Source organism: Theobroma umbraticum, unplaced genomic scaffold, assembly GCF_002168275.2.
Source record: "Theobroma umbraticum cultivar Fairchild unplaced genomic scaffold, ASM216827v3 scaffold_56.0, whole genome shotgun sequence".
Lineage (NCBI taxonomy): Eukaryota > Viridiplantae > Streptophyta > Magnoliopsida > Malvales > Malvaceae > Theobroma > Theobroma umbraticum.
This window is the reverse complement of record NW_018397256.1, coordinates 7,067,821-7,138,532: the sequence shown is the minus strand read 5'-3', so window position 1 is coordinate 7,138,532 and position 70,712 is coordinate 7,067,821. Positions and strand designations below refer to the sequence as shown.

General features: G+C 33.7%; 8 protein-coding genes and 2 pseudogenes across 8 annotated transcripts; 3 read left to right on the top strand and 7 right to left on the bottom strand.

Moving 5' to 3' along the window:
* The first annotated feature begins 1,654 nt into the window (after positions 1-1,654).
* LOC110411125 (sterile alpha motif (SAM) domain protein) lies at positions 1,655-2,955 on the top strand. Its single transcript, XM_021421155.1, has one exon. It carries the CDS (start codon positions 1,829-1,831, stop codon positions 2,573-2,575), a length of 747 nt encoding a protein of 248 aa, XP_021276830.1. The 5' UTR covers positions 1,655-1,828; the 3' UTR covers positions 2,576-2,955.
* A 968-nt stretch (positions 2,956-3,923) lies between these two features.
* Positions 3,924-8,833, bottom strand: LOC110410623 (protein NUCLEAR FUSION DEFECTIVE 4-like). The gene is made up of 3 exons (XM_021420405.2): positions 8,208-8,833; positions 5,282-6,192; positions 3,924-4,688 (listed from the first exon to the last, which is right to left on the bottom strand). The coding sequence occupies exons 1-3, from the start codon at positions 8,529-8,531 to the stop codon at positions 4,202-4,204; spliced, it is 1,722 nt and encodes a 573-aa protein (XP_021276080.1). The 5' UTR covers positions 8,532-8,833; the 3' UTR covers positions 3,924-4,201.
* A 7,721-nt stretch (positions 8,834-16,554) lies between these two features.
* Positions 16,555-17,566, bottom strand: LOC110410343 (uncharacterized; annotated as a pseudogene).
* A 9,407-nt stretch (positions 17,567-26,973) lies between these two features.
* Positions 26,974-27,303, bottom strand: LOC110410342 (uncharacterized). Its single transcript, XM_021419989.1, has one exon. The coding sequence runs from the start codon at positions 27,301-27,303 to the stop codon at positions 26,974-26,976; it is 330 nt and encodes a 109-aa protein (XP_021275664.1).
* Positions 27,304-29,731: 2,428 nt separating this feature from the next.
* Positions 29,732-34,839, bottom strand: LOC110411490 (plasma membrane fusion protein). Its single transcript, XM_021421668.1, has 9 exons — positions 34,564-34,839; positions 34,268-34,476; positions 33,477-33,658; positions 33,094-33,378; positions 32,952-33,010; positions 32,812-32,848; positions 32,613-32,684; positions 31,082-31,403; positions 29,732-30,348 (listed from the first exon to the last, which is right to left on the bottom strand). Exons 1-9 carry the CDS (start codon positions 34,679-34,681, stop codon positions 29,980-29,982), a joined length of 1,653 nt encoding a protein of 550 aa, XP_021277343.1. The 5' UTR covers positions 34,682-34,839; the 3' UTR covers positions 29,732-29,979.
* Positions 34,840-41,627: 6,788 nt separating this feature from the next.
* Positions 41,628-43,069, bottom strand: LOC110411463 (PLATZ transcription factor family protein). Its single transcript, XM_021421627.1, has 4 exons — positions 42,929-43,069; positions 42,578-42,823; positions 42,320-42,460; positions 41,628-42,194 (listed from the first exon to the last, which is right to left on the bottom strand). Exons 1-4 carry the CDS (start codon positions 42,938-42,940, stop codon positions 41,847-41,849), a joined length of 747 nt encoding a protein of 248 aa, XP_021277302.1. The 5' UTR covers positions 42,941-43,069; the 3' UTR covers positions 41,628-41,846.
* An 8,355-nt stretch (positions 43,070-51,424) lies between these two features.
* LOC110410733 (S-adenosyl-L-methionine-dependent methyltransferases superfamily protein) lies at positions 51,425-55,879 on the bottom strand. The gene is made up of 8 exons (XM_021420595.2): positions 55,599-55,879; positions 55,034-55,134; positions 54,805-54,945; positions 53,562-53,643; positions 53,067-53,260; positions 52,829-52,940; positions 52,275-52,379; positions 51,425-51,804 (listed from the first exon to the last, which is right to left on the bottom strand). Exons 1-8 carry the CDS (start codon positions 55,755-55,757, stop codon positions 51,676-51,678), a joined length of 1,023 nt encoding a protein of 340 aa, XP_021276270.1. The 5' UTR covers positions 55,758-55,879; the 3' UTR covers positions 51,425-51,675.
* Positions 55,880-57,682: 1,803 nt separating this feature from the next.
* Positions 57,683-61,198, bottom strand: LOC110411144 (putative flavin-containing monooxygenase 1). The gene is made up of 5 exons (XM_021421177.1): positions 60,570-61,198; positions 60,259-60,496; positions 59,967-60,142; positions 59,511-59,869; positions 57,683-58,704 (listed from the first exon to the last, which is right to left on the bottom strand). The coding sequence occupies exons 1-5, from the start codon at positions 61,005-61,007 to the stop codon at positions 58,335-58,337; spliced, it is 1,581 nt and encodes a 526-aa protein (XP_021276852.1). The 5' UTR covers positions 61,008-61,198; the 3' UTR covers positions 57,683-58,334.
* A 5,295-nt stretch (positions 61,199-66,493) lies between these two features.
* Positions 66,494-67,043, top strand: LOC149527525 (receptor-like protein EIX2; annotated as a pseudogene).
* A 1,748-nt stretch (positions 67,044-68,791) lies between these two features.
* Positions 68,792-70,601, top strand: CRR6 (chlororespiratory reduction 6). Its single transcript, XM_021421343.2, has 4 exons — positions 68,792-69,060; positions 69,480-69,611; positions 69,697-69,905; positions 70,006-70,601. The coding sequence occupies exons 1-4, from the start codon at positions 68,844-68,846 to the stop codon at positions 70,210-70,212; spliced, it is 765 nt and encodes a 254-aa protein (XP_021277018.1). The 5' UTR covers positions 68,792-68,843; the 3' UTR covers positions 70,213-70,601.
* Positions 70,602-70,712: the final 111 nt, after the last annotated feature.

Here is a 70,712-nt window from a genome sequence, read left to right as displayed (position 1 = left end):
AGAAAATAGTGATCAGATCCTTCACAATTTTCTAGATAATGGTGTTAAAGCCAAGGAAAACATATATGTTATATTTAAATGCCTGATGAATTTCCTTTGCTTCCCTATTTCCAGCTTTCCACAGTCCGCACGACCTTACTTTTCCCACAAAAAGACAGGCCATTGAAGAGCACCAACATTGCTGAATCCAATGCTTTTTGACATCTATATGAGGATAGACCAAATTGAACATGGAAATGTTAGAAAAGAGTCAAAAGACTTTAGCTTTTCACATATTAGTATGATTCAGTGCAACCAAAGCACACTACAAAGTTAATAATAAAACAAAGATGGAGGCATAAAATCTGATATGCTTTACCCACCCTACACATTTTTAGTTCCTTGTGATCCTGATTATGAATAGTGCCTCCTTACCTGCCTGATTATGAATTTATGATAGCAACAAGGTCAACTAGCGAAAAATGACTTCAACCGAAATATCCAGGCTTTGATTTGATGAATTGATGTATATACAAATGCTAGTGGGGTTTCCATATATGCATAAGGCCTCCATTTTCAAACCTCATTCTTTGACTTTTTGGCCTTTTCACCAAGTTCATATATACCTGCCCACTCGCCATAATGTTTTCTCCCAAATGCAGAGAGAAATATATAGATGACTGTGACTATCTTGTGACTTTTATATGATGATTAATGGCACAGCACTTTTTAGTAGAAATTAATACGTTTCAATGACACCATTTTTCTTGGGCCTTCCAGCTTTTAAGCGCTATACCAATGGTATTTAACAGTTGATTTTCACCCTCTTAACTTGAAGTCACCTTATGGAATGGTATTACTAACCCCAGAACTTTCAAGAGGTTAGGTTGCGGAACAGAATCCATCTTGATACAAAAGAAATAAAAAAATAAAAACTAACAACTTATCCCTTCAGATTTTAACATGTTCTGAGCTAGGAATGCTTAATTCTTAAAATGGTAATATGTATCTTTGAGTATTTAAACCCCACTTAACCTAAAGTTATTATGAAGGAAAGCAGGCCAGTGTAATGAGGCTAATTAGGCAGCTACAGGCTATAGCAAAGATTAATTTCTCACACAGAGCGGTTGATGGATAGTTATGGGCCATATTTAAGCAGCCATTCCCTACCATGTTCATGGCAAAAGGGGGAAAAGTCATCCCACACTCACCCCTTTTGCCGATGCCATAGTCTTAACACCAATATGCCGTAGGTAGCTTACTTTTTTCGACAGGGTTTTCAAGACAATCCTAAATGTTGAGACTCAAAACGAATATCCTTGTATATACTTACCAAATAATAATGAAATTTACATATCATGATGAGGGTGATAAGATCAGTTATCGCCAACCATGTACTAAAATCCAAACTATTAGAAGCCTAAATCCGAAGTGATATACTTTTCCTCTTCTTTTTTTTTTTTTTGGAAGATATTGCTGAAATCAGACAGCCATATCTGGGAATGGCCTAGCACATGCACCCATAGTGCAACCCAAAAAAGGACAAAAGTTGATGATAATGCCCACGGGAAAGCTTACAATAAAATTACAAGGTGGGTAATTTCCTATAGTCACATTCCACAATTTCGCTTGGTGTCCCTCTTGATTTCAACTACCATCCAAATTTCAATTAGAGCAGAGAGAGAGAGAGATGAGCGAGATACACACCCACCACATTTACTTACTCTTCACCTTCTTATCTACTTGTTACATATACCCGTTTGGACCACACACACTCACATGCAACCGTCTTATAACACTACAAACCTCCAATTTTTGAGCATCCTATGGCATAAGCCAAGCACCAGCCATGGACTGGTACTCTTGGTTGTCGAAAAGTGCCCTTGAGCCCTCACTTATCTATGAGTATGGCCTTGCCTTTTCTCGCAATGAGCTCCAAAAGGAGGACTTGGCATACTTCAACCATGAGTTTCTTCAGAGCATGGGCATATCAGTCGCCAAGCATAGGCTGGAGATTCTCAAGCTTGCTAGGAAGGAAGTTGGAGAAGCCCCTAATAGCCTGTCCAAGCTCATTTTGGCAATCAACAAAACAAGAAAGTGCTTCAACAAGTATGTTAACAAGTTGGTTCATCATGAGAATAGCGCGATTAAGCCGCTGCCGGAGCCGGTTCGTTATAGAGATCAGTGGAGAGGAGCACTGACAAGGAAGTGCAAGAGTGAGAAGGAGCTGAGGATAGAGCAGCCTGTGCTGAGAACCAGGAAGGTAGCAAAATCTGGTCCCCTGGATTACAGAGTACAAGATAAGTTGCTGGTCCCTCCTAGGAGCTTAAAATTATCAGGGCCTCTTGATAGAAAAATGCAGGAGAAGTTGGTGTTTAATTATAGGAGCCCCATAACATCTGGTCCTGTTGATATTGCTGTGGCACAAGAGAGGTTGATGCTCACAAATAGGAGTCCAAAATTATCTGGACCTCTTAATTATGTAAGACCCCCAAGCCCGAAGGTTCATGCTGACTACAACAAGGAAAAGGCAGGTGGGGACTACGGTGATCAAACATTATGGGCAACCCTGTTTCAGGACATGAAACCTACTTGACTTGTCCATATGTCTTCTTAGTTTTGTCTGGGAAGGTGAGATCTGGTTTATTGAAATATTTTCTTCCAATCAGTGAGACAAGCCTTACATTGTCCGGTGAAAATTGCCTTTTATGCATGTGAATTTGATATAAGGTTAGGGTGCCACAATATTAGCATCTTCAAATAGTGTTGGACAGTTTTTCTATCATCAACACGCATGCCATGGTTTATATTCTTTCCGAGTTCATGTATCTAAATTTTCTAGAATTATAGTATATGCTTTAAGATTTATGGTTTGTTAGGATCTCTTTGAGTTTAAGATCCTACATACCGGCAAACTTTCATGGCTTGTATTGAAAAACATAATCTATAGAATGTGTGCTGCGAGCTTTCCTGGAACTTTCTTGCCTTGTTCATATATGCATCTTTTGTGTTGGATGAAAAGGAGAAATTGGTAGAGAAAAGACCAAACTTAATTTCCAATTGCTTGGGTCCCTATTGCTAAACTGACTATCTTAGTTCCATCAGCTCATCTGCTCAGCTATAGTCTGAAAATGAAGATTAATCAGGGACAGGTTTTGCTTGATCTAAAGTGATAGAAGGGATGGTTTCCTTTAACTAGCTAATCTAAAGTGATCGCTACGCTGTCTTCACAACGTACGCTGCTTGAGAGTAATGTTTTGTGGTGTAGATATTAACTAGCTGCTTCAAAAGTAGGAAACAAGACTTATAGCCGCTATAAAGCAGTACAGCTATTTTCATCTTCCGTTGCAATGTGGTCGACATGGCTTAGTCGAATTATTTAACACCTGCCTGCTAGTGTCTTCAAAGTTGCAATGAATACCGATCTCTCTTCTTAAATTTAACTAAATATTGTAACCCAACGGCATCTACTCTCTTTAAATTCTCGTCTGCAATTCCAAAGTTATCTAACTTACTTTCTGTTGATTTAAACAGAGGGCCACACCTGCTGGCCTGGCAAATGAACAAGATCAAAAGCAATAGCAAAATTAAGGGTTACACCTTGCTTGTTTTGCAAGGATTCAGAGTTTTTTGTCATTTTTGGCAAAAGCTGTAAAGCCTATTGAGAAGGATTCAGGGCATTTGCCTTTTGCACTAGGTGAAGGGAAGCCTTTTTTGAAACTGTTATCTTACAGCTATGGTATATGAAATCTTTCGATTTCTACGACAGTCACTGAGAATTAAAAGCATCAGCTGCAAGGGTTAGAATTTGGTGATGATAATGAACAATAACTTTTATGAACCTACATAACAACCCAAGTTGGAGGAGCTTTTATCTAATTGTAATTAAAAGCATTTAATGACTGCCTTTACATATCCAGCTTGAATTAGCTGCTCCATAATCATGATACAGACAACTTGCAAAATCATTTATTAATACACTCGTATATCAAGTTATCAACTATTCATCAATGTAATTGTAGATAGATTTTAAAGTTATGACGAGGACTCTGCAAAATTAAAGTTTGGATGCGTGTACAGGCATCCAAACACATGGCCCCCATTGATTAGAGTTCATCAACTACAAGCTTAATGATAGAGTACAAAAACCTGGTCTAAGATGTGCTCCCAAAAATAAGACTTCTGAAATGATCTAAAACTTCCACACTCCATCCCAACCATCTCAGTGATTTGAAGTTTGGGGCAGCCTAAAAGAACCCCCACCATACAGCATCTGGTAAACAGGCCATATCCTCTTTGTTAATATAATGCTTGCTATTGAGCCCGCACCAGAGACGCCAGCAAGAACCAGGAAAGTGAGCCTAAAGCAGTTTGGACCAATGCATGAAACACTTGAATTGACTAGGTTGAGTCCATGCTGCTTTGCAGCTTCTGTATCATATATATATCCTGCTAGAAGCCCTGAGAAGAGGAATGCTCCAAGCGGATTTCCTAGAGACATGAAATTGTAAAATATACCAAAATACTTCAGACCAAAAAGCTCAGAGACAGTGGGGATCATGATGGAGAATTGAACACCATAGCATATCCCAAGTAATGCAGTTGCAGCATATAAGGTGCCATCAATAGCTGATGCAAACAGAAGGTAGGTAACAACCATGACAATTTGAGTGCATGTCATCCAAATAGTGCGCGGAACTGTTTTTGACCTGCAAACAACAGAAAATTCACATGATGTGGCCGACCCCTGTAGGAAAATAAGAATATGTAGATAAAGAATGCTACTTTAGAACTTATATAATATAACTAACCGTTATACACTAATGGTTAACATTACAAGCATGTGCAGAAAAAAGATTCACAAAATGAGTTTTGGTATCAATTATCATGTTTAACACAAACTCTTGAAAGAATATGAACTAAATATCTTTGTAGTCTGCTTAAAGATGCAATTCAATCATATCAAGAAGAATTTTCAAAATAAATCTCTTAAAAATAAGTGAAATCTGTTCCTGTAAGCCCCCCATAATTATTTAGCAGCGAAGTGACAAATGAAGTGCTTATTTCCAATGTTGTAGCTAGAATACCAGATGACTAGAGAAAATTCTGGAACAAACTGATTTATTCAGCACACTTACGCCTCTGTTTTAAAGTTAAGTCTGCATGTTAATTTACTTTATGCTCAGAGAGTTCACTTCCTAGAAGCCAAGTATCTGGCATAGAGTAGTCAAATCTCTAAACCATATGCATTAATGAATGCTTACGCATCACAAAAATTTCACCTTCCTTGGATGTTACTGACCTGACAAAATGTTCCGAAACAGTACCTCCACCAAGACGGCCAACAAAGTTGCAAAAACTGAAAAGAGACAACAATATTGTTGTGTTCTGTACACCTTGTGCAATCCCTATCTGGGCAAGATTGTTGAGAACAGTCACACCAGAACCAACACCAAAAAAATAAACCAAGAAAAGAAGCCAGAAATCAGCTTTGATTATCGCTTCTCTAAATCTGAAATCCTCCCCCCTTTTAGGCCTCCTCTTCTTCTTAACTGCCCCCTCACCCACAGCAAGAAGCATTGCCACCTCTGATGCCTCGTCACCTTCACGAAAGCTTCCCAGGTATGTTGCCGATTCAGATGGCTTCAACAGTGGTTCTGTTTTGTCTGCATTGCCTTCCCCTTGAAGCATTTCATCTGAAGACGCAACTGGTTGGTCAGGTATCACTGGTTTGTTAATCCTTGTGGGATATATAGTCATCTTTACAGGAATTGCAAGAGGAGCCATTAGAAGGACAACCATTACAGCAAGAATCACAGAGGAAATTTCATCACTAAAATGAAGCATATGATCCAATATCGTGGTCGATAAAACATACAAGCCAAGGACCACACTAGTTGCTTGGATAAAAAGAAAATGGCCATGCTCCGCAGAGTCTTCACCAGAAGCTGGAGTACACGCCCTAACAAAGTACATCATAACAAAGCAGAGAATAGGAACACCAAACGAAAGAAACATCAAAAGCTTAGAAGAGGATTTTCGAAGTAAGGTGCTGTAAATTTCTGTAAATACTGCAGCACTAAGCCCAGCATAACCCTTGAGAATACCAGCAACAGTGCCTCGACTGACAGGGAAATTTCTCATATTGGTGACAAGCACTGCAGTGCTCAACCAAGCACTACTATTAGTAGCTACACAAAGTGCAATCCATAACTGCAAAACCACAGAAAAATAGATTAGTCATCATTAGGCAGTTCCTTACAGAAATTTCCAAGAGATAGAAGAACATATAAACCTAATCTTGAACTTTTATATATCCATAGACATCGCCAAAATGCTATTTTTGTGCACACAACTGTACTGATAAACAAACTAACAAAGTACATGCCCTGTTCTAAGATGGTCTTCTTGAAAAAAAAAATTTAATCTTGAATAAAAAGATTAAAGGGAACTGTAATGACTAAACCAGCTTAAGAATGAATTTTTAAACCCTAATCAAATTCTTTTAGTTGCCTGTGTAGGTGTAAGCATGCTTCTCTGTAAACTACTCAGGCAGACTAACTGCCTACTCTTATTTGACTTGATAAGTGTCAAATATGAGTTTTATTCAACGCCTTGAATAGAAATTCAAGTCAGCCAATATTTCAGCAGCTCAGAAGCCATAACATAGTAGTTAATCTTTTTCAATAGATGTCACTTAAATTAAAGATAAACAACTTAAAATGGCATTTTATTTTATGTTTTCAATTGTACGCATTAGGTTGTGTTCAAGTGTATCTTAAGTTGCCCTAGCCAATTCTAGGATGAAAATAGGGCAAATAGTCTATGACTGGAAGGTCTAGAACCCCAGCTATAGCAGTCCACATTCTTGTATTGAACTAGAGAATCACAAGACAATCAATGCACAAGTACGAAAATAATGGATGAATAGAAAGCAAATTCATAGGATAAATATCACTTTAGATGAAGTTAGCTTAGTGAATGTAGTCATAAGCAGTTCATCACAAGTGTCAATTGCACAAGCCTAAGAAACAAGTGAAAAGTTTCTGGGTAAACCCTAAATACCTCGGTGGATAAAATTGAGTTTTTTGGCAGCATATGAGATGATAAAGTCACTAGTTAGCATGGCAAAATGATTCCAACTATCAAAGATGCTCCACTATAAGCAACCACTAGTAATAACGATACTGAGAATCGAATATGTCCATCACATACCATGTAAACTTTTAGGATAATTAGTCAGCTAACTATCCCTTTAACTTGATATAAGGGTAGAAGTCATTCTAATTTCTCCCACCACTTTTTATTATTCCTTCACCCATGCCTTCTTCACACTTGAGCCTTTATGCAATACTCACTAATCTGTATGGAGAAAGCACTTCCATTCTAGGTCCACATGTAAAACCCATTAGATATTAGTTTTTTACCTAAGCTTTGCAGGGAAGATGGGCTAGAATGTAACTACAAGGCCTGCAGTTTGCTGTAATTAGAATTTTTCAATAATTGGTCAGCCAAATATCTCCTTAGTCCTTCACACCATTGTCATAACTTGCTTTACTGTCTCTCTTAATATAACAAAATTTTTGGAAATCACTTTTGATCTTTATGCTATTGTCCACTTCTCCTATGTATCAATCCATCACTTTGAACAAGCTTCAACGAAATTTCCTAGTTAAAAGAATCAAGCAATGCCAGAAAAAGCTCAACTTTCATCATGGAATTACTATAATCGCAGTGTTTTAATAGGAAGAAAACAAGAAATTTCCTAATATTTCAAAGCAACAAGTAAGGGCCAGATCAAACCAACAATACCAATTTGTACCAATCATTTCAACAGAGAATTACTGCCAGTACAGATAAAAATATATATATATAAAAGCCAAATTTATGAATAGTATTATATTTTTGAAAGTCCAAAAAATGACATAATTGAATCAACAAAAATATAAAATGAAACAGATAATTTACTTCATAAGGAAGTTTAATTTACAGACAACATTAATGCGTAAAAACATACAAATCAATAATCTGATCTAAGACATTATAACAGATATGCATTAAAATCCAGCTGAAAAAGCGTAGATGAATAAAGATTTAATCTTGATCAGAACCAATCCAATCACTCAAGAGAACAAGAAAGAATCTATAACTAAAAGAACCAAGTAAACAAATTATGAAGCAATCAAAGTCAAGAACAGATATTTAAAACTCAGTAACCATAAACTCACCAACCAGTAAGGCATATAGAGAACAGTGCGGCTTACAGCGAGCCAAAGAACACCATAACCCAAAAAGCAAGCTAAAGCACCAATCATGAGAACAATCCAAGGTGGGAACCTGTTACAAGCAATTCCCGGAAGAAGTCCAACATTTTCACCAATATCATTAGCAACACCAAGCATAGTAAGCTGACGTTGGTTAAAACCTAGAACAGATTTCAAGGAATGGGAATACAGAGGGAAGTTGTATGCATTCCCAGATGCTATCTGCACCCAAACTGCAGCCCCAAGACCAACCCATGGTGGCCTGCTCCCTGCCTTCAGGTTCACCATTGATGGGTTGGAAAGTCCAGAGATTTTGTGGGTTCTTTGTCTTGAGAAGAAATCAGCTTTAAGAAGGCCAGAGCTTCTTTTGAAGGAAAGTAGGGGAAGGGTTAAGGTCTTGTCTGAGAACGGGATGACATGGCGTTTTGACAACTTCGCAGCTGTGTTTCATGTCATATTTCCATGTCAGCTGGAGCTTCGGTCTTTTTTTTTTTTTTTTTTTTTTTTTGACCTTTTTCTTTCTCCCAGTCAGGACTCAAAGCAGTGCATTTTACGAAACGGGCTGACGGTCTCGTGGTTTCCCTCAGCATAAATTTCGACGAGAAAAAAACGACACTGAAGAAAACGAAATTTTTATTATACGTTTTTATTCAAGCAATCGCTTGTCAATCAATTGACATCATACATTAACATAAAGCTTAGATTATTTTATTTGCAATTAAAAAAAAATTATGATTAAAAACTTTTTAAATTGACTTATTTTAAAATTAAAGTAGAGGGATGCGGAAATATGTCTTGCTGGCAAAGTTTTGTAAACTGTCAAGGGAAAGAACCTCCCCCACCTTTAACAAAGGTACCTGTCCCACATGTGACACACTTAGGTCACATGATACTTCCCCTTGTGACACAAAGGATTTTGGTGGAGCCTCTCTCTGTGACATTCAAGAGTGTGCACAAATCGAGATAAGATCAAATCAGGTGGCTGTGAATCTTTTGATGGTGTTGTCGCCTCTGGGCCATGACACATTTTATTAGTACGAGGCCTACGAATTTTGAGGCAAAGGGTTGGGTATGACAACGCCGAAGGTTGGACTGTGCTTGGAGCTTAGTTTTGATGCTGCATTTATAGCGTGAAATGAAAGGAAAGAAGCGTGTTCTTCCGGTCGCAACTTGGAAGCCATATTTCAGTTGCTTCTGCAATGCTTCAAAGCCTTTAATCCAACATATTCGACTGTGGGTTACGTTATCTTAATAGGCACAACTGCAGAAACAACCAAGATAGTTCTTCCAAAAGGTTTAGGTGTGGATGATGGGAAGTGATGGTTGATGGGGTAACTTTGAATTAAAAATAAAATTACACAGTCAACCATTGATAGAGCAGCAAGTGGGCAATATTGAAGATTAACCACGTTTCTTGTATTTTACATTGCTGAATCTTAGCCTTAAATTCGGCACTAACGCCAATAATTCTCAGGACAATGGCATCTTTGTACATTAAAAAGCATAGCTTGAAATTTGTCCTTTGGAATGTAGACAGAGAACTGTGTCTTACAAACTGGTGATTTTACAGGAAAGTCTGGGTTGGGTTCCCTTAATTTTGTGGTTTGTAGTGGTAGTGTAGATGAGGATTTTAAGCCTTCAAATCTGCCAAGGGATGTGTAAAGACAAGCTATCAGTATCCTCCCCAGTCCCTAGTATTAATTGAGGAAAAAACACAAGTTATTCAGCCCAAACATGGCATGCCATTCCTTGTGGATTACCAATGGGAGGGTCAGGCAGCTCCAAGTCCCCCCACTGCATGTCCCTCGATGCTCCAACTGGTTGGGTCGGATGCTAAAGGCTAAGCAACAAAGTTGGGAATGGGGCCATATGTCAGCCAGCCTTGTTGCCTTGTTGGGAATTTTCAGGCCCTAATCATTACGGGTAAGCCATTAGCCATCCATTAATGCAATTCACTTTTTCTTTTTCTTTTTCTTTTTTCCAATATCTGAAAATTAGTATTCTCGCTCGTTCAATATTGCTAATTAAATTATAGAGCACTAAACAACTATAATTAGGACTTAGATATCATTTCAGTGAGTGTTAATTTCCTTTCTGTTTGCTAAAAAAATGGTAACATTTATATTAATTTATAATAGTATTAATGATTAGAGTATTATATAAATAAAGATGAATTACAATTATTATTTTCATTAATTGCACTTGTCCTTTCATTAAAAAAAACTTTTTTTTCTTTTTTTTTCTTTAATTTTTTAGTTTCGGATATAGGAAAAGAATAGACATGGAATGGACCTAATAACAAAGCCCATCTTTTGCGTGTAACCCATTATGGATCAGTGTTTTCAGTCCCCTCCATCAATTTAAACATGAAAAACAAATATGGTGCTTGCCTCCAGGCTGCAGTTCCGCACCCCCATTTCTGCAATTCATCAATTCTGCTGTCCTCTTCCTTTGCCTTTTCTTTTCTATATTCTTGATTGTCTTTAACTCACCATGTCAGCACGTCTTGCATTGCTCCTTGATTGGCTTACTCTAAAGCTAATTAACTCACCATGTCAGCACGTCTTGCATTGCTCCTTAACCCATTGAGGAAATCAAAAATTTTTTCAATAATATTAGAAATAAGCTAATTACAAAAATATAACCGAATTATATGAAAATATCTTATTTAGTACATGAATTAAAAGAAAATGGTGCAAAGTAATGTACAATATGTTTGTGTTTATCTCAAAAACAGTATTTATTGTACCTTATTTTTCTCAAAACTGGTGAATTTCAAATGCTCATAATGTTGGCTTACCGTTAAAATAAAGATATGAAAGACAATTTATTAAAAAATATAACATATAACAATTTAATCTACGAGAAAAAAGAACTAAATAAACTTTTCCCGAAGTTTCTTTAGAATGTCTAAGGTGATAAGAAATCAGACATTAACCCCCCCACTGGAAAGTATAGGCCTAGATCAGTTCACTGTCATTGGGCTTCATTTCAATGAGCTCCCAATTACAAGGAGACAGATTTTATTCTGATAGAAGAAACCCATAAAAGTATGTATGTTTAAAAATCTTACAGGTGGATGAGAGGACAGCTTGGCCCTAAAGATTTCTCAAAGAAAAAGAAAGGCCATTCCTTCGAAGACTTTCTTAAAGAAATTCCTTTGGGTCAAGCTCGTTAGAACATTTCCTTAATGGAAGAATAGAAGCCTTAAGACTTTTCGCAAATGCCCTTTCCTTTGATTCTTCTGTGCTTTGGTCAAGGAAACTCTTTATAACGTTGTTCAATACTTCCATATTACTGTGAAACCTGCTTCCCTCCTCTAAGCATGTATATACTCTCCCAAATCAAATCAAGTCCACCTTCCTTGAGTTGGGTTTAAACTTGAAAAACTTATTGATGGTCTACCTTGGGAAATCTTGGCGTAGGAAGGCTGGTAGATTAACTAAAGATGAGGTGGGGAGATTGGCTTAATGGTTTCATGAGGGATGGGGTCTTTTGTTCGATGTGTGCAACCTAAACTTCAAAGATTAAAAGATGGTTCGCACTCTGGAACTTGCTGTTCAGTAGAGAGTTAGAAAACTTAAATTTGATGGTGTAATTGATGATTGCAGGGTATATCTTGTTGCCCTGAAAGATGGTACAATGCAATCCATTTTTACTTTTGTTGAATCCAAGCTCCTTTTTCGTCTCTAACTATATTTTCTGTTGTGATAATATTCGTCGGGCTAACTATATCCTGGATTCACTTATGTTGACTGTACTTACTTATTACCACCAAATCAAAAGATCAAGGTTCCAGTTTTCAGGGTAAGGAGAAGGAATTAATCATGAAATCTTTGAATGCACCAAATGACCTAAATGTTCAAAACTGCGTCTTCTGTGGGCTTAACCAAAGTTGTGAATTATGGACCCAAAAGAAGTACAACCTCTTGACAACATAATCTGAAGAACAAACTATTACAAACATTATAGATGCATATAGCGTATATGTCTATAATATAATATATACCATGTAGCCGTCGAAAATGTGAGTTGCTCCTGCTCACACAAACTACGTGCACTCAAAATTCTAATATGTACCAATCCACACACGCAATCACCTTGGCCGCCTAGCATACTTGAGATTAGGCAGATAACAGGACCAAAAATTCAAGGAGAAGAAAAAAGGAAACGAAAATACATGAGACAAAAGAGGCCCAACATGGGCAACACCATCTGGTTCTTGTCTTGGAGTGGTACCACCACGAAAGGCTGGCAACTTTATCCGTTTGCAATAACGAGCCATGGCATCACCCTCTCGCCGCTTCTAGTTTTGAGAGAAGAATAGAAGTAGTTGTAAATTTTTTGTCTTCAAAATATTTTTCGTAGGTTTCAACATCATCTTTCACTTTTTATCTAATAATTCACACATAGATAAGAAGATTAAAACAAATGAAAATAGATGTATACCTTAAAAAACCCTGTTTGTCCACAAGAAGACAGATTGCTGTCTACTTTAACTCCGCTCAACTCAGACATTGTTGTTTTGTAAGAACGATGAAACAAGAAGTGCATAGAAAATTTAATAGCTTGGAGACTCGATCCGTCCATCCTTATCCCCTCCAGCAAAGGAACAAACAACCCGAATCAATTATCATCATCACCATCAAACATCCCACGTGGCTGGTTCATGCACATGGGGGTTGTCCATGTCGTGACCCTCAAAATAGAATGACAAAACGCTCGCCAGAATTGAACTGACCCCGGTGAAAGCCCACCTGAAGCTAGTAAACTACACCTCTAAGATTTAACACATAAGCGCAAGATCTTGCCATTGTTTTCCCGAATCAGATCTCCAAGGTGTCTGCCCAAGCCCAAGGCACACACTTTCAATGTTACGTTATGATGCGTAGATTCCCACTAAGAGGAAGGGAAACATTTGGGTGATATGGTGCTTACACCACAGGGAAATTTGATCTCTCATTTTAGCTTTGGGTGAGAATCTGACAGGTAGTGTGGACCTTGTCCCAGCTGGCCAAAGATAATGTTGCTAAAATAAAATTGACATCACTTTGAAATATTTACTTTGCAAAGTAGATATGATATGGTCCCATTACCCCAATTTATCAACTTTGGTTTTCATGTGGGCTGCCCTGCGTTTCCCAACCTTCCATGATTTGAAAGCTGTCAGTTTCTGGGACCCTTCTGGGTTAAAGAGAAAAAGGCAGGGCGGTTTGTTCTCTCTGTTTGAAACCTTTCCACCTTTCTCTGTTCCTAATTGTTGCTACTAATTTTATGCACATCTACAATAACAATAAATGAGATGTACTTTCCATTGTTTCAATTTTAAGATTATACAACAACAGAAAAATATCAATTCATTCTAACAGCATTTACATCTATCTGTATCTGAAATTTTTTCTAAAAAAATGAATACATAAATTAAATGTTATTTTTAAAAAAAAAAAAGTAAATATTTTTTTTGAGAAAAAGGAGATTGAATTATAAAGTGAATAGTTACTGATTTTGATTTTTATATTTTTTAATCAAAGTTCCTGTTTTCTCTTTTCTAAAATTTTTTGGTTTCTAAATGTACAAAAATATAAAACATGTGTGTGGTAAAAGTAATGTCGTTACACGTAAGATAGAAAAGCTTCAAGTTTTAGCAAATATAATAAATTCAATACACGAAATAAAATTTTTAAGAATTAAAATTTATATAACACTGTAATTAATAAATAAATTTTATATAATTTAAATAATAATATTCAAACAAATTTCTATTATTTTTAATAATATTTAAAATGCTGTTATTTAAGTATATTTTTAATATCAATATAATCTTAGTTTTATAATCATATAAAATACTAAATAATATAAATATAAAAATTTAAATGATTAAATATTAAATACTATCGTTATATAAAACGTTAATTCATAGTATTAATTACATAACAGTAATTATTTTATTAAATTATTATATAATTGTTCTATTATTGAAATCTTTAATTATGAATAAGAAAGAAACAAATAATAAATAAATTATATTTGAATTAATTTATGGTCATTATTTGATATAGTTTTACACTTTTAATATTATAGAATAACTATCTACATGAATATTACTTTTCACAATTGGATTCTATTCACGTACTTATGATGAACAGTGTCAGAAACAGAATTATTGTTTATGAAAATAGTGGAAGTAAGAAATTCTTTCTTCCAATAATTTAGAAAATTTAGTTTTTGGTTTCCAAAAAAAAAAAAAGCTTTATGCAATGAAAACAGAAAGTAGGAAATGAAAGAGATGCCAGACAGGACCTAAATTACCCTGTTTTTTTTTTTTGTTTTTGGTTGATAAGGCTAATTTAACAATTAAACGACTATTACAATTGAAATAGATAAAGTTAACATAGGAAACAAAATCATCAATTTTAGGTTTGAAAACTTGTTATGGGTTTTCGTTGATCAACAATAGACTTTATGATTTGTTTAAGACTTTAAGATATGATAAACTCCATGGAGAATTGACTTTAAAAAAAAAAGAAGTAGATATATTATCTTGGGTATTGAAGAAAAGAGAGAGTGGGCAAATGGAATCCAGTTTTGGTTTGACCCTCTCTATTCTCAAGTGGTGGAGTGGAGAGTAATGACGATGACAATGACAAAACCCAAGAATGGCGCTAAGCTTCTCCCTTCCCTACATCCGCATCTTTCGCTTTCATAAACCTTATCTTTCCAGGGACTGTAATGCCAATGTTGATGAGGAGAGTGGGGACCTCTTTTCTTTGGTTAAAGGAAAGAGGCGATTCCTTGAAACCCTTTCCTTCTTTGCCAATGTTGTTTCCAATTCCATTGTATCTTCTTCTTTTTTTTAATCCATCTCTGGACTTTGTCGAACCATAAGAGATCCAACTTTGTGAAGTTAAATGAGTGTCATAAGATTTTGGTGGTGGAGTTTAATATACTAGCTTTGGTGATGTAAATGACAGTGTGAAGAATATTTACTTTTTATTTTCTTTGATGGGTTGATGGTAGATGGGATTTAGGAACCTTTTGTGGGGTATGATTGGCACAAAGCAAATTTGTTTTTCTTTTCTTTTTTTTTTATAAGGAAAAGTCATGATTTGATCACCAAATGCACAAATTTTAATTAGGATGCCATAATCTCATAGTTGTCATTTCATTTTTCTATATTTGAAGAAAAATGATTGGGGGTCTCTTGGGTTTTAAGAAACAAGACAAAGGCATAATTGAAGCTTGGTGGTTAAGGGAACCCCCTAAAAGAGACCTAATAATAAACTGCTTGCTGGATTCCTTGTAGTTTCAAATATGAAATTAGGATTTCCCTCTTTCTGTTCTGCGTGAAAACCAAGCTATCTGATGTTTCTCAACCATACTGCTGATATCAAAATTTCATTTCTTAATTGAGGACCCTAATCACATCTTTTGTTTCCCCTGGGCTTAGAGTAATTATGCTCCCTTCGCAACTCCAAAGGGACACTTGCAAATTCAAGCGTTATCCAGCATACTTAAACCATACTATATTTTCTTCATTTCTTGTCAAGTGACTTTTGTCAACTCTCCCATTCAAATCTTACTTCATTTAAATTTAGATATTTCTATTGCCCTTACTTCCTTGATCATATTATCATTTCCTCCCTCTGTCTTTCTTTTTTCTTCTTTAAGTATCATTTTAATTTCAATTAATATGATTAACATTTTCATCTGCCCTTAATTTCCATCAAATTTAGAAAAGGGTCCAAGGGACTCAAGCCCATCATTCGTATTTCCTTTCTTTTTCTTCTCCAACGCTAAGGGTATCTTCCAGGTCCAACTCAGTTTAATTCTGCCTGCGTGCCTCCCAAGTCAAATCCAGTTATGAAAATTCCGCCACAAGTTGTCCAATTCCAAAACCTGCAAGATAAGAAAGAAGACAATTGACAATGAAACTGTACATTATAAATTATAAAGTAAAACACTTTAAAAAAATTAAAGGAAATAGATTACGAAAATCAGAAGGAACTTAAAAAAAAAAAGAGGAAAAGAAGATGAAAAATGAAAAGAAAATAAAAAATACGGGACATACGAAAACGATGAACGGGACGAATCAAAGGGAGAAAAAACCAACGGAACGGAAAAAACGGCTGAAGTGGGAAACGGGAAGCCAAACGCATTACGAAAAAGACAAAAGAAGTGCGCTGGAATGGAATGGCGTTGGAAGACAATCAAATTTTAAACCAATCAAAGCTGAGATCTGGCTTGAGATTTTTAGATTAGAGTTAGTTTTGATTAGATTAGATTAGTTTTTTTTCTAAGAGATTTAAGAGTGTTTCTGTGTGTGTCCAAAAGCCCTCAAATTTGCCATTGCCTGCAAATATGCGTGTATATACACCAACAAAGTATATGATAATTTGTTCCTCGGATTTTACGGTTTCGGTCACCCGGAGTACACTAAAAACCATATCCGTCCCGAATCCTTCGCTCAGATCTCCAACCTCTTCGCGTAATCTGACTTCACTGCCACCGTCCGGGGCGTTACTCCGAAGCCTCGATCTCCAATCACCGGAAAATCTCGGAGACTTAACCAAAAAGCGTTAAAAGATTTCACATACCGCAAAAGATAATCTTCACACATCCTCCGCTTTTGACATCAAGGAGAGCCGGCTCGGCCTCGGCTGGAACGCGGCGCGGCGACGCTGCTGATGAGAGGAAGGTCTGATCAAAGCCGACAAAGCCCTCTTAACTAGATCACCTTCGACTCCTCCGATTCTGACTAGCGAGTTCGTCATCGCAGATCTGCGCGCGTTGAGCCTGTTACTCGGCGCGTAACTTGTCCCCGCATGCGAGCTATTGAAGCCCTTATGAAGACTACAACGGAACGATCCCGGATGCGTGGTTGGGGAACACATACAAGTCCGCTTCGGCTGTTTGCTCTGTAAATTCTTCAACGCCTCCGTGTTTCTACGGACGGTCGTGTTGACCTGTGTGTCGGGGAGATGCGACGGTTATCAAGTGAAATCTCACGGACGACGCAGACTGAGAGTGGTTGTAAGTGACACGTGGGCGAGAGATAGATCTATGATGGTTAAAAAGTGAGGAGCGTGAAGAGAAACTAGAACTCGAATAAGCGAAAGCTGAAGAAGAAGAGATGGAGATTGTGAGGCGTAGTGAGAACTGAAGCGGCCGGAGGGGGAGAGGGATCGGAGAACCGGACCGCTCGATCTTCTAGAGGATGCCGCCATTTTTTTACGCTGTTGCAAAAGAGAGAGAAAGTGTGCGAGGAAGAAACAAGAGAATTTTTTTTCTATTGAATTTCTAAAAAGCCGTGTTTGGCTGTTTAGTTCGGCAAACCCAGCTTCACTCGAGCCAAGTATTTATAGGATGAAGGGAGGCGTCAGGGGTTTGGAATTTTCGCGAAATTTTCAAAGTAGGGATATTTAGTTCGGGAGATTTGCGGTTGTGCCCCTAAAGTTTTGTTTATTAATTTTTCATGCCGTCGTCGCTGTTATCATTTGCGGCTGTGCACGTCAATGATATTTTCTTCTTGTCCCATTGTTTATCTTGATGGTATTTGTATTTTTCTTTCGGTAAATTAGAGCCAACATCAAAGGAGGTGGGGAAACTTTTTAATGCATAAAACTATTTTAGAAATTGAAATGGTCAAAAATATTCAATTCGCTATAAGTACAAGTTCTTCTATAAAAAAATTTATAAAATATCTTCTTACAACGGTTATTTTCGATTTACCTAGAAAAATCATGATGTAAAAATATATTACAGGTGGTATCATTAATTGTGACTCAATCAAGTAATTTTTTTCATTGAAAGATGAATTAAAAGGCATTCAACAGAATGGGCCAATAAGTATTGATAATAGAATGACATAAATGTTCAAATTCAAGCCTCCCAGCCCAATTAATTAATTATGATTAGAACAGTCTATACGCAATTTATACATATTCTTATATATGGGAAATGGATGAATTAATAAAATGATTTTGAGTATACCGGAAGGTAGATAAATAAAAGTAAAAATGTCAAATTTATTCCAATAAGTCATAAATCATAAATGAATTTTAGAATTTTTCAATTATTTTTTTTAAAATAATAAATAAAACATCTAATCACTTATAATTTGTCTTGAATTTTAAGAATTTTGAAAAAGTGAACTATGACCATGGTTTAAGTGAAACAAAGTTAAATTTTCTTCCAACGTAAGAAGAATCCAAAATGTAACCAAAATAATAAAGAGATTCAATTACTTTTTTTAAAAAAAAGGGAAAAGGAGGTGGAGGGAGAGGCGCGTGACATAAGAAATAAATAAGAAAGAGAAAGCGTATTTATACAAGGGCAAAAGTGACAGAAGAGCGTGGCAGCAGCGTTAAAGACGTCGGACCTAAACACAGGTGGGGCCTGGTTGGGAGTGGGGGTTGGGTTGGGGTTAGTTAATGCCGGTTAAGGGACATGGTTTTTGGTTGTGAATCCACCAAACCATATAACCAACCAACGGATTTGGGAAAAAGCTATGGGCTCTGCTTCTTCACTCTCTCTCTTCAGCCGCTGCTCCTAGTTACAATTTGGAGTAGAAAAAAATATATATTTAAACAGAAAAGGGCAAAGATAGATCCGTTAAACTGACAGCTTTTGGCAACACTCAAAAGCTTTGCTGCCACGTATGGAGTCCAGCTTTATGACACCCACTCTATTAACATTCCATCAACCCTATCGATCCCCCTTGGCCTATAGCCCATAGCCCCTCTTTTTTATTTTTATTTTTCGTTTTTTTTTCTGTTGGTAAAATTCTATCGACATGGTGTTAGAAATTGGATGATGATGTCTTCGATTATGATAGCGGCACATTGCCCTTCGTCTACCTCTCCTCTCTCTTCTCTCATCTTTTCTTTTCTTTTTCCTTTTTTCTCTTTTTCTTTCGTCCTTTTATTTCTTCCTTGTCCAAATTTGGGTATAAATTATTAATATATAAAGTAATTTTTATTATATGTATGTGTTTATCATGTTATACATTTAATTGATGAGAAATTCTTTTTTTATCAATACTTTATATTTGTCAATGATAATGTAAAAACATTACATGATGTTACCTTTGATCCTAGTTGATTGAACTGTACATAACTTGATGTTTACCTAATTGCACTTGAGCATAAATTGAAAATTACTGCAAATAATGAGGTTTTCTTCAACTATGATGGAAATAACAAAGAGGGTTAATTTTTCAATATCAAAATAATATTAAGTGCTCATAAAAGAAAAAGAATAACATTGAGTAGCATTTCAAGTTTTTTTATGAATATTAAGTACTGTTTTGCTTCTAGACAATACAATTTGAATTAATGAGGTTTGTTCAATTGAATCGAGCATAGTAGGATTCCCTTCAAAAAACTCTTTTTTGGGACATTCCAAAATTTAAATCCGTTTTATATTTTTAAACATTTACTAATATTCTTATTTTCTTTTATATTACACATATTATAGTGATACAATAAAAATATGTATATTTTTATCCACTCTTAATCTTCTTTTATTTAGATAGAATTTAATTATTTTTTAATATAAAAAATAAAATATCTCCAAAAAATGCAATAAAAAAAAGCTCTATTTAATTTTACAATAAAACATCAAAAGACTATTAATGTGGATAATTCTTCTAAATCTACTTGTAACATAAATAAATTAAATAATTGAGCCGATATTAGGAGATAACAATTCAAAGGCGGAGAGATAGCAATCTGTCAAACTGTGGCACACAGTCACACATTTTAAGTGAAATACATAGTGACACATGGTGTTAGATAGTTTTGTTCATAAATGTAGCAAAGCAAAGGCAGTCAAGGCCCCCCTACCCGGTCTGCTTACACACACCGAAGGCACTTTTCCAAAGCCGAATTAAGGTATTTGCAAGCTTTTTCAATCATCTGATTCGTTTCCGACTCGGAAGATTCTCAACTCTTCCGCAAAACTACATTGAAAGACACGTAGCGCCATGTGGAAAGCAGCAGGGGTGGCTTGACAAATTCGTGTCAAAGTAATTCAATTTTAAAACATTTCTAGTTGTTATATATACATAATAAATTCTTGGGCATGCGAAAACGTGTTAGGCACAGTGTTTGAGTTTAAGAATATTTCATTGTTGTTGTGGTGGCAACTGTTGCTTCTTTAGAAAGGTCTTTTTCGTCTTTAACCAATTCGTCATTAATTAATTAATTAATTAATTAGTACACATGAGTTGTTACTTTATTCAAATGGCAAAGGTGGGAAGTACACTATTTTGAATTTTTGATATTGTCCGTGAAGTTTTCTAACTAATTCATGTGTTCTTGTTTTTCTAGAAAAACTTACCACCAAATTGTTGCTTTTCCCTAGTTTTCTTTTTCTTTTTGCCTTTTTAAAAGCTTTGGTTGTGCTCCATAGCATCAAAGTATAAATATATATATAAAAAAAGACGAAAGTAGGAGATATGATTTAAAGAGAAATCTAATTAACGACAAAGAAATAAATTATTATATGACAAGAGATTGCCATATCCTTTTTTGTGATTGCCCCAAACCAAGACCAAATGTTGCAAGCCACACAACAAATAATCAATAATTATTGGAAAGCATCGAATAATTATAACATTTTATATAGTTTGGTCTCCTTCATTATCATTATTATTATAGTAATTAATTAATTAATTTAGCAAACATAATCCACTAAAAAATCGTGCATTTGTTATATATGCCATTGTTTTTGGAGTAAACATCTGATCGACTACGTTATCCTGAGCTGATGGCGAGCCATTTCAAGTTTCAGGTTGCAAACTGCTAATACAACTCATTAAAGCGAAAAAGTTCATGTATTTTAATTCCATTTTTGTGGAGAGAATTAGTTGTCTTTTTTGGATCCCAACTTCTTAACTACAAAAACCCCAAGACTAGTTATATAATCATAGTTCAGTTGTGAACAACTAAACAGAAAACAGGGGAAATGTTCAAGAAAAGTCCTGCTCGCTGCTAATCCATTGGTGAACCGTAAGATAACAATTAAGATTTAATATTGGAATTTTCTCTCTTCCTTTATATCATTTGGATTGACTAGGCAGAGAGAGGGGCCCTGCTAGTGCTAGTTGCCAGCCAAAGTTAATTCAAAGAAGTAGAAGGAAGGTCCAAGGGAGATTTCATGCCCGAGAAATGTGCATCATGTTAACGTTAGAGGGACAATCGTTAACGTTAGGTTCTCTGTATGTTACAGGGAAGCTTGTCCGTTTATTACAAAGACTGACCAAATGTGTCATTATTATCTTGTTTCCCCTAAGCAATAATTATGCATATTCATTTCTTAAAAGAAAAACAGTGGCTGCACGACTTAATCTAGACGTTAGCCACATTTTTACATTCCAGTGAATCATAAGCAACAATTTAAAATTAACATCAATGTTCGACGGTATAATGATGAAATAAATCCTCAAATTATACAAAATTCCTTACTTAAACCCATACCTTTTTACTTAGATCAATTAAGCCTGTACTTTTTGAGTAATTTGTTTAGATGAAAAACAATTATGCTATTACAGAAAGTGAATGTCTGTTACTTATGGTAAATTTTTACATCTTTGTGATCAAAACTTATTGTTTCATCGGAAATTAACCTATTTGATTTTTAAATTTTATTATTTATATGTAATTATCCTGTCAGTGAAAAAATAATAGCACAATAACTTAATTGCTTCAAATAAAAATGTTAAGAGGTTAAGAGAGAATTTATTTATAATTCGAAGATTATTTTATCATTTTACTATTCCTTTATTGTCTAGCCATTGCTTGTTACTTGATGTTTAAAATAATAGTAATATATAATGATTTAAAATTGGAATTATAAGTGTTTCCAACATGATTAACATCTAAACAGCTTGGATTGGTATAAAAAAAAATTAGCAAACTCTTTTGGCAATTACTGCGTAGCGTCAATCTTCTGGTTCATGGAATGAGAATCCACCATTATTATGGGATCTATTTGTAAGATTTTTTTTCTTTATTCTTATCTTGTTGCAAGATGACCCAATGTTTGCATTGTTACTTTAAATAATTGAAAGTGATCTAATCATTACTTTTTCTTGGTGGAGAGAAGATTTGAATCCTCTTCTATCCTATGAAAAGATTGTTGGAAAAATCCCAAATTCATATCCAATCTCTTTCTTTTTATTTTCCACGATATAAAATTTGAGATAAGTTTTTTTTCAAGATCAATGGTGGAAGATGAATCTGTCCCAAAATTAATTTTTTGTAGAGAAAAAAACCAAGAAAATTAACGAAATGATTTGAAATTAAAGAGAAAATACAAAAATAATGACCTTAATATGTATGTCAATATAATATAAATTTTTTCAAAAAAAATTTGTGTCATATTTGAACTATTGGAACTATTATATTTTTTGACTCTTCGTCATTTTGCTTTTTATAAATTGCAACATTGATGTCACATTTATTAAAATAAAAGAGACTTGTTCCCGAATTGAAGAAAAGTTGAGCTGCAAGACAAAAGGGCCAAAGTAGATTTAACAATTTTAAGCACGGCATGATAATACGATATAAGAGAATACAAAATTAAATAAATTTGAGTTTAATCTTATAGTGTTTCGTGTTTTAATCCTATTAGACATAGTTAACACATTTAAAATATATTTAATTAATGGTATTATTGTATTTAAACGTATATAAATAATATGTTTTAATGTTAATGATTGATTTTATTAGTATAATAATAAATTTTAGGTATGTTGTTTATGTCAAATTTTATTATATTTGATATTATTTTTTTTATAATTATTAATTTTAAATTTAAATAATAAAATTATATTTAAGTATAAATATTTTAAGTTAATCTTGTTAAATGTGTTAATCATGTTAAAAAAATTATGTTAATCATTTAATCATGTTTATATTAATAAACACAATTCAATGATTAACATAATTTTAACATGTATAAAAAATCTTGTGATGTGTTTATTCATTCATGTGATGTGTCATATAAAAAATCTTGATATATTTAATAAACGTATTAATCGTGTCATATTAGATGATTATTAAACATATCTATATACATATTTTAAAATATTGATATAAATAATTATTTATGTTGTATTCGTATTTAATTTTATCATCGAGATACAATTAAGTCACGAAAACACGAATTATCATATTTAGACAAAAATATGTTGCTCTTACAATAATTATAACTGAGCAAAAAGGTACATTGGAGTAATGTATCATTTCTTTTAATACAAACTCTTCTTTCAATTGGAGAGACGTTGAGATTTGTGGTAACACCATCGGAATTGGATAAATCATAGTTTAGTACGTATCTTCCTTACTGTAATTACAGCCTAAAAAGAGTTGTCAAGGAAGATACCAAAGGGCCTAAAAAGAAATGCAACTTTGGGATTATGTGTATCTAAGTATACGAAAATTTGGCTCTATTTAATGCATAGATATGATTGGACATCCTTGAGTAAGGATAAGGAAATTGCAAGCTAGGGTCCGAGAAAAAGCATGCCCTTGCCGTGGGGACCTCTATGGATAGTGATACAGTCTCCATTATTACATAAAAAGATAAATATTTCATGGCTTTTTACTCAATAGGTTTATTTTTTGGTTACCCCTATTTTTTGTTGCACTGTTTCCATTCAGACCAAGCCAAATAGACAGGTATGAAACTCTTTAATATCTGTATTGAATAAGAAAATTGATTGCATTGTAATGAAATTATTTATTAAAAGTTAAATCAACATGAAAGAGTCAATTACTTTTCTTTTTCTTTTTCATTTTCAGTTTCTTTCTGCAACTAGAGAAATGGATGTGGAAAGATCCTAATATTGAAATGGTCTTCTTCATTTGTTTTATTTTTTAAAAAATAAAAGTAACCTTCAATTTGTTTCCCACATTTAATTGGTGCTATTGATGAATTGACATTTAAATGGTACATTTCTTTACACACCTTTCAAAGCCAACATAAAAATGTGAAAAAAAAATGTTTGATTGAAAAGTTTTAAGTAACATTTTATTTTTGTGTTGGGAATTACAAATGAAGATTTTACCAGTTTTAATACTCCTTTTTATTTTCTAAAACAGAAAGAAGAAAGAGTAACATGAACAGTTTAACTTAATATATAACCCTCACGAATAACTATGTTTGAATTAGTACACAAAAGGGCTCCACTTCCTGCGATCATGTCAAAGTGGTTGGTATAGATTGAAATAGAAATAGAAAGAAAGGCTCTGGGCAGCTGCAGCATATGACCTTGACCCAGGAAAATTAAATAGAGGGCAGATGCAAATGAAATAATAAAAATACCTAAAGAAAGTGTTGTGGAAAGGGCCAACACCAGCCAATGAGGCCACAGTAACCACTGGGTAGCCACCCACATTGGACTTATTTTTCTGTACACTCAAAAAGATCTCAATTTAACAATTTTACATCTTTCAAATGCACACCAAAAGCCAAGAAAAAATTGGGTCAACCATTTCAAACTCTCTCTCTCTCTCTGTCCTTCCTTTTTCCTCCTAGTTTAATTGTCTTTCCCTCTCAATTCTGCTCCAAATACCAGAATTTTAAGCCAAACGCGTTTAGAATAGATTAAATTGGAAGATTCTTATGTCACGGACTATTACTATTCTAATCAACAAAATTAATTAAGTTGGAAATGTTTACTGGTTAAGATGCCTTTGGTAATAAACTTTATTTGGCGTTACAACCTTTGATTGTCTTTCATTACATCATTCATTTGGTTTTTTTTTTTTAATTTCACCAAAGTGAACCTGTTTCCGCTTCTGCCTTTCATCACTTACAAGAACTGTTCGCACATGAATGAAAATGACTTAATTAAATTAAATTGAAAAAAAAATAGTGTGACGTTGAATGTATGACTTGACTTTATAAATTAAAATTTTTTGTAAGGTGTCGCTATTTGAATAAATTGATTTTCGTAACTTCAAACCTCGATCATTCCCTTTATTTATTTGCTCCGGCGTCACTAAATAGTTTCTCAAACTGTAATTGTAGGATTAGAGGAGAGAGTAATAAGTTTGGGAGGCCAAAATATTAGAATAACGATACTCTTACTTCCCTAATTAATTACCTTTTTTAATGGATCCAAAAATCAAGGTTAAAAATATTGATATTTTGAGAAAGTTAATATATATATTAGCACCCCTTTTAGTTTTGGATTCTTCCGAAGCCTTCCATTTTTCATTATTAGATTGGACTAGAAGAAGTGGGAAATTTCCATGAAAACTATATATTCTCCGATTGAGAAAGAGAACTTGGAAAATGAAGACAGCAATATAAAGAAATTAATAATAGAAGTTAAATGGCCCTAGCACTTTAAAAAAATAAAAGGAAAACCTAAAGTAGGATGGTCTAAATGCCTACAATATCAACTCCTTGTGCAATGACTTGTGTTTTGTTTGAATATGGCAAGATAGTTGTGCTTTCACGCAAATGGCTCCATGGCCTCCCACTTGCTTTGTGGTCCTTTGGCCTAAAGGTATGAAATTAGTTGCCTTGGACAAGTAGCAACTGCTTTGAAAATTTCACATTCAAACACCAAGAGCTGTTGGTTTGTATTATTCGTTTCTCCACATGGTGTGGAAGCCCACAAGTTTGGAAGCTAAAGGCCAACCGTTTTGATGCTTTCATTATTCCGCCGGTCAAAAGTCAAGCTTTGTTTTTGACCCCTTGAACCACAAGATTTCTTACCCGGTTGGAGAACCCCATATCTATGCCACCATATTGCCACAACCTTATGCTTCGAAATTACAATAGAATATCTGCTTATTCCACCTCAAATTCAGAATCAGGATTTCATAAAAGATTTATTAAGAATAAAGATTTAAGTATTGCTAAAGGAGTTGAACATAGATTGATCTTGTCTTTAGTTATAAGGATTCCAGTTGTTTTTACTGTAATCAAACGTGATGGAAAAAGGAAAAACAATACCATTTCATTCTTTTATAATGCACAAAAGAGTTCTTTATTTTGGGTTGGCATCCATCTCTGTGTGGATGGTAATTCATCACATACATTTAAGTATTCGTTGGTTGTGTCGTATTTCACTAACTACTTACGATGTTGTCCCATTGATGCATTGAATTTCATATATAGGTGTGTTCTCTTAGAAGGTTACATCTCAAATTAAATATTTTGCATAAACGTTGAATCTTATGTGATTAAGACATCTCAATTACATTTATCTAATCCTGAAATTGAATAATTTTAGCTATCAATCTTCTGCATATAAAATGAAAGATTCTTTGTTTCCAGATCATGCAAACTTCTATCCTTTCCAATCCATTCTTTTTTTTATTTATCAAAAGTCAAAGAGATAAATAACAATTAAAGGGAATGAATCAAACTCAAATCTCAAGGTTGAAACACCACATACGTGTAACACAAAATAAATTAATGAATCACACTCCAATCTTATGTCACTCTGCCACTGGTTTTTCTAAAACTTTGGCAGAATGATATAGTACCATGAACATGGTAGAAAATACTAAACTAGAGATGGAAAACCTCAATTTTCCACTGCTTTTCACTATACCTATAAGCCTTTATATACATACAAACCCATCGTATATGTACTTGTAACTTCAAAGTTAAAAGTTTCTAAACCTATCAAAGAAGTGAAAAAAAAAAGAAGAAAAGAAATAGGCACCGAGGGGCAGATTCTTGCAACAAAACCGCCAACATATGATCAGGAAACTGCAACCCCAAACCCGTTTGTGTTGCCATTCAATAAACAAAACCTGGAAGGCTTAGGCTGGAAATTCCTCCTCCTTCGCATGTCATGGCCGGATGGCTTAATTATTTGGAGCAGAATCGCCTTGATGGAATTTGCTTTGGCTATGACAGCTAATTCCCAGTGATTTGGTGAGACGCGAACCACCACTGTCCGACCGGGTGGCTTGTTGAAATTCCTGTGCAGGTTGCACCTGAAGGAGCCTGGGTGTGTGGAAGGGGAACACAGGCATGCACGGGACGTCGGTGACTTGGAGCTTGATGATGATGCATTTTTGGAGGCCATGGGAGTGGTTCAAAACTTCAACCGGAAAGAGGGGATCTAAGAGGTGGCAAACTAATGGAACGTAGCAGAATATAGCGGATTTTATAGCTTTGAAAGCCTGTTTAAATTACCTTTAAAACCTTTTGTTTTCGTATATTTCTAACAGCATGACCTTATGGTTTTCTGGGTTGTGAAACAGAGATCTTGTTATGAGTTGGGTATCTAAAAGAGAATTTGTTAAGTGGAATACCAGTTTATTCATATTTAAATATTTAGTTCATTAATTAATATATAACCTTTTATTTAAAAAATAAATTCGAATATTTTTCTCTCAATTATAAAAGAAAAATACCAATTTTCCTACCAACGCACGCTTAGTTTTTCATGTGCAACAGTCATAAAACAAACCATTAGTTTCCCTTTTCAGAGCATGGAATCAGCTGGAAATAACAGGGTCTATTCAACGGTGACCGCTAAATGCATGATAATGAAGGAGAGAAACTTTTATTCCAATTTCCAGCTATTATAAAGGACTCATAAAATTCATATGGTGGTCCACTGCCATTGACATTTGAGTTGCAACCCTACCAAGGGCGGTTATGGGTTCCTTTCTTTCATCTTCATATTCATGCCCTTCCAAGCAGAATTCCAATTTAATATTTCATATTTGGTTCCGAAGCCTACAAATTGCCTGGAATCTTTACATAAAATCAAACTGGAAAATAATAGTGGCCTTTGCAGGAAGAAAGTGTTGTAGTCTTTCAGACTGAATAGTATGACAGATCAGGAGTCTTACTCTCAAGAATGACATTGTTTTAATATTTTCAAAGAAGATAAGATATCTCATCGAATCCTTCAAGGATAACCTTTTCCTTAAAATAAGCTCTTATAACAATTATGAAGAATTTTAATTAAGCAAAAAGGGGATGATTATATATATATATATATATATATATATATATCCAATTCTTCATTAACATATGATTTTTCATAAGAAAAACAAAATTCAGATAAGTTATCTCTCTTTTATGATAAAAAGTTACTGCAATAAGAACCTTACACAAATGAAAAAGATAATATTTTTTGTAAATATAATTTTTCTTACTTAATAAATATATATTTTTAATTAAAAATATAATCTCGTGATAAAAATTAAATAAAAAGAACTGACTTAAATTAATTTGATATAGAATGTAATTTTACAAAAGATTGAATTACATAAAATTTGCATTATTATTATTATTGATTTTTTATTTTTTATTGCTTGTCCTGAGATGGCCAATATAATATTTGTAAGATTGGATTTAAATTAAGATGAGCAAATTTGAGTCGACTTGGTTTTCTTGCTGAACTTTGAGGTCGGCTCTGTGGCGGCAAGAAGGATAGAGCTTGCATGAATTTGGCCCTGGCAAGAAGCTAACATGGCCACCGGCCATGTCTAATAACCTCACAAAAACTTGACACGTACTATAATTGGCACATTCAAATCCAAAATTGGAGGCACCCTAATCAAACTGATAAAGACCCGACACCAACTTTTCTAGACAACTTTGGTCTTGTCACACAATTTAAAAAGGAAAATGTTAAAATGTCACGAAAATTTGTCCATGGAATGGAGTGATCATTTCGTAGGAATTGGTCAGGGGCCTCCATGATGCCGACTATTCAGATAGAGGATTGTAAAAAAGGGTCGGAATTTTTTTTTGTCAGCAATTTAGTCCAAGTAAATATAATAGTGTAATAAATTAAAAATTACACCACTTATAATATTTTCCTTAGGGGATTAGCTTGTAAAATAACCCAATTTTACTTTCACTCAAAGAGTTGCAAGTGGGTTGAGTGTGGAGAAAGTGATATGGCAGTTCATCAAGCTTTTTCTTTTACGGATGCTGATTGATGGCAATGACATTAAATGTTTAGTCCATTAGATAAGAATATCATAACGTTACTTGCCGCTTTATTTCCTTTTCTAGACAACCAATGTTACTTCTTTTACTTCCCTAATTTATTTCATCTTATAAATTGGTTATGTCGGTCAAGGATGGAAATCTAGGTGTAGCTAATTACTTGATTTGATGATTCATAAAGAATACAATGAAAAGGTCAAATGATGGTTGTCTTGTCAATAGTTGGAAACATCCACTTATTTGTAATTCTTGAATTGTTACAATCAAAATTCTCACCTGGCACCCAACACTCTGCCAAAATCTTTATAGTCTACAGATGAAGCCTATTACCTCTTGGATTAGGTGGCCGATGTTTTCCATGAGAGGAATCGACTACGATTCTGGGTCTCTTTGGGCCTTAGCATAGAGCCCAGCCACTTTGAACCCCATTTCCAATTTTACAATAACAGAGAAAATGAAGAAACTAAATAGCCTAGAGATACAAGTTTCTGACTTTTTTGGGGTTGATTAGTCCCTGAACGATTAGAATCGAGTTTTCCCCATCGTTTGTAAACTGCAGCTTTACATTAATAAAATAGAATAATTTTCTGTTCTTCAGAAGAGAGAGGGATGCATTATGCTAAGAGGATACGAAAGTCATTCCTTCTAGAAGAGGCTTCCAAAATACTAAATTACCTTGTGCATGGCAAAATTCCAGCCGAAGGATAACAAGCACAATGTACAAAATTTTGCCATGTATGATACTCGAAATATACAAGCAAATTAACAACCTGCTAATTAGGCTTGGAGTTCATCGACCCTTGTCTAGGCCTTCTGATCTAGCATCGTACTGTTTAGTGTAAACACGATGTCTTCTCTCTCTTGCATAGATTACCCAGAAGATCAATGACAGCATCACAGCAGCAGATACAATTACTAATCCAATGTAGATCCATTGACTATAGCGCCGCAGACCAGGACAATATTCATGACTGATGTCTGTGAATGTATCACGCACAAAAGTGCAGTCTTGCAGATTAACAAGGAATGGACCATAGCGATACAAAGCATAACTGACATTCACTGCAGCTAACATCTGAGAGTAAATTTGAGGGGTCAGCCGCCCAGGTGTAGAACAAATCCCAGAGGATGAAACCTGACAGGTATAGTTCCTCCAAACCTGTTTGAAACAAAATATACAGAGTCATGAGAGTTTCTTTTGATTTATTGCTATTCATTTAGGGGAAACTAAAAATACCATGACGAAAGGTTTTGGATAGGCAGCCTGGAGACAAGCTAAGAAAATAAAAACAAAAATAAAAGATTTTAAAGCCTCTTATGCAAAAATGTTATTAACCCTCCGAACAAAGCCAAAACCCACAGCTAAACACCTTAAGTGATAAAACTTGCAGTCTGTAGTCTACAGCATTTTATAAAGAGTACTGCAACCAGCATATTTGAGTGAGACTTAAAATGAGGCAATATATCTGAATGGGAGGAAATTCCAGAAAGTATCATAGAGTTAAAAAAGAACCAAATAGGCACTAACTTGCGATTGATGCAATTATGGCAGTATTTAGCCTTTGTAAGTCTATCTGCCTAGGACAGCCATTGGCCTTCAAGACTTTTTTATTTAATTTATTCACTGCAGTCTATGAGATGAAATTCTTAGCCCTCTGGATGACCTGAAAGTTATTGACTGTTTGATTTGGACCTGGGCTGAGACTAAGGCAATTGAACCCAGGAGAGAGCAATTGGCTAATGCTTGATGGTAATTGAGCCAAAATTCATTATTTAAGCGTTTCATTCCGACATGTACAATTATTAATGTGTGAATGTGTGCGTCTGATGCATGCCTAATTATGTATGGCCAAGCAATTTCAACTTATATTTGAAAAGGCTATTGTTATTACCTCTGAGGATCTATACAAGTCCACCTCGCCAGATGCACACTGCCGATTTGTGAGATTAGAATTAAATGGGTTGCAAAGAACTGGCACCAACGGACCAGATTGATTGTAATATAAAGGCAATGCTGGTGGAAAATTTTTGTTTGCAACATTATTGAGGACACCATTCACGACATTCACAAGTTGGTAAGTGACATTCTTGGTTCGCAACAAGGTCTCTTGGGCTGTTGCATTGTCCACACAGGGCAGAATGTCATCTAATGCAGTATGGGCAGTGGGATTCTGAACCCATTGATCCATTGCAACGCAGGCATCTCCAACTACACTGTTAAGCAAGGAAGACAATTTTAATTTAGAGAGCATATTAAAGATGATTATAACAATAGTCTTGAGCACTGACATCCAACTAAAATTAAATCTTAAGGTATATCACTATTGACATGTTCTTTAATCAGAGTGTCTTAGAAACTTGCCAATGTGAGGACCATAACAAAGATATGCATCTGCACTAAGGTATGAAAGAGCAAATCGAAAAGAGAGAGAGGGAGAGAGAGAGAGAGAGATGAAGAAAGTGACTTTGTTTCGAGAGAGATGATGTCGAATTATCAGTGCTTTTAATTTGTTCCCACAGATTCATTATCGATCGTATATAGTTGGTTGACAATAGGAGAACCTCTGAGCCCTAACAACGGAAAAAAAAAACAAAACATAGACAAAAGAAGAACTTATCTTTTACCCTAAACCTAGAACAACATGAGTCATCAGAGAAACAAACCTAAAATTTTACCCAAGAGCAAGTAATCAAGTAAACAGGGATGGGAAGAAAGTTAAACCATAAGTTGTATAGAAAGGAGTTTGATCCTAAAATTTTAACTCTAGAAATTTAGTCTGGCATAGACTAGAGTAGGCAAAGATTTATCAAATTCTACATTCCCTTTGATCCTCTCAAGAAACCATAATATTCTTTCTAGCACAAAAAAAGGTGCAAATGGGTTTCTTTAGTTAGCAAGTTTGTTAGCACTTCTTATCAGTGTTAACTCAGTAGATATAAGACTCTGGTATTATATGAGATTCAAGAAAGTGCCCAACATAAATTAGACCACAATCAAGATAATGCTGTATTAAATACTTAAGTGATAATTGTTATGCCAGTAATAGGGCTTAAAAAGTTGATATGCAAAAGAAAACTGCTTTACAAGGAAGAAAATTCAGCCAGAAAGCAACCTGTTTATTTCTACTTAATTAATTGGTTTCCTATAAGTCATTTAGATTAAACAACTGAAGACACATATATGTGCATGAGTTGGTCTCATCCCTGGGCATTTTATGTTCAGAAAGGCAATATATGGCTAAAAGTTGACAACTGATTTGAACAGTAAACAAGCATCCAAGAATAAAAGTAGAACCTAACATGAGGAAACATAAATGAAATTACTGAGTAAGGTGCCAGTTGAAGTTGTTAAAGATGTTGAAAGGTAAAAAAAAATATAAAAGTCCTTTAACAGAGAAATGTTGGATAATGAACAGAACATACTTGTGGAGGAGATGAAATACTCCACACAAAATAAATGTGCCTGCAACAAGAATCCACCCGAGGATCACCAGCCTGCATTCATTAATTATAAAAGTGTTTGATAAGGTAAGTGCGCTTAAGTAACATTGATTCACTTCAAGAGTTAAATAATTTATTATGAAGCATTCAACAAAAAATCCATTAATGATATTTCACTTACGTGTACACCAGAAACTGCAATCCGAGAATGGAGAATACTGCAGCCAACCATCACAATAATGGCATGAAATTTAGATAATATTATTATAATGTAATTACTTAGAATCTTGGATAAATGATTAGAACAACAATGTGACTTACAGAATCCAAGAAATGCCAAAAAGAGCATCACAGCAGCAACAATTATAAGAGCCAATCTCCTGCAGCATTTAGTGCGAGATCAGTTTGGTGATCAGCATTCCAAGATTAGTCTAATTTCAAGATTCTAAAAGCTTCTGCTTACATGCTGTCCAAACCATTTTGAATTTTGTCTTTATTATCGCCTGTTTGAGTGGAAAGAGTGGTAGCAGAAGAGTTAATCTTCTTTTCAATATCATCAATGCTTTTCTGGACGTCTGGTGCCAGAAAAACTGAATCCACACTAATTTTCTTAGCTGCAGAAAGATAATCTGACACATTCCTGAGGCTTTCAGCAGTAACATCTGCCTTATTAACAGCATAGTCCAGTGTGCTTGTTGTACTGCCATGAAATTTTCCCTGACCAGTGTACAGCACAACACACCCGACACTGTAATATGAAGTTAAATATTCAGTGACTCATAAATGGCTATTAAAAAGTAAATATCCTGAATTTTTCGAGAGTGAGGAAGGAGGAAGTAGAGTTACATTGCAGCAATGGTGAAGAGTATGAGGAGAATAAGAGATAGTGCATAAGCTGTCCGAGAGTAGCCATAATTATCTAGTCGACAACAACAATGACGGATACATATGATGAACAAGCATAGCGCAAATATCACAAACCAGACTGCAGCAATGGCAAAGAAAGGAGCTGCCGTAAAACCCACAGACTGCATAATAAGCCATAGTCAAAACATAATAAATGTTAAATAAATAAATAATCTACTTTATGAAAGTTAGACATATGAATACTTGAAAAAGTAAAGAGTAACAAGCTGAGTTTTAAGTTAAAGTGCAAGTGACTGCTAAGATAATTCAATTCAAAAACAAATTTCTAAATAGAGATTACACTATCAAAAAAATGACAACAGAATTATATTAAAGATGGGGCAACAACTTAGAGGAATAACAGGACTAAATAGGCTAGACAATTCTTCTCAAACATCAAAACCAATTACAAAGAGAGACAAAAAATTATAGAAACTAAACTTCCAAGAAAAATCATAATAACACAAATAAGAAATCAGCTAAACTGTGAAAATTCAACGCCTGTATACAGCAACAAAATCGTCACTCATTTCTTTCACAAGAAAAAAAGAAAAGAAAAGAAAATCCTTGAAGTAACCAAACACCAAAAAAAGCAGCCAGAAAGAACATAGAAAATCCATAACTCCAGGCTAAATATATAAATTTTCAAAAGGTACCAAAATGCCATAAAAAGTGAAAACAACTAAAAACCAAAAAAGAAAATAAAAAGGCGGAGAAGAGAAGAAACTGACAGCCCAATAGTGTTCATTACTGATATTCCAGCCACCGGTGTACTTCTTTGAATTATCAAGAGGGTCCCTCCTACGAGTCCTCTCTCCAGCCAAAATCAAAGACGAGTTGTCTCCTTCACTTCCCTCTGCAAGGTTCCTCCTTTCCATCTTCTTCCATGCCAACATTTCAGTGTGCTCTCTCTCCCCGAAGACAAAACTTTTAGAATACCCTATCAAAGAAAAGAAACAAACAGTGACAACTACAAAACCCCAGAAATAAAAACCAAAACTTTCCTTCAAAAAAAAAAAGGTAGTACCTGAGATGTGTAAGGTTCTGACATTTGAAGCTTCAGACGTTACTTCATGTCTGAATAGAAACAAAGAGAAAAAGAAAAGAAGAAACAATGCATATGGATTTGATCTGTAACACAACATTCTGTTCTTACTTCTGTTGTTTTCTTTGCTCTGTTTCTGTTCTCTCTTCTTCCTCCTCAGGATTTTTTTTTTTTTTTTTTTGGAAAGAGGGAGAGGGAGGGGAATACAGAGAGAGTGTTAATCGCTATATTAAGAGGTTGCTGAAATCTACTGCAGCATTGCTCGCTTTACGTTTGGGAAAATAATTTATCACAAGGTGGTGGGTCCCTTTATTTTTTGTCTGTATTTTTATTTTCTGGCCAAAATGCCCTTCCAGATTTTTTTTTTACTTTTTTTTATTGGATGCTACTTCCTTTTCTTATTTTTATTTTTCCCATTTTAGAAGTTAATTAAAGGTACTTTTGTTTAGGTGAAGCTTTATTTGCTTTTTGTGGGTAAAAAGGTAGTTGTCTTGCTTTCCTTTCATTTAAGAACATCTGATTCTTGTCTTGGTAAAATCTTAATGTGACTAATTTGCCCTTTACCAATATACAGAAATAGATATTCCTTAAATTTGGAATGTAATTCATGTAAGTTTTTTTTATTGAGTGAATAAATAATAAGCTTGTGGAAATAAAAATAAAACAATTTTCCCTTATTTTTCATTGGATAATCAAAAATCAATAAAACCTTCAATCCCAATAAAACACGTGTAGGCCTTTTATTTTTCTTGATTAAATTCATTTTAACTTTGCATTAATCTTGTGGACATTTATCTTCTCAATATAACGAGCATTCAATGTCTTTGAAATTGCAATAAGGAAAATAAAAAGATATGTTAATAAATCAATAAAGAGACAGATTATCATCAAAATCACATGAATGATAAGGTAAAAGAATAGACGATTTGTTTAGTATCACGTTTGATTGTTGTGACTTGGTTTCAGTTTCATCCACAAAATGCGTGACCCCATTTTCATAGAAAATTTTCTTTTTTGCTCTCTAGTTAGCAATGTAACGTTCGCCACATTTTGTATTTTCCTTTTAGCAAGAAAACTACAAAAAAGGCTAATTCTGCCATTACAAGTCTCTTTTTCTTTAATATAAAAACAATCTCCATTCTTAAGCATGCTCGTTTTCTTAAATCTTAATTTAAATACGAACAGGGTGTACTCCCACACTTGTAAAGCTTCAGAGAGTTCATACACATTACAAAACAGACAGTTGTTGAGAGCTGATTCTCCCCTTTTTTTTAATTGTAAATGAACAAACGAAGGAAGGAAATAAGCCCACAGAGATATGCATCCCACAGTTCCCATTTTTTATTTTATTCCCTTCCATCAAATGGAGCACCATAGATTCTGGGCTCTCCTCTTTCAAAGAAAACGTGTTTAGCTGTCCCATATGACACCAGTACTTGAATAAACTAAATAAAATTTTGCTTTCCCTGTTGTTTTCAAATTTGTCAATCATTGTGACTCTGAAACGTGTAACCCATCTCCATTTTGCCACATATTCTCTTCCCTTCTCATTTTGATGCAGCTTTGGGTCATTTTAATTCTAGTTGTTAAGAAAAGATTTTTATTGGGTTTAGACTCGTGAGAGTTCGAAGTTTGGGTTGTCAATGATGGGAGTGCTGACATGATTTGTTTTACACTTGTGGGGGGTAATTCTTAGACATCATAATTTTTTTGCAACTTTCTTCGGGACACCTCGTTCTCTCATCATAATCAGGGAGGGCACATTACACAAGAGACAACATAATTCAGGAGTGGAGTTGGCAATCTTTGTCTATTGGGCATAGCTATATCATGACTCTTAAAAAAGAGTTAAAAGACTGCCCCTTACTTTCTCTTTCCTTTTTACCTATAAGTCAAATTTTCAACATCATTCCCTTCAAAATAGCAAATAAAACAACACTAACATTTTATTTTATTTTTCTCAAATAAGCCAAATGAAGAGGAATGTACTTGCATTTGGATTATAAATAATTTTGTGGTGTTCCAAAATGGAAAAGAAAAGATATTTCACCAAACGGATAAAACAAATGCTATGAACTATCTTGTTATGTGGACTGACTCCGAACAGATAAAGAGTCAAGCTCTAGCACATGGCCTTTAATCGACCATCGCGCTAGCATGCTAAAAACGAGCCTTTTGTCTTCTCATTCTGCAGAGCTCTAAATGGGTGGCCATGGTTGGTTGAACATTTGAATATCTTATCCTGCAAAAGCGAAACAAGTTAAATGTCTTCCATCAAGTTACAGGGCCATATATACCATCAACGCTTTGCCTCCCACGTCTAGTGAGCTTGAAACTTTTTTGCATTAACTTTCCTTTAATATACAACTGTATTTTCTCTGTTCTTATTCACATCGACTCATCAAGTTTCAGTATCTTTAGTCAAAAGGGTTGCAACATTGAAGACTCTTACAAAATTAGAGATCTTAAACAGACAGGGCTGCAAGGATCATTTCTTTTAAAGAAAATTAGAAATGGTTGGGTTTAATTCAATCTTTATTAGATCAGGAAAGCTAAAAAGAAAAATGAAATTGACGTTTGTTCTGATGCCATGTGGTTGTTGTAGCTTTGATCGACTTATCTCTAACTTGAAACTTGACTATGACAAGATCATATAGTCGAAGATATTAGCAAAATTTATACAATAACCAAAACAATGTACCAAAGCCACGGAAAACCAATTAACGTACCAAAAAAGTATATGCAAATGCAATCAATATTCCCATCAGGGGCACACCAGGGTAGGCTCAGATTCCTATTTTTAGTGGCTGTTTAATCAAAGAATATGATAAAATTAACAAGGTTAATATATCTAAAAAAATTGTAAATAAAAGGAAACAAGATTCATGTTTTTCCCCCTGATTTATCTGGTGTAGGTAGAATCAAATTCCTTTGGTTGCGTAATTTGGACCTTTAAACCCCCATTATACCAACCAAAAAAAAAAATACTGGCAGCTTCAGTTCAGGGCTGATGAAAATGGAAAAATCAAGCTTAAGACGCAAAATGTTTGGTAAACCCCATCTCTGCTGCCACGAGCTATAAGGCGTTTAATTGGGGAAGGGACAACCTAACCACATGAACATTAAGCTTCAAGTTTGACAACTAAATCCGAAAATCAATGAAAAGCAAGCACCAGCTAATGTTGACCTTGTTTCATCACTGGGTTTTATCTTGCTATATGTGGCATGCACCAAAACATGTTGTTTACTTTTGTTTTCTTGAACAATATTCATGGAATCATACACATGGCTGTGTAGTTTATAAACATGCAATATGCCTGTCAGTGTTAGCTGGAAACGCTGCAAAGGGTTTTATATATAGTTTCAAGTCTTGAACATTCCAAGTAAACTTTTGGGAAGAGAATATAATTAATGGAGTAGCAATCATCCAAGAAGCTTAATTTGAGGTTTTGATTGGAGTAGGTGATGATATTATTTAAAAGATCTTAATAAACGTAGCCTGGAAGCATGGTGTTCGCTCAACGCGCGTTGAACTTTTAAGCCAGGCAAAATTATCAATTTCGTTTTCACTTACCAATATAAATATTTGAAGGTTCAGAATGGGGATTAAGCGATACTCATATCATAGATATTTCAATCATATTGTATGGTCGTCCATCCACATTATACCAAACCGTAGGGAGAATGAACCACAGGAACAAAACTATAGCCGTTGATTTTATGACTAAAATATAATAGAAAAAATTATGATTAGAGAGGTTGTTGCAATTATATGTTATTCGTATCTAATCACTTCAGCTAAGCAAACATGTGCATTGATTCTACATACAGTTTGAAAGACGGCATATATTAATTTGCCAATATTTATTATAATAACTTATTCTGTATTTGATAAGAGTAGTTCACTATTTATTGTTTACAAGAATTGGTAGGGCTTAGCACACAATCATGGTCCAATTGTCACAAAAGGTGACTCTATTTCACATCCGACAGAAATGAGAGGTCCTGGACTCCTTATAAGCGGGTGTGCTGCACACTCCTATAAGCGTGTTTACTAAAGAGAGGGTAATGACCCCCTGACAAGTAGTATCAGAGTAAACCGAACCTCATCCGACTCACACCAAGCGCCTCAACGGATCGGGATAGGTAGGATGACCGACGGCAATGAGGGCATTACTGAAATTGGGTGGGAGAGAGTGTCAGAAAGGGTGACTCTATCTCACATTGGATAAGAACGAGAGGTCTTAGATTCCTTATAAGCGGGTGTGCTGTACATTCCTATAAGTGCGTTTATGGGAAAGAGGGTAATGACCCTGTGACACAATGACATAGAACTTGTTGCACTTTCCTTAAATGTAATGACCTAAAACGTTTATGGAGAATTTTCATTTTGTTGCTTGCTTTTTCTTTATCCATATTCTATAGATTTTGAATTAGATGATTGGGCCTCTAGATATTCCTCAGAACATATTCTTTTTTTTTTCAAAGGTGATATTCCATTGGGCATTGATATTTTTTATATGACAAATTTATATGAAAAATTCTCATAGAACTATTTTCACAGAGTAGAATACATTTCAATCATTGTCAGCCTCTGGCTAGATACTTGAGAATTGGATCTTCCTTGATAGGGGATCCCTAGCCTCTCCACTTCATTGATAATGAATGAATAATGAATCGTTGCATCATCCCACTAAGAATCTAAGATTGGGATGTAAAGAAATAATTCTAAAAAGGAAGACGAAAAAAGGTGAAAAAAAGACAAGCAGAAGAGTTAAAAATACATTGCATGGTGCCCAATAAGGAAGAGAGCTGAAAAGATTGGTGTCCATTACTGAAAGAATGGTGGCTTGGCCCCCTTGCTGATTCTAAAGAGGAAATGGGCTTTGTCGGCAGGTTTTACCTTTAATAATTGATGTGATTTGGTAGGGTATCCCACGAATTAGATTTCGATCTCTTACAAGAGAGGAATAATAAGATACATATCGGGTATAATTCCATCATGGTTATTTCGTTTTCTTTTTCCTTGCCCTATGGTACCTCAAATTCATTTCTGGAAAGGATGTGTTCATTTTCCAATATACAGCAGTAACAGCACTCAGAGATTTTTTTAAGTTGAAGCTGGCATCCCAGGCCTATGGAATCCAACAGAATTGCAGAACTGTATATTTAAAACAAATTTATTTGTTTGGATTCTAAGTTTCATTGGTCTGCATTTCAGCAATGTCTAGTTAACTGTTGTTTTAGGTTTTGTTTAATGGGTTTCAGCTGTTGAGACTAGCTTGTGGTTATGTCACCAAAGCCCAACGCATGATGTATTCAAAGTGTGTTGAGTTGAAGTTGAGCTAAGAGAGTGACCTATTTAAAAGTAGATAAAGAGGAGATAGTGCTCTGAAATTGGTTAGTCAGCTAATTAATCATGAGGACAAGAATATAATCTTTTTTATTCAAAGGCTAATCATAAGGGTCACAAATTTGATGTTCAAAATTTCAATTAATTGAGATTTGAGAGATAAGCTATTGACATCTTTGAACTCTACTCTTTCTTTGTTGAATATAAATTCACTAATATAGCAATTTTGAACCTTGATTAACTCGTCTTGACAGATGAGATGAGAGAATTATTTTGTATTGTTTAATTTAATATCAATTAAAAAACATATAATGATGTGGTAGAAGCTAATAGGCAAGAGTGCAGCTCCTCTCCCAAACTTTCAAAGGACTTGACCGATGGGTTCAAACCAACACTTGGAGGGAATTCGTCTTCCAACGGGGCATAATGTCAGTGCCTTGATTTTCTTGCCTACATATGATAAAACACAGCCTGAAGAAAATTGCAGCTTCTGACAAAGCCTATGCCTAAGGCAGTGCCAGCAACACTTTGAGACAGTGGGCCTTGTTCATGCATGTAAGCAGAGCACCTACCACTTTTGGAAATAAACTAGCTACTAGGATGTAAGGCCTATTGCTTAGAATTTCCTCCCATAGAACAAGACAGGGCCATCAAATCAAAAGCCCAAGGAGCCGACTAATGAATGTATAGATATTCTATTAATTTATTTAATAAAATAGAATATAGTATTTGATTTCTTCAGTTGAATGATTTTTTTTTATTCACTTGGAAAGGACTGCAATGGTCCCTACTAATGTAAGTAAATAACTTGCATTACTACAAGTACTTGTTTACAGAGGCTTTTCTAATTTTAAAAGCTTGCTAAGCGTGGTAGGGTTTGACTGGTCAAAAATTTGAAAGTTTAAACTCTCTCTCTCTCGCTCTCTTCGAGGAGAGACAATGTTGTCTGTAGTAGTTATGGAATGGTGAATATATTAAAACCCTTTACTCTTCCATCATGAGAGATGAGAGGCTGACAAAGATTTTAATTTTGTCGTCAACTTGATGTAACCATACTCATTGCCTTCCCTTCCATCGAGCTCTTAGCCTTGGATTCTGGAATTAATTAGTACCTTACACATTTTTTTAAAAAAAAATTAACCTTAATTAGGATTATTAATATTTGATTATTGTTATTATTTTATATAATAAACTTTAATGAGAAATATGTAAAAAATTTATAAAAATTAAAATAAAAACTTCAATGTCTTAAGAATTATATTCGTATACAAACGTAGATGAATTATTGAAATCCAGTTTCATAATATGTAAAAATTTAAAATTAATGCCTATGAGCTTTTTTTCAATGCACATAATCAAATGACGAAAATCTTTAATGAATTATAAATTCATGCAAATATATCATTTTTATCTACTTCTGCAGTCTAAGTCTTAAATGTATCAAAATATTAAAGGGATGCTTCTTTTCGATAAATTTTGGATTTGTGAATCTAGTATTATATATTGATTGAGAACTTTCGTTTTGCTTATAAGATTTAAAAATGCCCTTCACATCCACCATATTAGTATTGTTTCGATTTTTGAGCATAAAAATATACTATATATGTGGGGGGAGATTAAAGAATAGAACAATGACTCAATGAGGTCCTCCAATCCAAGGCTTGAATAAATAATTAATCATAGGGTAATGAGAAATAAAAAAATAAAAAAAATTGTGCAAACACTTAACTTGGAATTGGGAATCACGTGATGCCATTAAGACAAAACCCCCCGACCAAGTGACTAAATTAATTTGAGAGAGAGAGAGAGCTTAAAGCATTTTAAAATTACTGATTCAGTCAAAAATGTCACAATTAAACTAGTAGTAGAAGTAGAAGTAAAAAATTTGTAATTTGTTTTACGTTTTGTTTAGCTAACATAGAGGAGATCTGTGGGGAATGCCTTTTCTTCTACTCATGCTTGTTGCCATGTCCTCATCAGAAACCTTATTAGCTGATCTCCCACACAAATATAGCCCACTTCTCTTCTTCCTCACAATCTGATCACTACTGTATGCCATGCTTATGTTCTCTGACCCTGATGACCCTGAAGACCAGCTCATCGGCTCATCGCTGTCTACAATTGTTGAATGCGGTGTCTCGTTTGTCATTTCATCCTCTCCCATGTCTTGCGGAATCAGGAAATCAGGGCTCAGAGTTAAAGTGTTGCATTTCCTTAAGAATGCAGAGAGGTCTTTGTAGTGTTTCAGCACAAAATCCACCTGGTAATAATTCAAATTTTTAAGCCCACAATTTAAGGCGGGGTTTGAATCATTTGATTGCTGATCATGATTTAGAACTTTAAGGTAATTTAACAAGTCAAAATTCAAGTGAATATATATTATACCTTGCACCCCAGAGAGCAATGAATAAAAGGTTCTTGGAGACTTCTGTCACAGGAAGTACAATAGTTCCCGGCCCCTTTGAATTGCCTGTTTTGAGGTCTCTTCTTGATGAACACCACTTTAGCACTGTTAATAGTATAGGCCTAATCAAATTAAGGTCATCGGTTAGCAAATATGAACTGAATTGTACTTAAGAAAGAAACTGCGGTGAAGAATCCAAAATTGAACTTCATTTTTTTCCTTTTGAAGAAATAACTAACCTGAACATTAGAGCAATCTATAAGCTTTTGGAGATCTTCCAATCTGACAACATCATGATATACGTACCGACGAACCTGAAGAAGCCTGTGAAAACGATGTGAGGGTATGCAATGAGGGCAGATACTAATGCAACAATCCAAGCAATACACGTTCTTTTCATTCTTCTTTGCAGTTTCATGGTAAGAACACCCCACGAAGAATTTCTGAGAATAAAGGGCTTCCAACCATGCAGGCTTTTGAATTCCCTAAAGCAACATGAAAGGAAAAGAATCCCAAATTAACCATGAATTCAATAAACGAAAAAAGAACCAATAAAAGATTTAATGGAGAGGAAGGGAATGAAGACAAACCATTATCACCATAAACACTTGAAAGAATAGAGCCCTCCTCGAGCAGTTCTTCTCAAGACAGTGGAGTTAACAGAAGAGAGAGGGAGAGGGGTGGGGGTATGGCGATAAGAGTATTTATGGAGGTTCACAGGAAAGGGAAGGGTATATATTTATGCCTTGGAGAGGTACACAACGTTTTGTCAATTGGTGGCTTATTATATATATGAGGGAGAAAAGAGAGAAAGATAAAAGATAATGAAGTAAGATATGACGAGAACGTGGGTGCTGTTTCCATGTCTCCCATTCTAGACCACCCCTTTAAACAATTGTTCTATCTCCTTGGCTTAAGAGCTCCTTATTGCTAAACTAACTAAGCTCTTCTTGAAGGAGCTGCCTTTTAGCATATATTTTTTTAAAATTTTTTTAAAAATAACTCTTAAAAATAAGATATTTTTAAAAATAAATTTTTTTTTATAATTTTAACTAATTTTAGTCAAGTTAGACAAAACTACTCTTAATGAAATTACACACTATGTATAAAAACATGTTACACTCCATGTACAAAGACATATGACACGTTTTGGTTAGGTTGTTACACGCTATGTACAGAAATATGTTACACGTCATGGTTAGGTTGTTACACGTCATGTATAAAAATATGAGATACGTCATGGTTTAGTTGTTACACACTATGTACAACAATATGTTACACGCTATGTTAAAAAAAATATCATTGTTACATATCATGTATAAAAATATATTATACACCATGGTTAGAAAAGGTTGTTACGTGCCATGTTACAAAAAAATACTATTATTACACATCATGTTGAAAAAATATTATTGTTATACGCCATATTCAAAAATATTTTGTTACACTATAATACCTAATTTATTATTATTACTTACAAACTAAAACTTCAAATCCTTTCAACTCTCTTTATTTTTTTTTATTTTTTTGATAATTTGACACCGATTAAAGTATTTCCAATATGTTTTTATAAATCAAAATACAAATTTTTTTATCCAAAACACTTATTTTGACTAAAAATCGAAAAAAATTTTATTTGAAAACTTAGGTTTATAAATTTTAAAATTTTGAGTTTATTGGTATCTAGATCTCGAATTGATCCAATTAAAAGTTATTTCAAACATCTGTCATCATTTTGATTTTTTAGTTTTATCCAAAATACATAAAAATCAAATTCTCCAAATAGCCATCCACTCAAGTACATCAAAATCATCGTTTTGTGTCTTCAAAGTGCTGGAAAGAAAAATCTGAAAGCGTGGAGGAGAGAAATTGAGAGCATAGTAGACGAATACAAAAGAGAGAAATCGATAAAATTAGAGAGAATGAGACGGTGAGAGAGAAATCAGAAGTATAAATAGAGAAAAATTGTGATGAATGGTTTAATTTATTTGAAATAGTTTTAAGGATATTTTTATCAAGTCATGGCTAAATATGATTAAAAATAATTAAATTTATTTTGATGGTTATTTTTAAAATATTATTATCAAAAAAGGTTATTTTTCATAATTTTCTCTATTTTTTTGCTATCCCTCAGTTAATTTTTCTGTGATTCTCATGCTCATCCGCTCTTGGTTGGTGAAATGGGTTGGCGCTAATCTCTCTTTTGTTGGGAATTTGAATTAAACAAAAAGCATAGTAATTTAAAGATTTTATGATATGATTAACTGTAGCTCTAATTTACAATTGAGTCAATGATAAAATAACAGTGTTTGAAATAGTTCATATTTGCAGTAATCACTATTATTGCTTTACCGAGTCACCTTAATTGAGCGTAATTCTTTACAATTATAGCATTGGTAAAACCTTAAGCAACTTGTAAGGATAGGTCTCATCTTAAGAAGTCCGTCACGTAGTTGAAAAACCAAAACAAATAAAAATAAAAATAACAGCCCTTAAATTACTAGTATTAAATACACACCTTTTCTTGGAAAGATGACATATTTTTCTGGGTAAATGTTGTTTTTGCATAACACATTCTTCCAAAATTTATTGTCATCCCCGGTATGACTTCAAAGCTAAGTAACTAGGTACTGCACAGGACGGTAACGTGAGTGTGTATATGTATAGAATCTGAAAAGAGATCTCTGATATGCCTTTAAGCTGCATGGAGCCCCAATATCTATAGTACTATATTTTAGCTAATTTTGCACACATTTCAGATTTGGTAGAAATTATTTCACATGAAATTAAATAAGTGCAAACACAATAATTATATTTAATTTCTTAAATAAAAGCACAAGGAAATATTAACTGTAAGAATATTTTTCAATTTTGAGCTTATCATGAATTTGGGGGAGTACATTGAGATGTATACGAAGCCATGAATTGAAATCATAGAAAGAAACAAGATGTAGTTAATTAGAATGAAAATAAAGATTCGCCCCATGTATCTCTCCCAGCCAAGTTGCACTCTGTTTTCTTTGGAAGTCTAGATGTACCATCCTTGTAAATGGAGAAATCTTTGTGAGGACCGAGGATACCCTATGAGGAGGATCCAATCACATTCAAATTATGTTCTCTTGCAAATGTTGACTTCAGCCCTTGTTTTGATTTGCCTTTCTCATTTTCTGTGGAGGAGCTGTTAGAACAAGGGGTTAATTTTCCATCATTATTGATTAATATTTTTAAAAACAAGTCTTTTATAGATAAATCACACAAATATCACTCGGATTTGTAGTTTCCTGTGTAACAATTAAATGTACTTAAAATCAATGATACATATTCACGTAAAAATAAAATTATTTCATCAAAACTTAAAATTACAAGTTCAAATTTGGAAAATAAATTCTTTTGATTTATGTACATCTATATTGTATTATATAATTAGTAATATCAACTAATTAGTAGAAAAAAAAACCATTTAAATTTAGCAATAGTAAATGATTTCACCTGATCTGAGGCAATAATTGGAGGCAGAGTTTTTAGGGTATGTGCATTGGCCGGTGCTATTACCTTGCAATATTGCAGCAATCACTGAACCTTATGAATAAAGCTAAAAACACAAACCTGTACGAGGACACCCGGGTTTTGGGGATTCAGACATGGCAACATTCAACCCAACTACTCCACTAATCAGGATCAACTATGTGGCTTTAACAATAATGTGGTTTTTTTCTAACACAAACAATTGACAGACAAACACCAACTCATTAAGCACTAGTTAAGAGACTCAATGTCCCTTAAATTAATTCTGGATTCATTTTACTAATTTTGAGGTGACCTAGCTTGTTGTGCCTTTAAGCTCCATCCAAGAGCAAATCTTGGGGTTTGCTAACTATTTTGCCAATTCCTCTTAAGCCCTTCAATTTTCAATTTGATCAACCTCCCAGTCTTCTGGCTACTCATCAATCATAGCTTGCCATGTCACTATGCAAAAGTGCCAGGCTTTTTTTCTTATTTTTATTTGGTAAATAAAATACACAAAATTTGCCAAAAAACAGGAGTAGGGTTGATTACTTGTTTAATCTTCTCTAGAAAGCTCAAATTGATTTAGACTGCAACCGCTGCATAGCTAGTGTTAGCTTAACATAATGCTAATCCCAAATTTAATAAACCAAGAAACAAAACTAGTAACTATATATTCGAAACAAATAGCATATAATACGAATTATTTTTTCCCTTGTAAAAGAGTGAGAAGAAGCAACAAAGAGCAAGAGGGTCTGATAGATTAAGTTAGACAAGAATCTGAGCTCGCAACAATCAACAACAAAGAAAGGTTCAGACCTATGAGGTTGCACTTAAGCCCTATGCTAAATTTAGGAAAAACCCATGACAAAATAGAGCTCCGCAAAAGCTGCTTGTTTTCTTCTGGTAAAGAAGCTGTGTAAAAGTTGTGCGGGCGCTAGGCTTATAGCCTCCCTACATTTTTTTGTTCCCGCATGTTTGTTCCCCTCATGCCGCTCGACATTTTATGCTTAACACGCATTATATAAGCTCATTGTGTTATTAAAGAACATTTTACATTAAATCCTAAAGTTTTAAATATTCAATAAATTGAATATATTCAATTCCTTTAATTAAAAATTATTACAATAAAAGATAATATTTCATTTAGTTCATGCTTATCATATAATCTAAAATTTTTAAGTTAGTCAAGCTGCTGATTAATAATGTTTTTGTTTATTTTTTAATTAAGTTTGAAAGCAAAAAACAAAAAATATATTTAGAAACAAGAGTAAACAAATCTTTTTTTAATAAGTATGAACAAAAAATTTATCTTTACAGATAATAAAAAGCATGATTTTACTTGATATAAAAAAAAGTTATATTTGAATGTAAGATGCATTTAACATTTGAGTCTTAAAATTCCACCCACCCGTTCAAATTCAGAAATCATTTTTTTAATATTATTTATACGTGGCAACCATGTATGTCATGTGTGTATTCGAATATTTGATTTATTAATTAGTGCATAATTCCTCAGCTTAAAGAGTAAGATTCAAATTTCTATTTCACGATGTACTATGTATACATTAATTGAGATAAATTACAATTAATCCTAAAATTATCCAAATAATTATTGTCTTCCTAGAATTTCAAGATTATTAAATTATTCCTTGGAGCTTAAACTCAATCAAATTATGTTGTCAATCAAACATGTCAGTCCCTCCATTTAGAATGACTTGTTTAATTTGCTAGGACTATAAGTAGAGGAATGCCATGTGGTGAATAAAGAAATCTCAAAAGTAGTATGTAATGGAAACGAAGTTGAAAAGATTTAGAGAGGAAATTAAAGAATAATTGAAGTCAACATATATAAAGTTGATACAAATTTTGAAAGTCTAGATATTAATCAATCGTTAATGATGTTAGATTTAAGGTTTTGTTTGATTTTAAGTTTGATTCGACAAATAAGTGATCCAAATTATTTTTTAAATGTTTAAATAAGTCTAAATGGTACTTGAAAAAGTTTAAATGAAAGATATAGTATTTAATTGAAAACAAGAAAAAAGCTCCTTTAATTGAGAATCTGCCTTCAATCTATTAATAGATGTTTTTTATCTAAGGATAGATGAAGATCATTTATCGATAGTTAGTTATTTTAAGTATTTGGATCTCAAAGACTCTAAGCATTAGATGTCACGCATCTATTAATAAATAGCTACTCGAAGGCACTTTATGAGATCTTGACTGGTATCTATTGATAAATAATAGATACTTGTATCTATCGATAGACAGATGCGACTTTGTACCTTATTGAAAGCAATCTATCGATAAATTGTAAAATCTATTAATAGACAGTGACAGTTAGAGCTGAAATAAAGTACAAAACAACTATTTTCACATTTAATGCACCTTCAAATCTTGGAAGCTTCAACAACTATACTTATAAGCTCCCACCACATTTATGAAGGTTGGAAGAAATTTAGCTCAAATCATTCAATACTTCTTGTTCTCTTTTCCTAGTATTTAAGTCTTTTATTGTATTATTTATTAAGCTTTTATTTCCTATTTTCTTTCACACTAAACATTGTACTTAATCTGCTACTTAGCTTTTAAGAGGCATTCTAACTGTATTTATTTCATTTATTATATTCTCTTAAGTGATTATACCTTAACCAATTAAAAAAAATAATATTTAATTGATTAGTCAAAGTAAAAGATAGAGTGGTTGTTCTTGATTATTGTATTGTAAGAATATACTTGTTTCATAAAAAGCATTGTATACAACTTAATTTCAATAGTGGATTTAAAACTCTTTAATGAATTTAAGAAAAAAAACGTAGACAAGAAATCTGTATCTCTGTAAAAATTATTGTATTGATTTTCTTTTTCTCTTATCTCAATCTGATTTGCGTGCTTAATTTCTCTTTTTCACAAGAAATCACTTGTTCTGCAACTTGTTTTTTAAAAAAAGTGTTTTCTCAAGAATTTGAAAGATAAAAACTTATTAAATTTTTTAAAATAATTTAAGAACTTTTTCAATCATTATACTTAAAAAAACGTAGAAAAAATCTTAAGTGGAGTTTTTTTTTATCTACTTAACCACCAAAATCTTGATCAATTAAAATCTGCATTACTCTTTAAATACACACATATTTGTGCGAAACTACCAATCATGTTCGTATTATTTTATACATTTGAAAGAAGTAAAAAAGACGTAAAAAGGGATAAGGATAATGTAAGGAAAAATTAGGAGAAATGTGAGATGTTGACATAAGTAAGAAATACTTTATTTAAAATTTTGAAAAGGAGACATTATCAAATTGTGAGAAACCAACTCAACCTCCCCATCCCCATCCATCATATGTTAGCCAAAACAATAACATAGACAAAATAGATGATTTGCTTTTGCCCCCATGTTTTAGGGTATTAGAGTTGGTTTATAATTAAAATTTATATGTATTTCAGTTCCATCTCTATATTTTTTGCCATTTAGAGAAACAAACAAAAATTCCAACATGCATGCTAATTTTATATAGTTTCATTCAACAAGAAAAGCTAACCATATATAAAATGTATATTTTCTGATATATACTATTTCCAAATTTAAGCATAATTTGCAATTCACCTAAATCACAAACAACTTTGTGAAATAACATTTTATCCTCCCTTTGCATTTGCGATATATTAATTCAAAGGCATAATATCCAAAAAAAGCTTTTTGACTTTAAAATTATTAATATCTGTAAAACTAACAGTATCTAATTTCTTCTTGAAACAACAATTTTCTTCAAAAAAGGGAAACTTAAGTTACTTAACGATGTCTTCCAATTACGTTTGAAGTAGAAAAGGTGGCTATTATTAAATCAAGCAGCAATATTTATTTACTTTACTAAAGAAATAAAGGAGATGAATGAAAAACGAAAAAGAAACCATATGTTTTATCTATGAAAAATATAATAGGAAAATTTCATATGAAATCAGTAAACTTTCGGTTGATAACAGTGGCTTAATCATCAGAACCGACCAATTGAAAATTGGGAAGAATTCACGTGCACTCTCTAATAATCAAATCTATATTATGTAAACCCCAAAGACAAAGAAAGTACTTATAATGAAAAAAATTATGAAAGAAACAAAGGGGGATTAATGGTCCAAATGAGCATCCCCACGTGCCATGAAAAGGCCAAACCTCACGTGCAGGGGATCCAATGGCCTGGCTTGGAAAGCCGAAAGCAAGGGTGTCTTTCAACTGACAAAAATATTTCTCTTTTTTTTTTTTAATTTTTCTTAAAATTAAATTGGGTGGTCAAAGGTCAAAGATGCAGCAGAGATATAATGGTTAAGAGGCAGTGGGCGTTAAAGCGGAGGGGAAACTGTGGAAGAACAAAACAGAGAGTGGGTCAGCGTGTGAGCCGCACGAGGGGATCTCTTTGACCTACCCTTTTCTTTCTTTCACGTGTGAGTGACTCACAGCCACTTTGCTCCTGTGTCAGGAAAATTGGGTTTTAATTACTGGCATTGAGTGGCTGAGCCAGTTTGATGTTACTTGTATAGTTTATATTCTGCATCCCTTGTGATCAAGTCCTACCTCACGTGCACGGCCTTTTTCCAGGTATTGAAAGTGGTAATTGTTGAGGTTAGTCTCACGTGCGATCAAGATGTGGAATCAAACTCTTTTTAAAACAGTAAAGCTGAGTCATGAATCAACAATCAAAAGAAGACTAAAGCCAGTGCCTAAGCTTGGTCTAAGTACGACCATCATCACCTTCACCCTTTGTTATTACTCGCATGAATTAAACATTGCACAAAGAGAAGGTGCCTGGGTTGTGATTATTTACTTCATCTTTCAAACTTATAGCTGCTTAGTTCGTGCGTTAATCTTTCCCCATTGACTGTTTTGAAACGACATTCCTCTGCTCTGATCTCCCTCCTGCTTAAATATGTTGTATGCAAGGCGTTAAATAGCTGGTAAAGTTCTTGGCTACAACTTAAACGTCGAGTTTCGTCTTTATTACATACAGAAGTCCTAGTTTCCATGTCTTGTTTATGTACATTTTTCACATTATTATGCTGCATCATTTATGCATGTGAAGATGGTCATGCCCCCAAAAATAAATAGATGAAAGTGCTCTGATACCCTTTGATTATTGCATATAATTGGCAAGATACTTAATGGGTCATAGCTGTATGAGGGAGTTGTTAATAGCACCTATGATTGGAACTCCATGTCAAAAGGGTGGCCTTGCCAGTACATAGATTCCTAAATCTTTAACTATTTGAGATTAACACACAAAATTGCTCCTTTGCAGATAAGACATACCGGTTACCACCCAGGTGGTTTTTAAGACAACCTGACTACCCTAACTCATTTCTAGCCCTTTTTTTTTCCTTCTCTACAAATAACTATCAAGGTCCACGTTTCCAACTTGTTTAGGATTTTATATGTCACCATATAATTCAATAACATTTAACTAATGATCTACCTGGTACTGATTAATACTTTTCACCACAGCTAACAGCAAAACAAGGAGTCACCAAGTTTAACCCTTTCAGTGCACAAAATGTAAAAAAGAAAAGGGAAACCTAAGTTAGACAGCTAATTAGACCATATAATGCCTTGCATTAATAATGAGTTAAATAGTATTTACACAATCATCAATTCGCAAACAGGCAATACTTGCATTAATAAGCATACACCAAATATTGCCTCTTCCCCAGGTTATCATATTTTTCCAGGTCTTTTATTCCTGGTGTCTATATAATCATACATTTTATACAACAAATTTTAAGGATCATCATAGATGCCACGCAAGGAAAGAAAAATAATACTTCGAATGATCCAAACCCAGCTTCAAGGCTTCTGAGCAGAAAACATGATGAAAGATTGCTGAACCTTTTTTGTAAAGTTGGTAAGACCACAAGATGTGCAGACGTCCTCTATCTCCTCCTCTGTAAGGTAGTTATAATTTTGCAGAATCCTCTGCAACAAAAGATGAGTGTCTTTAAATTCAAGTTGATGGTACATACAGTGCAGGCAAACAATTATAATCATCTCAAGGATAGAAATTATTAAAAACGAAAAAAAAATGCATCTGAGAATAAAAATTTCTAAGTGACGGAAAGTCAAGAAGCAGGTAAAACCTCTGGCACTAATTAACACATCATTATATGTGTAGCAACTAGGTTTTGGACACAGAGGATAGACACAAAATACCAGTTGGGCTTTTGCATATATTGGGGATGTTATCTATAGTTTAGACATTAAAAAAGACTTCACATAAGTGAATGGTAGAAATAAAAGGAGGTGGAATTGTAAAATGCAACATGGTGAACAACTCAGTGTAGCCAATTTCCATGTGTTAAAAAATGGGCATGTTCAGCGAATGAAGGGAGAACATGCTAATACAAAGTGAAAAGTTAAAAAAAATGACCAAATGTAGTGTGCTTTACCTCTCTGAAAGGTCGTACTATCCAGGGAGTAGTAGAGCTATAGCGAAGAAAAGTACTTCCAACAAAAACTCCACCACTTCTCAATATACGGCTAATTTCAGCAACCTGAGAATAATCAAAGCAAGTAACCACTTAAGAGCATTTTCTAACACAGAAAAGTCCTGAAAGCGATGTGCACACTGACTCAAAGAAGTAACATTGCCATGAAGTAGCATGCTATAAAATAAAAAAAAAAAAACCCCACTATTGAGATGTTTTATCATCTTAAGCTCTTAGCTGATAGGATTTTCCATAGGTCAGCCTACAAGACAAATGAAAAAAAAGATGCTTATTTCTTTTGTCCAGTTAGACCTACAACGGAATTCTAGAAGAAATTTCTCCGATCAAACCTGTCTTTAAGGACAATCAAGGACAGAAGGAAGAAAAGAACAAATTCAGTTTGTCTATCAGGAGGGTTAAGTCAGTATTGTCAGACCAAGAACATTTTGGTACATCTGCAAGCGAATTTGCCAGCAAAATTGCAGGAGAAAAACAGAGGAGGAAATAATGCTTACAGCATTTGAAGCAGATGGCCAACAATGCAAGGCAGCACCAGCATGTACAGCATCAATGGAACCCGATGAGAAAGGAAGCCTGGAAACATCAGCCCTGACAAGAGCAATATTGCTGCGCATTTTGTAATGAAGTGTGAATCAGTTCTTGGCTTAAGAGGAAATACAAACATTCAAAAGTAAAATATTGATATTTGCATAACTGCGTCAACTTCTAGCATCAAAAAGGTAGGGATGCTACCTATCTAAAAGAGATGCATCTTGCTCAATGAAATCATTACATTGCCGCAGCATGTTTTCCGAAAAATCAAGTGCAATAACACCAGAATATGCCCCAGATTTGGCAAATTTTCTGGAAAACAAACCACTTCCACAGCTAACATCCACCAAAATGCCACCTTCTGCAGGTTTGAAGTATTCCTGAGCCATTCTGAACTGCATTATTTGCAAACCATAAAGTTAGACGAAAATAGAAAGGTTACAAACTCAACAATAGGCCATACAACATAAGAATATTCAGTAGGTATTAATTCTGCTTGTTCAGGAAAAAGAAATGTCAGGCAAAAAATATTACCCTTCAACTTCATTTACTTTCATGAAGAGGCTTCACAAAACAATACATGCATGTGTATAAATTAATATTCTACAAGAGACTCATTTCTTTAGAATGACCTTCAGAGCGTTATTCATCCATCTCTGTGCATTTGAATATGATAGAAAGCCAATCAATATTTACCTCTTCGTCAGGGCCAGGAAAGCCACTTCGATTAAAATTTTGACGCCAGCCTCTTTCATATACAAATGATACAAAAGGACTCCTAGAAAGGATGAAAGCACGATATAATGAAAATAATGCCTTTACATTGAAAAATTTTAGTTATGCCACAAACTGTCATCTTTGGAGGTGCATTAGAGGCAGTTATCATTCTTGTAGCAGCATTATTCAGGACTCCTTATTATCCTGTTATCTCAATTATGGCAGTAGGTACCTTGTATTTTTCTATGGCAGATCTGAAAGGAACCAAATAAGTGGGCTGAACATATGTTGGTTTTGGATAATATTGGATTAAAATACTTCTATTTAACTTGGGACTCAGTTCAATCTAGAAATACAAGTAACTGGTAAAAAGTATTGTGACTTATTAATAGATTTAGGTTCGAATGGTTGTTGCTTTTGTTACTTGTTGTTTACTTGTGGAAGTCGAAAGTATTAAATGTGTAAAATGCAAGAAAAAACAATATTTTTAAAGAATTAAAAGTTAAAATTTCAAATTTTTTGGTTAAAAGAAATATAGTTTACTTTACTATGGAACAATCATGCTTGAAGTAACCATTTGCTTGTTTTTAATCAAATACAATTTTCTTTTCTATATTTGCATTTGCATTTTATAGAAATTTTTTAGAAAGTGAAAAGCAAATAGCTAAAGTAAATATCAAATGGAGACTTAAGAAATAAATTGTTTTTCCTTTAGAGTAGATTTTCATATTACATTTCAGACTTTAGATTAAAGTATCAAGCCTGCTTAAACATAACTTTAATGAAACCTTTATGTTTTTATGATTCTATCTTTATCCGTGCCTTCTCACCCTTTTAATTTGTTGAAGTCATGTTTTAGCAATTCAGAGAGTTATAGGATCTCAGACAAGTTATTTTATGGTTTCATTATTTACTGTAATCCTGCTCTGAACAGGACCCCCAAATTCTGTACATTTTCTGGAATATGCTACAGAGTTGATTTTTGTTCTCAGATATATTTGGAATTTGAAGAAAGATTCATGGTTCCAGTCATAAACTGCTGATTATCTTTCTAGCTGCGTCAAATTCCAGAACTGATTATACTTGCCAGAATTTGATTTACTTACTAAACATAAAACCTAACCAAATTATACTTAAAATTCGTAGAACAAGTTGAATACTGAACCTGTCATGTGTTAAGGCATCAAGTATAAATCCATGTGTGTGTAGCAACTACCCATACCGGAATAGCTCGGTCCCAACTGGTTTGACTTCAGTGTAGTCCCTCAATCCAGCAGTAATAGTCAGATCCAAGTATACATCTTTGCTCGAGTATGATTTGTTGCATTTTTTACACTTGAATCCAGACCGGTAGATAGCTTCCCTGCAAGTTGCCCAAATTCATTAGATAGTCATGCAGTAAGCAGTAACCTGATCGAATCCATTATATATCAGTATCTATTCTAACTTACAAGTTAAGACCTGAAGGGCCTTTTCTTATCAGTGGCTCGTAGCACACAGGGCAAGAAAACAAGTCAGTGTCCGCTGTTTGATTCCGCTGAGAGCTTAAATCCTGAAAAAGATATTGTTTTAATTATCTTAATGCACAAGTAAACAAGGGCATCCAACTTTTCTAGGTGAAAGGAAGTTGCCCCATGAACCATGATGTTAAGCATCATATAGATACTACATAAAGTTCAGCTGTAACACTTGTGCACCAGAGCGGAGTAATGCAACAAGGATTTAAGCTGACTGAAAAGGGTAAAGGGCAAGAAAATTTTAATTCCCATGAATTAACCAAACTCTAATTCACTTGAAAGCGGCACAGCATTTAATTTCCAGCAGATCAAAAAATAATGAAAAATTGAAACTTTCAGTTCTGATAATTAATGTGAATTTTCAATTACTTAAACATCTTTTCTGACACAATAATTCAAGTGGCTAAAACGTAGTACTTGAAATTTAAGCCGAAAATAAATTAGGAAATTTTATAAAATAAAAAAACAAAATTAAAAGGAGGAGAAGATAAGTGTGTACCGGCTCCAAAGCGACAGCGGAGCTCGCACGAACAGCGAAGCGGAACGGTTGAGAAGAGAAATGGAGGGAAGGACGAAAGCGTGAATACTGAGAAAGGCAAGGGTATTTCGGGAAGAGAGATTTGTGAAGAGGGCGAAGAGACGGTGAAGCAATCGCCATTGGAAATGGAAAGGGCTGGAAATTGTGGTTTTGGCGAACTTTTGCGCCTTTGGGTATTGTAATGTGCAGTTATGTTCGTTGGTTTGCATTTAACTTTTGTGTGGAATTAGCGGCATAAACGTCAGCACCAAAACAAAAATATTCTTCCGGCAAAAAATAGTAATATATATATATATATATATATATTTCGAAATCAAATTATCGACTTGCTTACATTTTACACCTTACATTGAAAAAATGTATGAAGTGTATATTAAATTTATTTATATTTTCTAAGATGCTTGTGCCACGCAAAGGGTATAACATATTTATATATATATATATATATATATATTAACATTTTACTTGAGCATTGTTGAAGAGAAAAATTGTTTTATTTGAATTATTTTTAATTTTAAAAAATATTTTTATTTTTATATAACTTTAATATAGATATGCGTTAATATCAGCATATTGTAAGTAATTTATAATATTTATATGTTAGTAATTAAAATTATTGTTTTATTTTTTTTTGAAAAGTAAATTATTGTTTTATATTAAAAATATTGTTGTTGATATAATCAATTAAACCTTCCAGATTTTACTTCTATATATAGTTTATAAATTTAAATATAAGGCAAAACATGAAATTAGCGCATAAGCATTTTGTTGAATGATAGTTGTGTGTATCTCCCTATCATCGGTTTCAAATCCTCATCCTAAAAAATTACACTTAATAAAAAATAAAAACTATGCATAAATATAATTTTCATGCATGGTATCACTTTTCATATGATAAATATATTTTATATAAAAAAGTAAATATATATTTCAATAATATTATTTAATCGAGTGTTTTATTTTTATGTTTGAAAGTTTCACTGTTCAATATCTTTGGTTTTTTGAAATTATAAAATAATAGTATTACTGCCACTAATCTAATTACAAATCCAGGCTTTCATTTCACTATGGAAATTGAAACATCTTGCCTTAGATGATCAATTTGTCTAACAGCATGTCAACTTTAGTACACTAATTGTATGTTTAGTTGTCGAAATAAATAAAAATAAAATAAAATAATTATTCTGTAAAAATAGAATAAAATGAGAATATAGTACGACAAATGGAATAAAGCAAGAATAATTATTATGACTTATGTTTGGTTGGTAAAAATAATTTTAGAATAAAAAAAGAATAGAGGATAAAAAAATAAAAATATCTTTTAATATTTAAATTATTATTTATTTTCATTTTATTTTTTAAATATTAATATTTTATTTATAATTTAATCATTAATATTATAAATATTAATATATGATTTATAATTTAAATACTATTATGATTATTTTTATTTTTTAAATATTAATAATTTATAATTTGTTTAAAATATTAATATATTGATAATTTAAATATTAATATTTTATTTATCATTTAAACATTGAAATTTTAAAATATTAATATTTTATTTATAAATTAACTACAATTATGATTGAAATATTAATACATTTAATTAATTTTTAAACTCAAAATATTTTTTAATATATAATTGAAAACTTAAACTATTTATTATAATAAGATTTATTTTCATCCAAAACAAAAATCCTCTTTATATAATTTAGTAAAATTATACCAAAAGATAAATTAAGTAAATTTTTTCTTTTTTAATAATTTAATTTTAATTTTAATTTTTATTAAAATTTTAATAATTTAATTATTAATTTTTAAGTATTAGGATATTTTATTTTTCTATTTTTTATTTTTTTGTATTTTAAAATTTATATTTTTAAAATATTAATATTTTATTTATAGTTTAAATATTAAAATATTAATAATTTTTAATTTTTAATGTAAAACATTAATTTTATAAGTTTAGGTTTGTAATTTTTTCAAGAAAGTAAGAACATTTGAATTCAAAATGTTTTGAATTTTATTCTTATAGATACGGAATAGCTAATATCATGAGGAGAGGTGGCATTAGTTATTCCAAGGTTTAGGGACCAAACATAAGGAAAATTTTTTTTAGGGAATTAAGGGAATGGTTTAGCCATTCTCTCAACCAAACATGCTGTAAAAGTATCTTACATTCCTACTCATGATCAATAACTAAAGGTTTAACTAAACCTCTCTCTTGACAAAGATTTTAGTTTATGAGATCCAAGATTGAAGTAGCAGATGACTTCACTATTTTGAGACGGTATGGAAAGGAAATTAAGCCTCTTTCGTCCGATGCAGCAACAGATCAAGCTAAACTAATTACGTAGCAATAGACCAATGCAGCAACAGATCAAACTAAATTAATGAACTAGCAGACCTAGTCATTGTAGCAACAACACCAACTTCAGACAATGTCAAATAATGCATCAAGTAGCGAAGGTTATCCAATGTAGCAGAAGCAAATCAAAGTCCAAAACTTATCAAATCTAGCAGCTCAAGGCTAGGAAATTCAAATTAAAAGATCTAAAAATGAAATACGAAATTTCAGCTTAGATAGTCTTATGACAGCTTTGACTTGTTCAACTTTGTTATTTTGAGTACTTTTACCCTTCCTTTTCTTTCGTCAATCTCATCATTTGCTTGTTTCTCCACTTCAGCACATCATCAATGAATTCGTGCTGGTATCTCAGCTGTAAGACATGCATAATCCGCTGCCCCATATGGTTCAAATAACTCTGCAAAAATTCCTTTCTTTCTTCTTGGCTTACATCCCACGTCCTTGCATAATTGGTCATTGTACCATATCTGGACTCCAGCAATACAAGACCTCCTGAAATACTTGTCAGCAGTTTGTTTAATGTACTTGTCCCAAATTTTTACATCCTTTTCCATCTCTCTTACAGGAGGCAAGTCCATGTTTTCACCAAGGAAATGTGCCAGCCATTGACATCTGATTTCAGAGGTAGCCAAATTTGTTAGACTCTCTGCGTATCCTATTATGGCCAATTGTGGAATTCGAGGTGGAATTATATGCCTGCATCAGTGCAAAAGAAGGTATTATATTAAACTTAGTTGTGCTGAAAAGAAGGCACGGATTTATATATTGTAAGATTTAATTTCTTTTGAGATGGTACAAATTGTAAGATTTAATAATTATGTAACAACAATTGCACAATTATCTAGAACTCCAGCCACTCTTACGTAGATTTTCCTCTTAAGTAGAAATGTGGAAGAAATACATAGTTTCGCATATATAATGATGGAAATTAGTTTGATAAACAGTGTAGTTTGTGGACCTTAATTGGCCCGGAGAATCTGTGTGCCTCGTCACTGTTTCTTTTTAATACCTATTCTTTCTGGGAAATGGCCCTTGGAAAGAAAGAACGGTACAAGCAGACGTGTCAACTCGACATTCATGGAGTGTCCAATACGCACCACAGGGTTTTGGGAAAAGTCCAAACAATGTATCTTTACGAAATTTGGACAAAGTTGAGAAATGCAATGTACCTGCCTAATGTTTGACTGACTCGGCATGGTGCCCTGTAGATATCCATCTATCTATAACATATTTAAAAAGACGTGCCAGTATGGCTTCTAGAGTTGACCACGCGGAGAGCAGAGAGAGTGAAAGAGAAAAGATGTCGAAGAAAAGAGAGAGAAAGAGGGGTGCATAGAGGTCCGAGTTTACCACGTAGAGAAGAGATGGAAAGAGAACAGATGTTGAAGTAAAGACAGGAAGTGCAAAGAGGCCCCTGTATTGCACACGGCTCATACTCTAGTGTGGATAATGCGAAGCTTTTTCTTTTAATAAAAAAAAAAAATTGTGTAAGAACCGAATACCTGTAGAGAGGAAGTATAGAAGTTGGTGACCCCATTATATATTGTTGGAAAATTGGAGATGCAAAAATATTCTTAAGCTTTTGATCACCCTTGAATCCAGTAGCAAAAATTACAATATCTGTTTCCAGGGGCCTAGCCTTGTCGTCAAGGAACAAACCTTCTCTGCAAAAGCCAAAGACTGTTGAATTTTTAATAATGATGCTTCCGTCTTCCAATTTGTTAAAGAAATTTTCTGGTAGCGCTGCTATCTGACATGAAAAAACATTCTGAAGAAAGCTGTATTTGGGGACCATTCCATATTTCTTTAGCGGGAGTTTCCGTCTAAGATAGCACTCAACAAGCTTGGAGATACCCCATCTCTGAAAATATATGTACATAGATCGACTTGGTAATTCACAAATATAAATTTTTGAATATTTTATTTTTCAAATTCAAATAACAAGTTGAAAGTTGTACCAATGGTGAGAGCAAGGTTGCCAATAATCCTAGCAGAAATGTTTCACCAGGCTTATGAATTAAAAACTGTGAGATACGAGTGAAGTATAGAAGACCCAGAGCAATTCCACTAATATAGTCACTAGGAAGAACCCAATTAGCAGTCCTTTGAATGATCGTGCAAGGGTACCTTGCTCCTAGCAAAGAACAAAAAGACAGATTTCTCTATGAATGAGGACCAGGCAGGCCAGGTTTTCCCGGAAACTGCAGTACTTGCATATATAGCAGTGATGTTGTTTTAAGTTAGACTTACCATTTATATTTGCACAATGTGCGGCTAAATCCATTGCAGATTTACGTGAACCAATAATAGCAACTCTCTTATTTTTCACTAATTCTTCAGCACTTGAGCTGTTCATAGCAGCGTAGTCCATGATATGCAACACCTTGCCATTGAACACTTGAGGGCCTTGATTTGGAGGCATATCTGGGATATTTGGAAGGCCACTGAATTGCCCGATACAAAGAATAACAAACTCAGCTTGGTAAACCTGGCCATTGGTATAATCAGTTCAGAACCCAATTGGGAATAACAAATCTAGATCCGGATATATGATTTCGTACCTCAATGTTGCAGCTCTTGACATCTTGCACTTTGAGGTGCCATTGTCCTTTGGAGCCAAAGGGCTTTCCGGTTCCTCCCCAGAGATGCCACGATTCAATCTGTTCATAAGGCTCTCCAACATAATCTATGCTTAAGACCTTGGAATTGAACTTGATGTAAGACGAGATGCCAAAATGCCGTGCATAAGATTCAAAATACTCCATCACCTGAGAGCGACTGGGATAAATTTCTTTCACCGACGAAGGCCATGGAAAGTCAGAAAACTGGTAACCTTCTTTAATGTTTTGGAGTTTTGTAGAATCTATAGTATGAGCCCAAACTCCTCCAATGGTGTTCTCAGCTTCAAACACATTAACTTGGAAACCCTTCTCCAGGGCATACTTACAGGCAAGAAGGCCACTTACTCCAGCTCCAACAATCGCCACTCTTTTTTCCATGGTGATTAATATACTTCAAAGAAGCGGCTGAAACTCTGTTGCCCGTAATACTAGTCTATATGCCTTGTATCATCAATACAAAAATGGCGAAACCTGAACTGCGTTTCAAGCATTATTTACCTGCTTTTTTCCTCCTCTTATGTTTTTGCGCCAACCACTCAATTTTCGTTCTAATTTGTGATAAGTACACTTCTAGTCCTGTATGTTTGTGTATTTTGAACTTTTAGCCTTAAACGTTCAAAATTTATTATTTCAATCCTAAGCGTTTGGGATATGTTAATTTTAAGTGTTACTAAATAAACAAATTTGATAACGGAAATATCTACATGGCTACCACCATAGCAGGCTTCTGGTCTTATGTGGCACTGAAAAGAGAAGGCTATTTTCTTTTGAAATAAATAATAAATATATATAATGTACGCTACAATTAAAATAGAAAAATTAACTTAACCCAAATCAAGATTTTTTATTAAAATTCAAAAGAAAATACAGCTTTTTTCCCAGTGCCACGTAGACCAATACCATGCTAAGGTGGCAGCCTTGTATATGGCAATCATGCACCATTGTTTCCACGTAATAAGCTTATGGTTACTAAGTACGTTTGTTTATTATAACGTGAGGACTAACGGTATCACAATTAGATAAAACGTCTAGGATTACAACAGCAAATTTTAAACGTTTAGGACTCAAAGTTAAAAACACCCAAAAAGTTGAGAACTAAAAATGTTTGTATCCTGATTATAATAATATAGATTAAAGTAGTAACATATCGATTAAATGACCTGTATTATACATTCAATGGTTAGGTTCTCTCTTTACCATCATCTCTACTGAAAGCGAAACTTGGTTTTAAATCTGTAAAAATGATTAAATATTCATTCAAACTATAAAATTATATGATCATACTACTTTTTTTTTATTCATGTCGTAATAAGAATTTGTAATCTAGTTTGATAAAAAACAATCAACTTGAATCCATCCAATTAGAATTTGAAAATAAATTTTGATTCCCGTAACGTAAACGTAAGATTGTACATTATTAAAATTAGAAGGTTGACCTATGGACTTACTTTTGTACATTATAAAAATTGTTAGGCCACGTATGATTTCTTGTCCCTGAGTTGCCTCTGATCTCAATTGAAAACGAAATTTGATTCGAAATCTTTGGAAATGATTAAATTTTCTTTCAAACTAGGAGATTATATGATCATACTGCTTTTTTTTTTGTAAATGTCCATGTCTTTTTCTTTTATTTTTTAATTCCACCCCACCAAGGGCGGAGCGTCATATTTTCAAAATTTTTAACATTTTTTATTTATATTTTTAATGACATCTTCAAAATTGTTAAAATTTTTTATATATTGTATATATATTTTTAATGATCCCTTCAAAATAATTTTTTATTGAATAATTAATTTAAATAAAAAATAATAAAATGATTTCACAAGTCTTATTCAATTTTATCCCTAAGTTTTTCTTAATTTTTTAAATTTCTCCACACTTCTTTCCCTCTCTTTCTTTTATCTTTTGTCCTATAATTGTGAAATTATAAAGAGATAAAGTTTTTTTCGTCTTCTTTTTTCTATTATTATTATTTTTTTAATTTTATTCTATTTGCTTATATGTTTTAAATTTTTGTAAATTTTTCTTTTTAAATTTCTGCAAACCACCAATCATATTATTCTTTTTTCTTTTTTATTATGCGGGTTTTATCTTCTACTTGTCATATTTTTTTTGTTATGTGGATTTTATTTTTAATAATTTAGTTTTTAAAAATTAAAAAATTATTATGTAATTCTTCAATATAAGTTATAGCGTTACATTATTGGTTGTTGCTTAAACTTTCATCAATATATAATTTTTTATCAATAATAATTATAAAAGAAGAAATTATCTTAAATATATCTTTTTTATGTGCTTTATGTTTTGTATTTGGTTAAAAGGAAATTATCTTTAATATTTAGTTTTTAAACAATCCTAATTATATAAGAGAAAATTATTAAACTTGTATATCATATTTAATTATTCATATTTTATACATTATAGGTTTTTATTTAATATTTTAAGTTTAAATAGGAATAAAATAAGAATATTAGATGTTCATTCCATTAATTTTTTAGTTCTTTATATTGAAAAAGATAAGATTTCGGAACCAAATGGGTGATAAATTTTTTACAGATAATTTTTTTAATTATTATTATTATTTTAGTTATGACACCACTCATAAAAATTTTTAGATCCATCCTTATATATATATATATATATGATCAAGTATTCAAGAAGTCTCTACATTATAATGTTTCATTCAATATAATCTATTTATCAAATAACTTATTAAATTAATCTTTGTACTTTGTGTTAATTAAGTCTTTATGAGTAATTTTATCCAAATTGACCATGTTGACGTGTCGTAGATTTGTTGGATTAAAAAAATTCTTTTAGGAAAAAAAATTTGTCACATGGCTTTTGTGTGCCACGTCATAAGAATCAAAATACACTAAATAGGATATTACATAGATTAAATTAAGGAAATTTTAAGATAGAAGGATTAAATTAAACAAAAGTCTATAGTATAGAGACTTCTTGAATACTTTTATCATTTTTTGTTTCACATTACATATGAGAATGTTGGCCCTTTCTATAAGTTGAAATGGTATATGAAGTGTATGAAAATCTTAAAATATTTTTCTGTGTAGTTGAATGCAATTTTTACTTATAATATGAAACATTATAATTAAATGTAATTTCTGCTTGTAATATGAAACACTAGAACTTTTGTTTTATTGATTTATTTATGCAATCCAAGAAAAAATATCTCATGAAATGATATCATTATATTAACTTTCCATTATACTAAGAAACAAAAAATGTAACAATTTGGTTTATGTTCAAGTACAAACCAATTACATTAAACAGCTGCATTTCTAAGAATTAACTCAAAAAAAATGTAATATCTAGTTTAATTTCTTATTTACATGAAGATATTGGTTGATATATCCTCAACTTGCAACCAAGTATACCCTCCCTATATCCCTTACTGACCCCAAATCCCATCCCCACTTTGTTCCCATACTCTGCCTTTGTGTCAACTTTAGCTGTAAACAAATACCTCTCACCCCTGTTTTCTACATTTTCACAGGATGTGCTAAACAAAAAATTATTTACGGACATGTACAATGCCAATTCGACAAAATATCTCCCCACAACTCTATTTTTCACCAATGTTAATCCCCCATTCCACAATGATAATACTAGTTTTTATTTATTTTTTCACTTTCTTCACACATGTTTGAACGCGTGTGTGTATATACATATGACAAAGTATTTTTTTTATCAAAACTAAATAAAAAAGAAATGCTCAAAGGATGGATCTATGATATGTGTTGTGGAAAAAGCTTTATCGGAAATTTCAACTTTTGATGTGATAAATGACATGGAAATATTAAATACTGATGAATTGACATTAAATGAGTGAAAGGAGACGCAAGCTGATGTGGTATAATGGTTTCATAAAATCCTTTATTTTTATAGTTCTATTGTATTAATAAGATCTTTTCATTAGGATTTATTGTTGTTGCTATACCATTCTTATTGTCTTTCAAAATATTAGACAAATAACATGTTTGAGTAAAAAATCAAAATGAATTTAGAAGTAAAAATTAGACTTATCCATGGATTAAGTGACTTATCAAACCTGACTCAAGTTGAGCTTCGAATAGATTTCGTTTGATAATATTTTTAATTTATCTTTTTTTTATACAAAAACAAAATAGAATGTAAAACTAAAAAAATTAGTAAAAGTATCAAATAAATCAAACCTAATATAATTGTTTAAACAAAAAAAAATTAAAATTTTTTGAAAAGAGAATCATGCACTAACCAATAAATCAAATGATTGAGAGAAAAAACAGTTTTTAGGTTAATGAAATTCATCAAAATAATGTGCTGACAGAGAGTACGCATATCAAATTCGTGATAAATAGATGTCAAGTTTTCTAGTATGATGGTAGTATTGTGACTGCAAGTCCTGATATTTGGTATGGACAATAGAAGATGAGTGCTTAATGTCAAGATGCTTGGAAGACTTTGGTGGTTTTCCTTGAATTTGGTCCACACGTCAAGGGACTAATTTTCCCCTTTCTTCTTTTGAAGTTTTGGCATACCATTAATTCTAAGGAACCTGAGTCGTGAAAAAGGAAGCAATCTTGTCTACAATGGTTAATTTAGTGGTATATAAGAATAATGGACATCAGTAGATCGGTAGATCCCTTAACAACCAAGACATTTCCAATTATGGACATTAGTCACAGCTACAGCAACAACCCATCTTCCGTTTTCCTGGAATATTTTTTTCTCTTGCTCGTTCACTTCCTACTGCTCTTATCGTCATGTTCAGGTAATGGCAATGTCAGCGACAAATGCGTAGAGACTGAGAGAAAGGCACTTGTCGATTTCAAGGAAGGTCTCACCGATCCTTTTGGTTGACTTTCCTCTTGGGTTGGATTGGATTGCTGCAGATGGCAAGGGGTAGAATGCAACAACCGAACCGGTCATGTCACTCAGCTTGACCCCCATAGTTATTTCTTGAGTGGTCAGATAAAGCCTTCTTTGCTTCACTTGAAACATTTGAGTCACCTGAGTTTTATGGGCAATTCTTTTTGTGGAAACGAGATTCCCAAGTTCTTTGGCATGTTAAAGAACTTGAGAGTTCTTTAATCTCTCCTACTCATGCTTTGCTGGAGAGATTCCACCTCATCTAGGGAACTTATCAGCCTTGGAGTTTCTTGACCTGAGTATGAATGGTGGTTTGCATGCCAAAAGCCTCCTTTGGCTTTCAAGTCTGTATTCACTGGAATATTTAAATCTAGGAAGGGTGAACCTTGTTGACGTAGGAGGACATTGGTTGAAAGCAGTTAACATGCTGCCATCTCTTTCGTCTTTATATTTGTATGATTTGTGGGCTTACAAGCCTTGATCTCACCCTTCCATCAGTCAACTTCACTTCACTTGAGGTCCTCAATTTGTTTGGCAATTCAATTAAGTCTCCATGATCGCACTGGTTCTCTAACCTAACCAATCTTGAAGTGCTTAATCTAGCATCAAATATTCGCTTCGGTGGTACAATTCCGGGTTGGCTCGGAAATTTGTGCAAGTTGAGAGTTTTGAGACTCAATTCGAACAATTTCCACGGTGGAATTGTTGAGTTCCTGGACCGTCTCTCAGCTTGCCATAAGAATAGTTTAGAGTACCTTTATTTAGGAGGCAACGACCTCGAAGGAATCTTGCCAGCATCACTAGGGGCACTCAAGAATTTGCAAGAATTGGACCTCAACACTAATTTCATTTGGGGTTCAATTCCGGCTTCTATAGGGAACCTGTCATCCTTGAGTTTATTGGAACTCTCTCATAATCATCTCAATGGATCAATTCCCGAAAGTTTTGGGCAAGTCACCGAGCTATCCATAGTGGATCTACAATCAAACCAAATGGAAGGTGTTTTGACAGAAGCCCATTTAGCGAATCTCACAAAATTGAATTCTTTCAGGCTCACAACATACCCAAAGAAGTCATTGATTTTTAACGTGAAACATGACTGGGTTCCTCCTTTCAGGCTTAGAATCCTCACATTAATTAATTGCCTGGTAGGTCCTTCTTTTCCAGTTTGGCTTCAAGGTCAAAGCAATCTTTCCTATGTTATAATTTCCAATGCTGGGATTTCGGACACTATAGAAGAAGAATGGTTTGCCAGATTATTTTCTAAGTGTTGGTACGTAGATCTTTCCAATAAAAACATCAAGGCCAAGTTACCCAGACAAATTTACTCAGAATGGCTAGATATTATTGATTTGAGCAGGAATAGCTTCGAGGGCCAGATCCCACTTTGGTTGACTAATGCAAGGCAACTGTATCTCCTGAGAAATTCATTTTCAGGTTCTATTCCAGACAACATTGGGGAACTAATGCCAGGGTTGCAAACATTCTTTCTTTCTAGGAACCAGATCAGTGGTAGTTTGCGATCATCAATATGCAAAATGAAGGGTCTAAATTTTCTTTCTACCGGGCATAACAGGTTCTCTGGAGAACTTCCAAATTGTTGGAATGAATTGCGAAGCTTGAAAGTTCTGGATATCTCAAACAATAGCCTCTCTGGTAAAATCCCAAGTTCCCTGAGTTCGTTATGTGCCCTCGTTTTGTTGATATTGAACAACAACAATCTTCGTGGCAATATTCCTTGTCCACTACACCGTTACCGGAATGTACCTCGGCTTTACATTTTACAGCTTCGGTCGAACCAGCTAGAGGGGAACATTCCTGAACAACTTTGCCGTCTTTCTGATATCCACGATTTGGATCTTTCAGACAATAATTTTAATGGATCCATTCCGAAATGTTTCCATAATTTCACCGGCTTGAAGTATGGAAATACAAGTTTGGATTACGAAGAGTTATTTGACCTCCAAGATAGTACCATTAATGAACAGACACTCCTGGTTGGGACCAAGGGAAGGGAACTTGAATATAGCAGAACTCTTCTGCAGGTCAAGAACATTGACCTTTCGAAGAAAGATCTTACAGGTGAAATCCCGGATGGGATACTTAGATTGGCTTTTTTGGACAACTTGAATTTGTCAAGAAATCATTTAAGTGGAAGCATTCCCAATAATATTGGCGACCTGCGGTTGTTGGAATCTCGACCTGTCGCAGAACAATCTTTCAGGGACGATTCCTCCAAGCCTCGCGTCTTTGTCATTTTTGGCTCACTTGAACTTATCTTACAACAACTTGTCAGGAAGAATTCCAACAGGGAATCAGCTCCAAACATTCAATGATTCGTCCAACTACGAGGGCAATCCATTGCTCTGTGGGGTTCCCCTCCAAACAAGGTGTGCAGGAGACAACTCTCCTTCGACGCCATCATCTCATGGTGCTGATGATTCAAAAGACAAGCTATGGCTCTACCTTAGCATTGCTACGGGGTTTGCTGTGGGATTTTGGAGTGCTTGTGGTACCTTAGTTTTGAAGCAGTCGTGGAGGCATGCTTATTTCCGGTATGTTGATAACTTGAAAGAAAAAATGTTACTTTGGATTTCATTGAAGGAGGCTCGCTTGCGAAGGAAGTTTGGGAAGGGAAATAATTAAAATAGGATTAAACTATGTACTTGGTCTGAAGATATGTGTTTTTTCTTCTTTTGTTTGGTTGTTGCAGCGCAGTGTATTATCTTCTATTTTAATCTTTAATCTCCAAAATTATATGAAATTTTGGTATTCAAGTAAGATTCTTTAAATCAATTACGTGACATTTTTTATTAACAATTAGTAAATAAAAATTAAATTTATAAATTTAAATTTATAAATTGAAAGATCTTATTACATAAATTAAATACATAAAATTATTTTTATTTAGATTGGCGGAAAGAGATTTAATCTGTTTATTAGAGTAGATAGATAAATGTATAAATGCACAACTCATATGGTTTTTAGATTTATAAATATGGCCTTATGTTAAAAAATATATTTGATTGATATGTAAGACTCACTTATATTCAAATATAATTATTTCGTTTTACATAAAAAAAAGTAAAAATTTGAATAATTACTTTGTTGTATACAAGAATATAAGTAAAATCATGCATTTTATTATTTGTAAGACTAATATTTTAAGCCGAAGAGGGAGCATGTTGGTAAGATAGGCCTGCGCAACAGCCCACAAAAACCTCATAAAATGGATATCAACGTTTAAAACACAAGGCAGCAAGCGGAAGTGCCGACTACCTAGTGGATAAAGCGGAAGTGCCGCTATATAAACCACTCTTGCGGCCAATAAATACACAGTTCATGGCTACTGCCATTAACCCTTTACTTCCTCTTTCTCCTTCACTCAAACACACCATTTTTCCTTCTTCAACTCCATGGATTTCATGCAAACCCATCTCGGGTTCAATGGCTACTTTAACCATTCCTCGCTTCAGTCGACAAAGAGGACAGGTTGCAGTCTCAGTCTCCTTCAATCCTTCCGGAAATTTTGACCTCTCCTTGTATGGGGATGAGGATGGTAACGACTGATCAATTTCACTACTAGCTAGAATGTTGTTTCGTTTTGAGATATAATTTTGGAAGTTGCTTTTTTATTTCTTGGTCTCAATTTGTGCTCAATGTTTGATTAAAACAATTCAATTTTGGGGGAGGAAAAACAAAAAGGGGAAAAGGAAAGAACAAGAATCTGATACTGATAGCGTGCGGTATATAGGAATATTTTGTTGCAAAGTTCTGGAATTTGGAAATAGAGACTGAAATTACAAGATGGGATGTTAAAATTAGAATTCTGGAAAAGTATCTAGTACTGGTAGATAAGGGTCTGAACTACTGATAAGTATAATTTAGCTATTTTTAAGTTTTATACTATGCCCAGTTACCCATGATTAAAATTGGAAATTTATGTTAAATCTGTTTTTAAAACTCTGTTACCCACAGATTCACCCCAAGCAGAGCCTCCATTGCCTCCAAGTGAAGGCCGATTTGATGTAGTCATTGATAATGATGCTATACGCCGGGTTGATTTATCCCCATTTCAGATTGCTACTGGAATTACTTCACCTTCATCAGGTAGAAATCACATATAGATTTTCCTTTGCTTATATTTTCATAAAGTTTTAGGTTGTAACCCTGATAAACTCTACTATCTTTGCAGCCGAAGCAAAAGAGTTTCTTGAAAGAACAATTGGATTTACTATTAATTATGCAAGAGATGATCCACATGATCCACGAGAACTGTCAGAATTTCCTGATATAAGGTTATGGTTTGTAAGACTTGACGCTACTTATCCTTGGCTCCCTGTCTTGTTGGACTGGCGAGCTGGAGAATTAGCGCGTTATGCAGCCATGTTAGTCCCGCACCAGGTAATGTCGATTGAGATATATAGAACACCCAGTTGAGGGGCAGAGAAAATATTTTTATGGCCTAATTTTTTTTTTCTTTCCCGCTCGTACGTGTTGGCAGATGAGCATGAGAATGGGAGTTGTGTTTAATCCAGAGGCCCTGGAGTTGTTCATCATGAAGAAGGTCTTCATTGTATACGCATGGTTGAAACAGCAAAGCATTCCAAAGCCTAGACTGAAGACAAGTGACATGGCTAGGATGCTTGGATTTGGGATCGGAGATGAGCTGTTTGACTTGATTGATGAACATGCACTTGATTCATCATAAAATAACCGGGAGCTAGTCCATAATTCCAGCTCGCTCTTCCAACATTGCCTCCACGGTTTTTGGATTAAGCCTCCTAAGCGATATAGCTTTCGAATTGCCCCATAATTTGGGATTTTAAATCAAGCCAAACTAAGGAGGGTTTGTTCAACTATTAGCACAAGGATTGGATTTGGCTGCATTACCCACCTTCTCTGTGGTTGTATAATAAATTTTAACTCTAGAAGAAAGAAAGATGAAAACAAAAAATCAGCAAAACTATATTATTGTTATTTAAATGTTCGTCACTTTGGTCTACTTCTTAATTGCTTGGCAGCAATCTATAATTTATTTTGCTCCATTTATTCTGAGTAAATTTCGATGGGTTGATATAAAACATCAAATTCTGTTAATTAGACAAACTCCGACGATATTTTATATCTTTGCTCCGATTAGGAATTAAAAACGAGTTGTAGTTGCTTCGAAGATCCGCAGACACCAATATTTTAGTTTTAAGTGGGCAG

Excerpts from the sequence above, each read along its gene's own strand:
- LOC110411490 (XM_021421668.1), bottom strand. The coding sequence starts at position 34,681 with ATGTTGTGTTACAGATCAAATCCATATGCATTGTTTCTTCTTTTCTTT. Across the intron at positions 33,659-34,267 it reads GTAATGAACACTATTGGGCT|TCTGTGGGTTTTACGGCAGC; the intron begins GTCAGTTTCTTC and ends CTTATTATGCAG. Across the intron at positions 30,349-31,081 it reads ACTTGTATAGATCCTCAGAG|GTTTGGAGGAACTATACCTG; the intron begins GTAATAACAATA and ends TGTTTCAAACAG.
- LOC110410733 (XM_021420595.2), bottom strand. The coding sequence starts at position 55,757 with ATGGCGATTGCTTCACCGTCTCTTCGCCCTCTTCACAAATCTCTCTTC. Across the intron at positions 55,135-55,598 it reads CCGCTGTCGCTTTGGAGCCG|GATTTAAGCTCTCAGCGGAA; the intron begins GTACACACTTAT and ends TATCTTTTTCAG. Across the intron at positions 54,946-55,033 it reads GGCCCTTCAGGTCTTAACTT|GGAAGCTATCTACCGGTCTG; the intron begins GTAAGTTAGAAT and ends GGCAACTTGCAG.
- LOC110411144 (XM_021421177.1), bottom strand. The coding sequence starts at position 61,007 with ATGGAAAAAAGAGTGGCGATTGTTGGAGCTGGAGTAAGTGGCCTTCTT. Across the intron at positions 60,497-60,569 it reads TCAAGAGCTGCAACATTGAG|GTTTACCAAGCTGAGTTTGT; the intron begins GTACGAAATCAT and ends ACCAATGGCCAG. Across the intron at positions 60,143-60,258 it reads ACATTGTGCAAATATAAATG|GAGCAAGGTACCCTTGCACG; the intron begins GTAAGTCTAACT and ends GTTCTTTGCTAG.
- LOC110411463 (XM_021421627.1), bottom strand. Across the intron at positions 42,461-42,577 it reads TAGATTGCTCTAATGTTCAG|GCCTATACTATTAACAGTGC; the intron begins GTTAGTTATTTC and ends TAATTTGATTAG. Across the intron at positions 42,195-42,319 it reads ATTGCTCTCTGGGGTGCAAG|GTGGATTTTGTGCTGAAACA; the intron begins GTATAATATATA and ends AATTATTACCAG.
- LOC110410623 (XM_021420405.2), bottom strand. The coding sequence starts at position 8,531 with ATGGTGAACCTGAAGGCAGGGAGCAGGCCACCATGGGTTGGTCTTGGG. Across the intron at positions 6,193-8,207 it reads TCTATATGCCTTACTGGTTG|TTATGGATTGCACTTTGTGT; the intron begins GTGAGTTTATGG and ends GTGGTTTTGCAG. Across the intron at positions 4,689-5,281 it reads GTTTCGGAACATTTTGTCAG|GTCAAAAACAGTTCCGCGCA; the intron begins GTCAGTAACATC and ends TGTTGTTTGCAG.
- LOC110411125 (XM_021421155.1), top strand. The coding sequence starts at position 1,829 with ATGGACTGGTACTCTTGGTTGTCGAAAAGTGCCCTTGAGCCCTCACTT.
- CRR6 (XM_021421343.2), top strand. The coding sequence starts at position 68,844 with ATGGCTACTGCCATTAACCCTTTACTTCCTCTTTCTCCTTCACTCAAA. Across the intron at positions 69,612-69,696 it reads AATTACTTCACCTTCATCAG|CCGAAGCAAAAGAGTTTCTT; the intron begins GTAGAAATCACA and ends CTATCTTTGCAG. Across the intron at positions 69,906-70,005 it reads CCATGTTAGTCCCGCACCAG|ATGAGCATGAGAATGGGAGT; the intron begins GTAATGTCGATT and ends ACGTGTTGGCAG.
- LOC110410342 (XM_021419989.1), bottom strand. The coding sequence starts at position 27,303 with ATGGCCTCCAAAAATGCATCATCATCAAGCTCCAAGTCACCGACGTCC.